Raw genomic sequence first — 72,089 nt, forward strand, 5'->3', positions numbered from 1 at the left:
CATTTGTCCTTCACTTTGACTCATATAAAACATGTGATCAATGAATTATTTATAATCTTCCAATGATCAAGATTCTCATACATCACACTATTCAAATTTAATGACTCCAAGTTTCGATACAATTGAAACTTGGGTGATGAGAATTCCTTTTCACTTGGTTAATCATGACATTACCACAAACGATATAATTAAAAAACAATCCACATTTAACGTTGCTAATAATAGAAATATAATCACCAATTTTCATAAATTCCATTGCAAGGAAATGTAAATAAATCAAAACTCACTTTTATTGATAATATGTGGAAATTTTTGTCCTTACAATGCAAATATATGAAAACTATGTTTCTAGATATTTCCTAAGCAATCTATTAATCTATCATAACTCCTATGCAAAAGCTTCCAAAATCTGATCATCAAACCAAGCGACCGAAATCCATCTCTCACGATCAGATTCAACTTACTCTTCTCAATATTCCTTCTTTCTCTTATATCCTGCAAAAACATCAAAATGTGACTATCACATCATGTAGTAAGAATCTATGAATAGGAACTTAATAAAGTAGAGTTAAATAGTGGATGTACCAGAAGTAGAGTCATACGACTTGACTTTACCATCTCTAAGATCTTTTAGGTATTCTGGGCAGCTTCGTATCCAATTCCCCTTCAATTGGCAATAGAAACATGTGGACCTTTTGGGATTAGCACATGGAACTATCTCAGAATTAGCATTTCTCTTTACCATATGGTCAAGCGGTTTGACCTTGGCCGATCCCTTTCCATTGGGAAGAGAAACCTTTTCTGGACTACCGTTGTTGCCATTATCGATGTCCACTGAGTTTTAGGAGACAGATACTTCAAACACATTTGCTTGATTTGTGCACTTAAGCATTTCTGCTTCAGTGCAATTAACATATATGTTAGATCAATTAGGGTCACATCGTGGTCCCTCTCATAGTAGTCTTTTATGAATTGACTATATGATTCAGGAAGCGAAACTAGAACCAAGTCAATAGCTAACTTCCTTGGGAAAACAACGCCTAACATCCCCAATCTGTCAATGTGTGATTTCATTGTTAGAACATGTGCACACACAGACTTTCCATCTTGATGTTTACTTTCCAATAGGGCTTGAGTGACTTCATATTTTTCAGCATGAAGAAAACATGGGTCAGGGAGAATTACTGGAGGAGGTGGAGGAAGTGATGGAGAAGCATGATTTCCAATTCCACCATTGCTTGAAGAAGGGAACATTCTTTCACCTTGATCAACATGTGGAAGATCATCATCAGATTGAGAAGGAAAACCATTTCCAGAAGGACGAGGAAGACCATTGTTGTCTGAACTTGACATATATAAAGGGAGAATAGAGAATTCAAGTTAGTTGATTTTAATCCTTAATTATTAACCCAAAATTTTAAATTAAGGCTAGGATCCATATTTTCGGTTCGAATTCTGAAGAGGGATGCCGTAATCAAATTCGAATCTATTTTAGGTAGGTAAAGCATTTACCAATTTCAATCTTATGAAAATCCTAGATATTTTGAGATTCATTGAACTATTCAATGGCATGTTTAATCTTGATTATGCTCTCACTTGGTGACTGGGATGCCGAGGATCACAAACGAGATGTGAATAACCATGCAAATTAGCTTGGTACTCTCGATGTCATTTATCATCTGAAATTAACGTGCCGGTTAACCACAAACGCTCCATTAATTCAATGATAATTCACGAGACACCCATTGCCAACAATATTAGTCATATATTAGTGTGTCGTTTAACCACACACGCTCCACTAACGACCAATAAGATGCAATGTGCAATTTCATGGGTTAGCATCAAATTCACATTTTTCCTAAAGTAACTAAGAGTGGGATTTTAGAAAATAGTTTAGTTACTTTTTATCATTATACTTTTAATGAGGATTAATTGTCCTATCGAACCCGTTCGACTAACGACCCTCCACCACACAAGAGAGCGGTGGCTAAGAATGGACACCCAATGACAGTCATTTTACAGGCCGCTTCGTTAAAATCCCCTTATAATATGGCTTCGTGAATGAGTCGTACTAGTGATCCGACTGACTTTTCTTATTCGTATAATATATATTAAACTATTAATTATATATATAGTATAAGTTGAATTTTAAACATTTTAAAATTTCAAGGGTTTAATATTTTAATAAATTAAACTTTTAATTTAATTAAATTTAAATCATATATGGATTTATTAATTATCCTATAATTAATCATTTATTTAAATTATTAACAAAATTCATAAAAATATAATTTAGGGTTTACATTTTAAATTTCAAAAATTAAACCTTTTAATTTAAATTTCAAACAACCCTAAAATTAACTTTAATTAATAATCAAATTAATTATTTAGTAACCAATTATGGATATATTAATTATCTTTTAATTAAACAATTAATTAAATTATTAATCACATCCATAAGGATAATTATAATCAAGTAAAATCCACATTATCCAATTCATAATTATCTCCTAACATTTAGGTCATATTTAATTATCTAATATTACCAAAAAACGGATTATGAATTATTTAATAAAAGATAATTACCAAATATTAACCAAATAAATTAAGTTAGGCAAGAAAATCTGAAATCAGGATCTGACGCATAAACTCGCTGAGTTGGAGGACCAACTCGTCGAGTTGCAGTCTAACACGTCGAGTCCGAAGAAACAACTCGACGAGTTTGAAGAACAGAATGACGATTTTGTTTTATCCTCCTTGTTCAAGTTCATATTAGTATCAATTCAATAGAAAACTAATCCTAGGCTCTGATACCACTGATGGGTTTTGAGCATAACATACAATCCTATGTGTGCATGCAAACCTAATTGAAGATCTACATTTTCTCTAATTGAACATATAATAATGAACAACAAAGTATAAACCCTAGATTTATGGATAATAATCAAAAAACACATAATAGGGTTATAATACATACCTTTAAGATTGTTATTGTAAACAATCTTGAATCCTTGCTTGAAAGACCTTTGGTAGCAAGCACCACAAGTGTCGTGCCTCTTAAGGATGAGCATTAGAAACGTCGGAACCGGACCAGAACTGAACCGGAACCGGAACCAGAATTGGTAACAAGGTCCGGTTACCGGTTCTCCATTTTTATGAAAACCGGTCCCGGTTCGACATTTTTTTCGTTTTTTAAAATGCGCATAACTCACTCATATGAAGTCGGATTTAGTTGATTTTTTTCCAACATGTAATTTGGAGTTTGTAATCTATTTTTGACTCTACAAACATGTATTTTGGTTAGATATTGAATCAGACACATACCCCGGAAGAAAAAAATATTGATGCTGCGTTTTTCTATTTCAACACTTTTTTTGTTTTTTTTTTTTTTTTTTGAATTTGTTCCGTTTTTTAAATGTGCATAACTCATTCATATGACGTCGGAATTACTTCATTTTTTTCCAACATGTAATTTGGTGTTTGTACTTCATTTTAGACTGTACAAACACATATTTTGGTTAGATATTGAATTCGCTATAGAGCCCGGAAGACAGCATATCAATGTTGCGAATTTTTTGTTTCAACATTTTTTTTGGAATCTGTCCCGCTTTTAAAATGCGCATAACTCACTCATATGAAGTCGAAATTACTTGATTCTTTTTTCATCATGTAATTTAGTGTTTGTACTTCAATTTAGAGTGTAAAAGTCATAATTTGGTTAAATATTGAATTATTTACAAGCTCCGAAAGATAACATATCGTCTACAACATTTCAACCGGTTCTAATTTGAAAAATAACCGGAAAACCGGGACCGGAACCGGAACCGGCGCTAGAACCGGCGGTCCGGTTCCCGGTTCTTATAATATAAGAAAACCGGTTCCGGTTCCGAACCGGTCCGGTTCTAAAGCTCATCCCTAGCACCTCTAATGGTTCACAAACAAACTCAAGCAGCCAAGGAAAACTATAGAGAAAGAGTAATGGAAGAGAAATTTCAGCTCTTAGGCTCTTGGAGGAGTCATAACCGAAATTTAACCCTAAGGAGGATTTATATAGGTGTTAGGAAGGTATTGGATAAGACAGGTGTATCCAAGATAACCCTAATCCCTTAACTTCCTCCCTAAGGCATCCAAGGCATCCTTAGAACCCCAAGGAAACCCTAGAGAGCATCTAGATTTCGTCCCCTCTACTATAGGGAGGTTCTAGAATTGCCCAATGCTCAATTATTGAACATTGTCGCCTTTAGTCCGTATAGTTTTAATTAATTCCTTTAATCTCAAAATTAATTCCAAATTAATTTCTGGTTAAATATTAGTTAAATAATATGATTTCTAATTAATATATTATTTCCATAATACATTAATAAATCATTTATTTTTATTTCTAATTAATTTATTAACTAAGTGTTAAATTAATAAATCATTCTTCTCTCTCTAAAAGTTATCCTATTCAATTTCCAGGTTTGAAGGCAACCCAAAAGGACTGTGCTACTACGAATTCAAGTATATACCAATTATAGTTATAGGCTTAGACACCTAATCCAACAGAAAGAACATGATTACATGTGGTATAATCGTAAGAATGAGTATGTATGTATGTGCAGATGATAACGATATTGTATATAATACCTAAGAGATGTTAGAAAAGATAGAGATTAATTACTTAATGAGTTAAGTACCAAATGAGTAGTAGAAGGTCTCTCAATGAGATAAAGAGATAGAGTTTCCACGAGACAAGTATTATGTAAGACTATGGTGAGACCATATGTAACATCCCGAAATTCAGGTACAACTATTTAGCCCTTCTTTTATTCAAAGTGTCAAGTTAAGCCCTTAAGAGGAATTGGTAGCAAATGAGTACGTTGGGCGTACTCAAGAGTACGAGGCGCGTACTCATGCGCTTATTTTGGACGCGGACTCGCCTGAGTACGCTGGGCGTACTCAGGGTTACGCTGGGCGTAATGTGTCCAGGTGCAAACCCTAATTTCAGACTTGTGCCCTATATATTGGATGCTAAGGCTCATTTCTCAGCCTCCCTAGCAGTGAGTAAAACCCTAAGAGAGAACTTCCCATCGTCCTTAGTGAGTATGTGTGATTTTGGAGCTAAAAGTGCCTTGGGGTGTTAGTGAAGAAGAAGGAGAGGAGCTTGTGGAGGCTAGAGCTTGAAGTGCAAGTTTGGATCTGAGATCTACAGAGGAAGGAGCTGCTTTTAGAGGTATAAAGTTCAAAGCTTTCCTCTTCTTTTGGTTTGTTGTTGCATGGGCCATTTCTAGGGTTAAAAGTCCCAAAGGTGGAGACTTTATGAGTGTAAGGTGCTCCATGGTCCAAGATCTGTCCCCTTTCAGTGATATTTATGTTTTAGATCCATAAATTTTCTATCTTGGTCGTTGATATGAGGACATGCTAGAGTTTTGAGCTTTCTAGGGCTAGAAGTGGTATATTTTGGGTGTTAGTGACTTGTTCAGCCATGCAAAGGCTTAAAGTTATCGACTTTATGGATTAAGAGGCTTAGAAACGGTCAGATCTAAAAGTTGGACGAGAGTCTTAACTGATTAAGACCTCAAGAGCTAAGGGACTGAAACTGAGAGTTACGCGGGGCGTAATCTCAATACGCGCAGCGTAAGGGGTCGCGCACCCCGTTTCTACGAGGACGCCGGGTACGCCCAGCGTACGTGTTTGGTACGCGCAGCGTAACCCGGAGGGTTGACTTTTGTTGACGTTTAGGGTTTGGTCAACTTTAGGGCCTTTGAGCCATGGGAGGGGTAAAATGGTCTTTTAACCTTCTGAGAGTACTAAGAGGAGGAATAGTCTAGCCTTGAGAGATGTATTGATTGAGAGTATTTATTTTACATGATTAGGCGGAGGCTAGACCTGATTTTACAGAGTTCGAGCTTTACCGAGTTACCCGAGGTGAGTCTTCTCACTATACTTTACCTAGAGTGGTAACAGAGTTATGTGACAGAGTTATTGTATGATATCTATGTGATTTGTGGCACGACATTATTTCTATGTGATTTATGCTGTGTGTATACCAGAGTTAGGACCGGAAGGTCCAAAGAGCTAGGACCAGAGGGTCCACAGAGTTAGGGCCCAAGGGCCCACAGAGTTATAGCCTCGAGTGGCTAATGTGTGTTATGTTTTATAGTTATGTGCCAGTGTATTTGTATGCTATTTATGTGTTGAGATTTATTGTGATAAGTGATATGCATGATCCAGAGTTATCAGAGTTAGGACCTTTGGGTCCATAGAGTTAGGGCTAGAGAGCCCACAGAGAGTTGGGACTGGAGGGTCCCACTGAGACACACTGACCAGAGGGTCAGCAGAGTCATAGCCTCGAGTGGCTAATATGTGTTAGAGTGGTATTTTGGGGAACTCACTAAGCTTTATGCTTACGGTGTTATCTGTTATGTGTTTCAGGTACCAGTGGTGATCGCGGGAAGGCGCCGGCATGATCTGTACACACACCCGCAGAGTTTATTATGATTTGATCTTGGGATTTGTAGTGAGATAAAATTGATACATTGTTTTTGAAAGCAATTGTGGATGAATTTATATGGTTTTTAAAAAGTGAAAAATTGTTATGAAAATTTGGGTGTTACAAGTTGGTATCGAGCCTTGGTTTGAGGGATTCGGATACATCTTCGGGCGTATCTGAACTCAAAATGAGGATTTAAGAGAAATTTTGATGACTAAACAATTTTAAAAGAGTAAAAAGAGTTTTGAGACAAACAGAGCAGAGCCGTGTGTACGATCAGCCAGCGCCCGAACGGTGAATTCCCAAAATACCCTTGCAATTAGTGTTATGAGATATTATGTTATGATATGCGATGAGTTATGCTATGCATGCTAGAGTAGACTAGGTATTCTTATTAGGACTAGAGTGGCCTGATATGTGATGCCTTAGTCTAGGAGTTTTGCTGCTAGGGATACTTGAGAGTGTTTAGATAGCAGCGAGGAGTTATGAGAGAGCTGCTAGTGAGTAGCATATGGTTAAAGAGAGTAGAGTACTTGGGACTTGGGATCCAAGGAGGAGGACTTAGAGTGAATACTGATGCGGTGTGGACGGTAGTATAGGGCCCGTACTACTGAAGACACCGGAGCAGCGCGCACCCTAAGTAAGAATCCATTGGGTACTCAGGAACAAGTAGGGTTGAGTTATCGAGTGCGAGTATACTCGATCGAGTCTCTGGTATCTTCATATTGTGTTTCAGAGACATCATGGTTGGAACACCGCACACGCCGGAGGGCAGCGGTAGTAGCGATGAAGAGATTCGCAGTATGATTTTGACGAAATGACCGTGGCGATCCGGAGGATTGTGAGTAGCGGATCGAGGGGTGATGTCATGGTTCGAGTACCATGATTAGTAGCAGATCGAGAGGTGATGTCATGGTTCGAGTACCATGATTGGTGGCAAAATGAGAGGTGATGTCATGGTTTGAGTACCATGATTAGTAGCAGATCGAGAGGTGATGTCATGGTTCGAGTACCATGATTGGTGACAGATCGAGAGGTGATGTCATGGTTGGAGTACCATGATTAGTAGCAGATCGAGAGGTGATGTCATGGTTCGAGTACCATGATTGGTGACAGGTCGAGAAGTGATGTCATGGTTCGGGTACCATGATTGGTAGCAGATCAAGAGGTGATGTCATGGTTCGAGTACCATGATTGGTGGCAGATCGAGGGGTGATTTTGTGGTTCGAGTACCATGAATTGAGGCGGGTTGAGAAGAGAGGACATGGTTCGAGTACCATGAAATGTGGCGGTGAGTGCTTCTGGTTTTGCCGGTTATTCCGCAGCGATTATCTAGACCAAGGTCGGATGTGAAGGAGTATGGGCCCAGAAGGCCAGGAAGAACGAGTTTTAGTGGAGCATCCCATGATAGGGAAACCGAGTTAGCTCCAAGGGATTGTTGGTGATATGCCATTCGAGTCGCAAGAATCAGAGTAGAGTAGGGACGGTGCGTTATGGAGGGATACGGTCTGAGCTGGAGAGCCGGCCGATAGTAGATATGTCACTTCCCGTGACCCGAGTGGTGCTATTTCCGTTTCTTGTGGGGGGCGTAAGAGGTGTTGAGATTTCGGTTTCTGAGTTGGAGTGAACCCTGTGGGATCGCACTGATGGTGACTTTTCAATCAGAGTATCCGGCAGTAGGTCTTCCGCGAGGGAGTGATATAGTTTGAGCAGGTTGACAGTGGAGACTGAAATGGTCAAGGATCAGGATGCACCCTAATTGAGTATAATAGGGCAGGTGTTAGGTGCGGTATTGGGCGATCAAGAAGGGTATATCAGGGCAGTGACTCCTATTATTTCTGAGAGGTATAAGGGGTGGAAATGTGGTTTCGGCTCTTGTGATAAGGAGCATGTTGGAACGTTGGGCAAGAAGTCAAGGATGAGGAGTATGATGGTTCATTATTTCCAGATCCAGAGTTAGTGTTAACACGGGACAGTTGGGAGGTCCGGTGAGAGTATAGTGTGAGGTCCTGAATGACTAGAGGTAGTCACGATGGTAAGTTCTGAAGGTTGCATACGAGACCTTGGTATCTGGAGTTGTTTGATCCTTGTCAGAGAAATCATCAAGCGTTGCATAGCACCTTGCGGAATTAGGTGCGATGTTACTGGTGGAGACAGCATGAGGGATAGAGTGTTGGTGCACCAATTGGTGGTGGTTCGAACCCTAAGCGGGGAAGAACCGAGTATTTGAATTCAGGAATCTGCACCTGCTGCTAGAGTTACCGAGGTTCGGCCAGCGAAGGTCGAGGCACCGAAGGCTCGCGGGAGAGTTTTACAGTTGACAGCGAAGGAGTTCCGCGCATCGCCCGATGTTGTGGCTGGTACTTTTTGTGGGTTCCGTACCTGTTTTGGTGATAATTGACTCGGGAGCGAGTCGATCATTTGTGTCAATAACGTTTGGTCGGCACCTCAGTAGCCGACGAGAGGCGTGAGTCGACCTCTACGAGTTTCCATAGCGGACGAGCAAGCGAAGTATGTTATGAATGTGAGTCGAGGATGTGTACTCGAGATCTTCGGTGTTGAGTCCCCGATAGATCTGGTTCCGATATCGATGGGGGACGTGAGTGTCATAGTGGGCATGGTTGGGTTAAGCCGATTTGGGGTTGTCATAGACTGCGAGCGACAGTTGGTGACGATACGAGACCCCAGTGGGGGAGTACTTACGGTGTACAACGAGGGTAACCGATGTGGGTCGGCGTTTTGTTCAACCGCCAGAGCGAGACAGAGTTTTCAGCAAGGCTGCAGCGGGTATGTGTCCTATGTGATGGACACACGAGAGGCCGCTGGGAGGCCAAGTTCGATGGATGACGTTCCGATAGTGCGAGAGTCCCCGGATGTTTTTCCCGAGGAGTTGCCGGGTGTGCCTCCCGAGAGGCAAGTAGAGTTTCGCATCGAGTTGGTTCCGGGGGCAGCGCCTATTGCCAAGGCGCCTTATCGCCTTGCGCCGCCAGAGACGCAATAGTTATCCTCGCAGCTTCAGGAGCTACTAGGGAAGGGTGTTGTGATGTTACGGGAAGCCGTAGTACTCACTAGTCAAAGAGAGGTTGTTGTGATACTATGGGGAGCTGTAGTACTCACTAGTCAGAGAGAGGTTGTTGTGATACTATGGGGAGCCGTAGTACTCACTAGTCAGAGAGAGGTTGTTGTGATACTATGGGGAGCCGTAGTACTCACTAGTCAGAGAGAGGTTGTTGTGATACTATGGGGAGCCGTAGTACTCACTAGTCAGAGAGAGGTTGTTGTGATACTATGGGGAGCCGTAGTACTCACTAGTCAGAGAGAGGTTGTTGTGATACTACGGGGAGCCGTAGTACTCACTAGTCATAGAGAGGTTGTTGTGATACTATGGGGAGCCGTAGTACTCACTAGTCAGTAGGAGGTTGTGGTGATGTTATGGGGAGCCGTAATACGCACTAATTAGCGAGAGGTTGTTATGAGGAAGCCTTCTTGATCTGAGCATGACACAGGAGGGTTTTAGGCTTGAAAAGCCCTACGCATGAGTTTTGGGAGCCTGGTGGTCGGACCAGGGGTGAGACCGGGGTCTCCTCAATGATTGGGAATCATTACATTCTGAGTAAGTGTGGACATCCAATCCGAAGGGATTGGATAAGTAAAGTACACATGGGTTGCGGGTCCCCAAGCTATGAGTTGAATGAGTCGTTGGAACGAGCGATTCCAACTACGGGCGGACCAAACTCTTGAGTTGAGTTGAGTCCTGGTGATGTGTTGTACAGACCGGACCGAAGGGTCCAACGATATAGACCGTACCGAAGGGTCCAACGATGAGTATCAGATGATAGAGGTCGGGGTTGAGTCGATCTCCAGTTGGGTACGAGGTTGCATTTCAGTACCACCTACCACCCACAGATAGACGGGCAGAGCGGGCGGACGATTCGGACGCTCGAGGACATGCTTCGGGCATGTGTATTGGACTTCGGAGGAAGTTGGGACACGTATTTACCCTTGGTTGAGTTTTCCTATAACAACAGCCATCATTTGAGCATCAGTATGCCACCCTTTGAGCTGTTGTATGGAAGGAGGCGTCGGACTCCCATTTGTTGGGGTGAGGTCGGGCAACGTGTGATGGGTAGTACAGAGATAGTACTTCAGACGACTGAGCAGATTCAGCGGGTCAGACAGAGGTTGTTGAACCACTCAGAGTCGCCAGAAGAGTTATGCGGATAGGCGACGATCCGAGCTTGAGTTCCAGGTTGGTGATTTAGTACTCCTGAAGGTATCTCCTTGGAAGGGGGTGATCCGATTCAGGAAGAGGGGTAAGTTGGGACCTCGGTATATTGGTCCTTTCAGGGTGACTGCCAGGGTGGGCAGGGTAGCGTATCGTTTGGAGCTACCTACGGAGTTGAGCCAGATTCACGATACCTTCCACGTGTCTCAGTTGAGGAAGTGTATCGCTGATGAGTCGGCAGTGGTTCCGTTAGAGGACATTCAGGTGGATGCGAGCCTGAATTATGTTGAGAGACTGGTTGCGATTGTGGATCGAAGGATCAAGACTTTGAGAAACAAGGAGGTGCCATTGGTTCAAGTCCAGTGGCAACATCGGAAGGGTTCTGAAATGACCTGGGAGCCGGAGTTAGAGATGCGCGAGCAGTATCCAGAGTTATTTGTTGAGTGAGACTTCGAGGGCGAAGTCTAGTTCTAGTGGGGGAGAATTGTAACATCCCGAAATTCAGGTACAACTATTTAGCCCTTCTTTTATTCAAAGTGTCAAGTTAAGCCCTTAAGAGGAATTGGTAGCAAATGAGTACGCTGGGCGTACTCAAGAGTACGAGGCGCGTACTCATGCGCTTATTTTGGACGCGGACTCGCCTGAGTACGCTGGGCGTACTCGGGGTTACGTTGGGCGTAATGTGTCCAGGTGCAAACCCTAATTTCAGACTTGTGCCCTATATATTGGATGCTAAGGCTCATTTCTCAGCCTCCCTAGCAGTGAGTAAAACCCTAAGAGAGAACTTCCCATCGTCCTTAGTGAGTATGTGTGATTTTGGAGCTAAAAGTGCCTTGGGGTGTTAGTGAAGAAGAATGAGAGGAGCTTGTGGAGGCTAGAGCTTGAAGTGCAAGTTTGGATCTGAGATCTACAGAGGAAGGAGCTGCTTTTAGAGGTATAAAGTTCAAAGCTTTCCTCTTCTTTTGGTTTGTTGTTGCATGGGCCATTTCTAGGGTTAAAAGTCCCAAAGGTGGAGACTTTATGAGTGTAAGGTGCTCCATGGTCCAAGATCTGTCCCCTTTCAGTGATATTTATGTTTTAGATCCATAAAGTTTCTATCTTGGTCGTTGATATGAGGACATGCTAGAGTTTTGAGCTTTCTAGGGCTAGAAGTGGTATATTTTGGGTGTTAGTGACTTGTTCAGCCATGCAAAGGCTTAAAGTTATCGACTTTATGGATTAAGAGGCTTAGAAACGGTCAGATCTAAAAGTTGGACGAGAGTCTTAACTGATTAAGACCTCAAGAGCTAAGGGACTGAAACTGAGAGTTACGCGGGGCGTAATCTCAGTACGCGCAGCGTAAGGGGTCGCGCACCCCGTCTCTACGAGGACGCCGGGTACGCCCAGCGTACGTGTTTGGTACGCGCAGCGTAACCCGGAGGGTTGACTTTTGTTGACGTTTAGGGTTTGGTCAACTTTAGGGCCTTTGAGCCATGGGAGGGGTAAAATGGTCTTTTACCCTTCTGAGAGTACTAAGAGGAGGAATAGTCTAGCCTTGAGAGATGTATTGATTGAGAGTATTTATTTTACATGATTAGGCGGAGGCTAGACCTGATTTTACAGAGTTCGAGCTTTACCGAGTTACCCGAGGTGAGTCTTCTCACTATACTTTACCTAGAGTGGTAACAGAGTTATGTGACAGAGTTATTGTATGATATCTATGTGATTTGTGGCACGACATTATTTCTATGTGATTTATGCTGTGTGTATACCAGAGTTAGGACCGGAAGGTCCAAAGAGCTAGGACCAGAGGGTCCACAGAGTTAGGGCCCAAGGGCCCACAGAGTTATAGCCTCGAGTGGCTAATGTGTGTTATGTTTTATAGTTATGTGCCAGTGTATTTGTATGCTATTTATGTGTTGAGATTTATTGTGATAAGTGATATGCATGATCCAGAGTTATCAGAGTTAGGACCTTTGGGTCCATAGAGTTAGGGCTAGAGAGCCCACAGAGAGTTGGGACTGGAGGGTCCCACTGAGACACACTGACCAGAGGGTCAGCAGAGTCATAGCCTCGAGTGGCTAATATGTGTTAGAGTGGTATTTTGGGGAACTCACTAAGCTTTATGCTTACGGTGTTATGTGTTATGTGTTTCAGGTACCAGTGGTGATCGCGGGAAGGCGCCGGCATGATCTGTACACACACCCGCAGAGTTTATTATGATTTGATCTTGGGATTTGTAGTGAGATAAAATTGATACATTGTTTTTGAAAGCAATTGTGGATGAATTTATATGGTTTTTAAAAAGTGAAAAATTGTTATGAAAATTTGGGTGTTACACCATAGCAAGTGTTGAGAAAGATTTTGAGAAGAGTAAGATGATTTCCTTCATGAATAAGATTATGATTCCTTTGGGAATATAAATAGATGATTCACGTGGGAATGAGATTGTGTATGATTAGAGAAGATAGAGGAAAGATTTTTTGAGTGGAACAAGATAAAAGGGTTCTTCTAAAGAACTTTGATATAATTCATGGGGGATTAAGAGTAAGGATCTGTGATGGATTCAAGAGAACAAGAAAGAATGTTAAGGGATCTTAGTGAGGAGACTAAGTCCGGATGAATGTACCTAGTAACATTAGAGTTATGTTGTCCCCTACTTGATATATGAAGCTATCATGCGTAATCGAACCATTTGGGTCTAGATGAGAATATAATGTTGAGGAATGAGAAGTTGAGAATAGAGAGATGGAGTGTAAGTAGAGTATGAGACATGCATGCTAAGAGTAGGAGATGTGATAAGAGCTGAGTGAGAATATGAGAAGGGCATGTATATAGTATGGAAGAACCGAAAGGGTATGAGATGAGATAGAGTATGGGGCCAGAGAAAATAGAAGAATAGAGCATGAGAAGGATATGAGATTAGATAATAAGAGATGAAGATATAGTATATGTAGAATATGAGTGAGCTTAAGAAGAAGCTAAGAAAGAGTATAAGATGAGAAGGCAAGATTATAGAAGAAGAGTAGAAGATAGAGGAATGGATGAGATTAGTAGAAAAGATGAGATCAAAAGAGTATGTAAAGAGAAAGAATAGCAAAGTATGCTATGAGAAGAAGAGACGAGATTACATAGTATGAGAAATATGAGATAAAAAAGCTTGAATATTTGAAGAAAAAAGAGTTAGAAGAAGAGCAGAGTAACATGAAAATAGATATAATATAACTCACCATACCACATGTCTGATGTTGTAGATATTATTCATGTTTTGCAGGTTCAAGTAGCAGTTGTGAAACAAAAGAAGGTGGGAGCACAAGGACAAGAAATAGATAGTAGATTGTTATTTTAGTTTTATTTCCTTATAACTTATGTAAAAAGATAGATTTTATTGTAAACCCGAATATTGAATTGGATGTAAAATGTTTTATTTTTAGGAGTTAACATAATTCCGCAAAAATTTTAGAAATAACTCTAATAATCCCTAGATAGTTAGATGTAGAAAGTTCAGGTTGTTACATGCTCCATTCTTGAGGGAGATCTGCGTGTGTTAACATAAGGGAGAGAAACTACTAAAACGATAAATATGCCCTCGCATGTGACCAACTTAAATGGAGCAAGATAACGACAGATATTTGAGGACCAAATTTGAATAGAAGTTTTAATTTTAGACTAGTTGTACGCAAAAAAATAAAATTAAACTTAAATTGCACTTTTTGATATACTATAGATACCAAATTTACAATTTACTCTAATAATTTTATTCAACATATAAGGATAGAATTGATTTAATATCCAATAAATCTTGAGTGATTTGTATATTGATATTTATACTAAATACAAGATTACAAGATAACAATAATTCAAATACAACAATATGCTTATCAACTAGGAGTAGTCAACTTAATCAATCTTATCATTTATACCCCCCGTCAAGCTAAAGGGTGGTGGTGGACCAACACATAGCTTGGATTTGAAGTGCTCAAATAAAGGTCGTGGAAGACTTTTGGTAAAAAGATCTGCTACCATATGCGTAGTTGGAATAAAACAAGTACATAGCTTGTCGGAGGTGACCAACTCTCGCACAAAATGATAATCAATATCAATATGTTTAGCACGCTTATGAGCAACACGATTTTGACTAAGAAATATGGCACTGTTGTTATCAGAGTATACACATGGCTTAGGAGAGTTTGGAATATGAAGTTCGTGTAGAAGATGAGTAATCCAAATGAGTTTTGAAGTCGTGTTTGCCATAGCCCTATATTCTGATTGACAACTCGAACGAGACATAGTTGGTTGCTTCTTTTCACTCCACAGGACAAGGTTCCCATCAAGAAAGATAGAATAGCCATAGGTGGAACATCATGTCTCAATGCAACGGGCCCAGTCAGCATCCGAATAGGCAATGAGAGGAATAATGGAAGATCGTTGGTAATGAAGACCAAATGATAAGGTTCCCTTCACATATCAGAGAATGCACTGGACTTCCTGAAAGAGTGTTGTGGTGGGCGCATGCAGGAACTGACTGACTTGATTTATTGTGTAGGATAAGTCAGGACGAGTGATAGTGAGATATTGTAGAGCACCTACTAAAGAATGATAGAGAGTTTGGTCAAGAAATGGGTGACCATGACTACTTAACGCCTCTGAGGTAGATAGAGGAGTATATATTGGTTTTCCATTCACTAAACTGGCTCTAGATAGAATATCTAAGGCATATTTAGATTGAGTGAGAAACAATGAGGCATATTTAGATTGAGTGAGAAACAATCCATTTGAGGTGTAAAAAACCTCTAGTCCCAAGAAGTAACTGAGTTTGCCAAGATCCTTAATGGCAAATTCTTGATGTAATCTATCAATAAACGTTGCAATAACTGCCTGATTATTTCCTGTTAAGATTATGTCATCGACATAAACAAGAAGAAAGAGAATGTTGGGGCCTCGTTTAAACATGAATAGAGAAGGATTAGCACGGCTGCAAGTGAAACCAACTTGTAACAGGAAGGAACTAAGGCATTGAAACCAAGCTCTTGGAGAGTGTTTCAAGCCATAAAGAGCCTTTTTATGGCGACACACATGATTTGGAAAATATGGATCAATGAAACTAGGAGGCTGTTCCATGAAAACTGTTTCATTGAGGTGTCGGTTAAGAAACGCGTTGTTCACATCAAGTTGATGTAAAGTCCAGTGTTGATGAACTTCACGAGAAAGAATGAAATACACTATAGACTCTTTCACAACGGGGCTGAAGGTTTGAGAGTAATCGAGACCTGGTATTTAAGTGAAGCCTTGGGCGACTAATCGTGCTTTGTATCGATCTATAGAACCACCATATCGAAATTTTGTGCAAAAAACCCATTTTGATCCAACAATGTCGGATGTAGTTGGTCTAGGAACTAATTCCCAAGTTTCATTATTTTAAAGAGCTTGTATCTCAGCATGCATGGCGTCAAGCCATTTGGAAGTTTTGGAGGTTGTTGTGAAGCCCTTGGGGTCTTTATGAGACAGTAATGTCATGTGTAAGGCACTTGATGTTATAGTTGTGAGATCTAAGAACCGAAGACGTTTGGAGATACCAACCTTTCCTCGTGTAATCATGAGATGTGTCGGGGAAGCATAAGGAGACGAGTCCGGGACAGTAGAGGGATGAGATGTCGGTGAATGAGAGATGGTTTCAGAGTGCGACGGAGATCTTGGAAGTGTCTCATCAAATTTAGCATGTCGAGTAGTGTAGATCTTGGAAGTAGCCATATAAAGACACCAGTATCCTTTGTATTGGGTGCTATATCCAATAAAATACAAGGAATGCTTCGTGGAGCAAGTTTGTGATCGGAATAGTTCCTTAAACAAGGGAAGACCCGACATCCCAAAGGCGCGAAAAACGTGAAAATTTGGCTGAGTGTGAAAGAGAAGCTCGAATGGAGACTTGTTGTCTAGCACGGGGAAAGGCAGTCGATTAATAATGTATACACCATAATTAAAAGCATCAACCCATAAAGAGGCAGGTGCACTTGCATTATATAACATGGCAAGGCCAATTTCGGTGATATGTCGGTGTTTACGCTCAACACGCCCATTTTATTCGGGTGTGTAAGGACATGAAACACGATGATGAGTACCATTTTCAACAAATAGGGTCTTGATTTGGTTGTTTGAGAATTCAGTGCCACCATCACTTTGGAAAAACTTAACTTTGCACAAAAACTGAGTTTGAACAAATGCCAAAAAATTGTTGCGAAATCAGATTTGTGCTTCAAAGGATAAAACCAAGTAAACCGGGAGAAATCATCAATAAAAATAGCATAATACATATAACCATCAGTAGATAAATTTGGTGCAGGACCCCATAAATCACAATGAATCATGTCCAACATATGCAAATATCGTTTTTTCATTTAAAGGAAACGGAAGCTTATGACTTTTGGAAATCTCACAAGATGAGCAAAGACCAAGTTTAGGTAAAAGAGAAGTAACAAACAAATGACCATGTTTATGTAATAAATAAATAGTTGAAAATGAAACATGTCCTAGACGACTATGCCAAAGCTCATAAGATGCCTTCAATCGAGTTGAATTTAGTTGAGCAACCAAAACTTTATGACCATGCTCAAGCACATAGAGTCCATTGTCAACCCTGCCCTTTGCTTGCACTTCCTTTGTGAGTCTTTTCTGAATAGAAAAATTTTCATTAGAGAATAACACATCAACAGGAGAATCGGATGTTAATTTACATATAGAAAGAAGATTCTTGGTGAGTTTTGGAACTACAAGAACATCTGCTAGATTAATATCCTTTGTAAGGGATGCATTACCAATTCGTGAAATATTTAGAATATTACCATTTCCAAAGGCAACATGTTCATTCCCATTGTATGGAGTGGAGGTGGTAAGATTAAAAGCTAATGGTGTCATATGCGCAGAGGCGCCAGAATCAACATACCAATCGGAAGAGTTGTCATGAACATTACATTGAAGTGAAGGCATGGGCTAAGTTGCCATCAACGGTAGGGTTGCGAGATTCAAAAGTATAAAGATCTGGGCATTGGGAGGCATAATGCCCGTCTTTCTGACAGAGGTGGCAATATGGAGGGCGACGACCACACCCCCGTCCACCAGAACAACCATCGCGACTGCCACGAGAGAAAGATCACAAAGAAAAAGTGCCATGAACGGAACGAAGAAAAAGTTCATGTCCTTCAGCCTATAAAAGAAGATCACAAAAGGGAGGTCTCGATTTGACAGCCTTGTGTGCTGTAGAAAATGTCTCAAAAAAGGGGCTGGGACCACAGAGGAACCAGTGAGATTTATCAGATTCTTCCATTGGTTGGCCTATTGCTGCAAGCTGATCACAAAGTAACTTAAATTTTTTACCATAATCATAAACAGAAGATGAACCTTTCTGAAGTTGCCTTAAGGAGTCTTTGAGGTTTTGCATTCTTTCAACTGAATCATAGTTATAGGCCGACTCTAGTGTAGTCTAGACTTCTCGAGCTGTTGGGAGGCCTAAATTTTTTGCCATAACCTCTTTGGTGAGAGAGGCCTGAAGGATAAGGAGGGCCCGCTGATTTGCTTCGTCCCAAACTGTTACTAGGGGGTTGGGAGATTGCTTATCTTTAATCAGAATCGTCTCAGAAGGACGAAGAGAAGCACTAGTAACATGAGAAAATAGGTTCTGGTATTTAAGAAGATGGACAATCTGATTTTTCCATAAGAGATAATTGGATGAAGAAAGCTTAATGGTAAGCATATGCAAGATAGTGTTGAGGGGGAGAGTACCATCAGTGGAGGTGCTGATGTTTGCCATTGGGATCGGAAATAATGAATGAAGAAAAAAAGAATGGCAGGGTCGGCTGTAGAAAAGATTGAGAGGATCGAAAGATGGGTGATACCATATAAGGATAAAATCAATTTAATCTCCAATAAATAATCTAGAGTGATTTTGTATATTGATATTTATAATGAATACAAGATTAAAAGATAACAACAATCAAATTCAACAATATGCCTAGCAACTAGGAGTCAAATTAAAGCCATCAAATTAATAACTTAATTAGAAAAATATAGTTCAATACATATCGATTGAAGGCAAACGAGCAACAAGCTGTGTTGCTAGCACTTTCAGGATGACAAAACCAATTCTTTTGAAAACAACATTTGTGAATATAAAAGATATGACATTAGAATGCATGATCCGTTGGACTTTGTTGAGGAGCTTCACTAGGAATGGTCGTTTATACAGCAAAATAATTAATAAACAATCAAATATTTCTATCATCGTAGTTCCGTACGACTCCATATCCTATATAATTGAAGAAGATATTTTTTATGGTTTCTAGATCTTAGATTATGATTAAAGTGGATCGTATATTTAATGACAGAAATCTTCCACTCATTAGTCCAAAGTCCTTAATTTCTTTTAATAATAAGTCGACATTCAAAAGTTATTTTAAAGTACGGTCGAAATTAATTTTACTAGAAATTAATATTTTAATTAACTTATAGGGTTAAATCTTAACCGTCAAATAAAATAATTTGTAATAAAAAAAAGACATAAGGTAATCTAACCAATTTTTTAAAAGAAAATAATATTTTGTTTTGTTTATGAATTTTCTTTTGATTTTTTTTAAAAAAAAATTTGTTTTTGAATTTTTATTTTTATTTTTTTTATTTTTTGAATTTTTGTGTTAGAAAAATAATCATTTTCTTCACAATGTCTCGTCACGGAGTATTGTTTATTTTTCAGAATTTTACTTTTTAAAATTTTTTTCTTAAAGAATTTACTTTTGAATTTCCGATGGTATATTTTGAAGTGTTTAATATCATAGATTTTCAATAAAATATCTACTTTATACATTAATATCGTATATTGTTCACATTATTATGTTTGTTTATTTTTTGATATATTTAAGTAAAAAACAAATTTTTTGTCGAAATTATGGAATTGTTGATCGGATTTCGGATATCTTCTTAAAATTCTGAAGTTCTTTTTTTCCGAAATCCGAAATTTCAATCTGACATTCAAAATGTTGGTCCGAAATTCTATTTGAAATATATTTTCTTGCCAGAAAAAAATATTTTGACTTGGTCTAGAATGCCAATTATTTTTGCTAAAAAAAATTTAATTATTCTTTTCAAATACATGGTTAGATTACTAAGTTCCCTAAAAAAATCTACTTATAATATTGGGTGCATCAAGGTAACTGGAAAGTAGTGGCTGAGGCGGACTGGCGGAGTACACTCACCGACTCACTTGGCCCATTTCCTTCAACCATGAAAACCACCACCACCGAACCCTTTATTGACCTCGAGCATTCACCAAACCACCACACTACGCTACTAAACCACCCCGAACTACAACAAGGCGCTGTGAGAAAACAGTCGTTCGTCAGGGTTCTCTCCAGTATCACTTTGGTCTCTCTGTTCTTTGTTTTAGCTTTTGTACTCATCGTCCTGAACCAACAAAATTCCACCAACACCACCGCTGCTAATTCATCCCCGCCGGAGGATAAATCTTCCCGACGATACTCTCAGTCCGCTCGCCTGACATGGGAAAGAACAGCTTACCATTTTCAGCCACAAAAAAATTTCATCTACGGTACGTTACAATTTCTAGAAAATTCCCATCTAACTCTCTATTTATCGTCAAATGTCGACATAAAATAACTATTCATGGAAATTTCCAGTCCTAATTTGCATTTTTTTTCTTGGATTATTTCATGATTCTCGATGGTTTTGCTGTGTGGATTCCCTGCTTCAGATCCCAATGGTATGTCGTTCTTTCGTAAACATTTTTAATATATTCATGGGTTAAATGTAGAGGTAATATGACTTATTAAGGTAATTAACTTTTCGGTAAGTTCTCATATCTGGGTAATTATCTTTTTTTTTTTACACATCTAGTAACAAACTTGTTGGAGGTGTTCACATATGATCATTATGACCATGACCTGTTATAGCAGGTTAAATCTTAGATGTGAACGCTTTCAACAAATTCATTACCTAGATGTGTAAAAAAAAATAGTTACTCAAATATGAACAAAACGAAAAGTAAAAATTAATTGGGGGAATTTGCGTTTTGGGTCCCTAACTTATTTTTTTTAACTTGGATGGTCCCTATTGTTTATTTTTGTTGCGCGTTTAGTCATTGTCTTACCTAAAAAGACTATTGTGCCCTTATTAATTTATTTTTTAATTAATTTTCTTATTTATGCATTTATTTTTTACATATTTAAAAAAATTAATAGACCCACATATTTGTATCTCCTCGGATGATCCATACTGTTTATTTTTTAATTAATTAATTTTTTTAGCTCAGATGGTCCCTACTGTTTATTTTTGTTACGCGTTTAGTCCCTGTCTTACCTAAAAAGACTATCAAACGGCCCCTAAGATTACCTAAAAGTAAAAATTAAATTACACGAATGATATGTGGGGTATATTAATTTTTTAAATATATAAAAAATAAATACATAAATAAGAAAATTAATTAAAAAATAAATTAATAAGGACAAAATTGTCTTTTTAGGTAAGACAGGGACCAAACGCGCAACAAAAATAAACAGTAGGGACCATCCAAGTTAAAAAAATAAGTTAGGGACAAAAACACAAATTCCCCCAACCACAGGGACCATTCGTGTAATTTAATTTTTACTTTTTGTTTTGTTCATATTTGGGTAACTATTTTTTTTGTACACATCTAGGTAACAAACTTGTTAAAAGCGTTCACATCTAGGATTTTACCTGCTATAGCAGGTCATAATGGTCATATGTGAACACTTCCAACAAGTTTGTTACCTAGATGTGTACAAAAAAAAGATAGTTACCCAGATGTGAACATACCGAAAAGTTAATTACCTTAATAAGTCATATTCCCAAATGTAAAATATAATATCTTTTGTTTATGTTTACAACAGTTTATGATATTAATCTTGATTATTTGTTTATTTATATATATATTAATTTTCCCTAGTTAGACGATATGACGAATTCGTGAATCGTGATGGTTTGTACTTTTGTACTTTTTTCCATTTTAGGGCCGTTATTTTACATGGGTTGGTACCATCTTTTTTATCAATACAATCCGTACGCTCCAATATGGGGCAATATGTCATGGGGTCACGCCGTGACCAAAGACATGATCAACTGGTTCGAGCTTCCCGTTGCCTTGACCCCAACCGAATGGTATGATTTCGAGGGAGTCCTATCTGGGTCCACCACTGCCCTCCCCAACGGTCAAATCTTTGCATTGTACACAGGAAATGCAAACGATTTCTCGCAACTACAATGTAAAGCTGTTCCTGTAGACAAATCTGACCCACTCCTTGTAGAGTGGGTCAAATACGAGAATAACCCAATCCTATACACTCCATCAGGGATTGGGTTAAAAGACTATCGAGACCCGTCCACAGTCTGGACGGGTCCCGATGGAAAACATAGGATGATTATGGGCACTAAGATTAATCGTACTGGACTTGTACTTGTTTACCATACAACCGATTTCGTAAACTATGTGATGTTGGACGAGCCGTTACATTCGGTTCCCAATACTGATATGTGGGAATGTGTTGACTTTTATCCTGTGTCAACAATAAATGATAGTGCGTTTGATATCGCGGCCTATGGCAGCGATATCAAGCACGTGATTAAAGAAAGTTGGGAGGGACATGGGATGGATTGGTATTCAATTGGGACATATGATGCAATGAAGGATAAGTGGACCCCGGATAATCCGGAATTGGACGTGGGTATCGGGTTACGGGTCGATTACGGGAGGTTTTTTGCATCGAAGAGTCTTTATGACCCGTTGAAGAAACGGAGGGTCACCTGGGGTTATGTTGCAGAATCGGACAGTGCAGATCAGGACCTTAATAGAGGATGGGCTACTATTTACGTACGTTTTATTTTTTCATATTTGAGTTATTTTAATGTGACATAATAAGATATAACATGGTGTGTATTCTAATATTCTATTTTTTTAATAGAATGTTGCAAGAACTGTGGTGCTAGATAGAAAAACCGGAACCCATCTACTTCATTGGCCCGTTGAGGAAATCGAGACTTTGAGATCCAATGTTCGTGAATTCAAAGAGATTGGGCTTGAACCGGGTTCGATCGTTCCACTTGATATTGGTCAGGCTACACAGGTAGACAGAAAAAAAAATGTCAATTTTGTTATTATTCTATGCTTATATATAATATAAAAGTAAAGTTTGTAAATATCATATATTAAAATTTGAAAAATAATAATGTAACAGTTAGACATAGTTGCGACATTTGAGGTGGATCCAGAGTCATTAAGCTTGACAAGTGACACAAACGGTGAATATGGTTGCACCACAAGCTCGGGTGCAACCGATAGGGGAATTTTGGGACCATTTGGGATTGTGGTTCTTGCTGACGTGGCACTTTCAGAATTAACACCGGTTTATTTCTACATTGCGAAAAGTAATGATGGTGGTGTATCAACACATTTTTGTACCGATAAGCTAAGGTAATAAAAAACATTAATTTTACTAAAAACCATTATATATATAATGTTGAAATTAAGTAAGGTTTTTTTTGTCTAATTTATATAATACAGGTCATCACTGGATTATGATGGCGAGAGAGTGGTATATGGGAGCACTGTCCCTGTTCTTGATGGTGAAGAACTCACAATGAGGTTACTGGTATGTGTATATATATGTATATATATGATATATCATTTTTTTTGTAAGTAGATTATTATGGTAGTTCTAATATGGATTTTCTTTTTGTTAGTTATGTTTTGTTTAATTATATTTGTTGTTTGTTTTATAATAAAAATCAGGTGGATCATTCGGTAGTGGAGGGATTTGCAATGGGAGGAAGGATAGTAATGACATCAAGAGTGTATCCCACAAAGGCAATATATGAAGGAGCAAAGATCTTCTTGTTCAACAACGCAACTGGAACAAGTGTGAAGGCATCTCTCAAGATCTGGCAAATGGGTTATGCACGAGTTCAACCTTACCCTTTTTAATTATTTATCCAACTCTTTTATTATATTGAGTTGTGTATTTTTATTTCTTTTTAGGTAAATAAAAACCAAACCGTGTTATGTTGATGATTTTTGGTTGGTTTGCAATTATATTTATTAGAAAATTGTTGTTTTATATCATCTGTAAAACATGTGAAAATGATGATAATTAAAAGAGTTTGTTCTGGTGTGAAGCTATGTAGTAGTTTCTTTAATTCGATTAACGGATCCGTATACGGCTTATAACTTACAATTTAGAGCATCGTCACTAGAAGCCTTTTTTTTTTTTTTTATAATGTATTTCTATTTAATTGTTGTTTTTTTTTTCTTAAATAACCACTTGTTACTAGATAGCTTATTTGTTATTGTTTTTTTTTTTTAATTGAATATACTCGAATGCTTATAAACATAACAAAACCCGTTGAAATGACATAAAAACTTGTTTTCTTCCCGCCATGGTATCCCTGTGTCCAACAACCCTATCATCCCCTTTCCACCCCAAAACCCTAAAACTCAATTCATATCCGCAAAACGCTAACCACAGACCATATAGTCTTCCCCCTCTCACCGCTGTCGCTTCGAGGTCTGGCTATGAAACCGAAAGGGGTTTCGATTTTGAAATCGGAGACACCTTCTTCAGGCACGAAAGCGCTACCGGCCGGGATCTCGGTGTTCTCGCTGCTGCTCTATATAAGAAAAAAAACGATAACCTACGAGTTCTTGATGCAATGTGCGGTTGTGGAATTCGATCCCTGCGTTACTTATCTGAAGCTAAAGCAGATTTCGTGTTGGCCAACGACGCAAATGAAGATTGCAACGGTGTTATAGTATCAAATTTATCGACAGTTTCGAGTGAGGAGGAGGGGAGGTGGAAGGTGAGTCATTCAGTTGCGAATCGAGTTTTGGCTGAGAAATATGTGGAGAGGGATTATTTCGATTTCATTGATGTTGATTCGTTTGGGAGTGATTCCAGTTTCTTCAGGTGTGCATTTGATGTTGTTAAGCTTGGTGGATTGCTTTACGTTACATCAACCGATGGGTTCTCTTCCGGTGGCCATCGTCCTAACCAGTGAGTTTTTACCTCATAACAATACCTGATCTTTGAGAATATCATTGTATTAAGCTCGTTTTGTATTATTATGGTTTAGTTCTTTAGCTGCTTATGGAGCGTTTATTCGGCCGCTGCCATACTCAAATGAAATCGGGTTACGGATGCTAATAGGAGGTGCAGTGCGGGAGGCTTCTGTTTTGGGTTATCATGTGTCACCACTTTTCTCATATTATTCATATCATGGTCCTGTTTTCAGAGTATTGCTACGTGTAAACCGAGGAAAGCAACCCCATGGCATGTACTACTACTACTACTGGTTACAGTAATTTCTGTAAGTGTAATTGTGTTTCTACAACATAGCTTAGCTTCTGATATTTTTCTGTACGCTAACAGGCATTATGGGTTTATCTGCTACTGTGATTCTTGTGGTAACTCTCAAGCGATTTCGTGGGACAAACTTGGTCAGATAAAGTGTCCTTGTGGATCAGATGTATGTATGGTTTCATCTTGTTGATGTTGTTGTTGTTGGTTTTTAGTGTTATCTCCCCTTGCATGAATGAATCATGATGTGGGTTAAATTAAATGTATCTGAAGAAGTTACAACTTACAGGTACCCGATTCACTGGTTGTTTGTGGGCCACTTTGGACAGGGCCTCTTCACTGTGCAGAGTATCTTGCAGAAATGGTTAGTTTGGCAAGAGAATGGGGATGGTTGGGAGATGACATGAAAAACAAGGATCTTGATAAGCTATTGAATCGGTTGATTGATGAAAGTCATCCCGATTTATCATTTGGTTACATCAAACTTGATGAGGTAAGTTCATACTGTTTATTTTTCATCTTTGCTTGTGCTGAATCCATTTTGAAGTTGTATTATGTTTTGTGATATATGTAACAGATAGCAAGTCGTGCCAAGGTCAATTCTCCTCCTATTGTGACAATAATGAATGCCATCCATCAGGTACTCCCTCCCCAAAGAGATGTAAATATAATATCTTTGTTATGTCAGTATATCTGTATATGATGTTTTGATATTGCTATGGTTTATACTTTATACTTTATATTGTAGGAGGGATATGGTGTTAGTAGATCACACATTTCCAATAATGCAATCAAGACAAATTGTCCCATGTCAGAGTGTATTAGGATCGTGAAGGGACTCCAACTCCAACAGTCGTGAGCTTTTTATTTAAAGATAGACAACCTGAATCTTGGTGGTTGTAGAGAAACAGACATTGATTGGGAATGGTTACTGTGATCAGAATATAATATAGAGTCGATGTTGCTTTCTTTCTCAATGGTCAATATGGTCAATGGCGATGGATTGAACCCTAGGTAACCTAGGGTTTGGTGTTGTGGGTGCCAATAGACATTCACAACCTCAGGAAACAAACACATTTTCAGCAATTTGAAAGAATTGAAATAAGTTGTGTGTTAAGTTGGCAGGAAATGGAAATCTCCTCTAAATATCTGTTTGGTAGACAAATATTAAATAATAAACCACAAAACATATAGTTAGTTAAAGAGTAGAGAGAATATTTCTATATAGAAATAAAAGAAAGAAAAAGAAAAATAACTTGAAATCAGTGGAATAAACAACAACCAACAAACATAAACCAGGATCAACTGTCATCAACTCTTAGTTTTTTTGAACGAACAGAAACTAGAAAGGGGAGGTTACAATTACAAGAAGCAAAAAGCAAAAAGCAAAAAGCAAAACAACAAGACATGGGTTTATACATGTTTTGCAATTTGCATACATACATACACAAAGGCCAAGCCCCAAGGAAAAATGGGACTTTACTTATTACATGCATGTCCAAATGAAGCATACACCTGCCATCGTGTGTGTAGTAGGTAAGGTGTCAAAAGTCTTTCCTTTTAAGGGCATTCTTTCTCATAGACTTGGCTTGCATACTTCCAGTTGATGACTTTCCAAATATTCTTCAAATAATCGGGTCTTACATTTTTGTACTGCATCATTCAAACATTTAACTATATCATCAATTGATCGTTTAAGTGGAACAAACAGGAGAATTTTATTCGCTACATAAGATAAGATACACAGACAGACCATAAAAAATTTATATGATGATTAACTAACTACCTGTAAGTAGTATGCATGCTCCCAAACGTCTATGCCAATCAGAGGAACCAAAGTTGCACCTTTTGTAACCAAGGGGTCCTGCACCACAAGTCACAACCAGATACATACTTAATAATCTAATCTATCAACTAGTTGTATTATTAATGTAGAATTTTTTTAGATAATTTATTCAGTAAAAGGCTCAACAAGATTTGTTATAATCACTTATGTGAATTGCATGTATACCTGGTTTGCAGTTGTCTCAACCACAAGCCTTTTCAACTCCTTGTCCACTGCAAGCCACTGCCGGTAGTAGTAGTAGTAGCATATCACAATTTTATAAAAGTAAACATATCAAGATGATTGATTGATAAGAGAAATAATAGATGAACATAACATACCACCCATCCAGAGCCCTGCACAGCAGCACCTTCAGCATTCATCTTGGCAATCAACTTTTCCATTGAACCAAAGTGTTGGTCAATAGCCCACCCCAAAGAACCATGTGGTGCCTCACCACCACCTTCCTGCAAACCAAAACAAAATTCAGGCTTTCACTCAGAATCATCCTTCAACTATCAGGAAACAGACTTACACTTGTAGGAGCAAGATTCTTCCAAAAAATTGAGTGATTCACATGACCTGATTACACAAACAAAAAGGGGATGAATCAATTCTAGGACATCCAGAAAACGCAATGTATTATTCACTTCAATAAAAATCCCTAAAACCAATTAATCAAACACATCAGTAACTGCATACTATGAATTGATATATATCATGTTGCAAGTTCAACTACAATATTCTATTTGACGTTCTTGTTCTCAAGTATGGTGTAGGTAGCAACTTTTAGAACTTGAAATCCATATCAAGTTAGGGATCAATATGCAGCTTCCTATTTTAGAACAATTCACTGTAAGAAGTTGTTGAATTGGTTCGACGGAAACTACCGACAAAAAGATAAAAGTATCTGTACTGGAAATAAGATAATTGGATGGAGAAAAGGATAAGAATCGAACCTCCGCCATTGAACTTAATGGCGCTCTGCAATTTGACGGCAGTGGAGGCATCACCCTTAGCGATGGCGTCATCAAGCTGCTCGAGAGCCTTATTGTAGTTGGTAATGTAAGCCTGGTGGTGTTTCTGGTGATGGAGCTGCATAATCTCTCCGCTAATCACCGGCTCCAGAGCGCCATAATCGTAGGCGAGATCCGGAAGCGTAAACGTCTGCAGTCCACGAATCTGTTGCTGAAACCTGGAGAATCGACCTAGGGTTTTCCCACTACTGACTAGTGTTCGAAGAGCCATTTGTTCTGCGAATCAATTGACTTGATAGAAATCCAAGTACACAGAGACTTATATTTGGCAGCGAAATGGTTCCAAGTTTCCAAATGGAATCTGTGTGCACCGTCCTAATCTATATACTTTTCCCTGCGGAGTGCGCACGACACTACACTTCTCTAAGTTTATAGTTTTGACCCCTAGTTTTCAAATATCATTTTATTTATTATATTTTTATATTATATATTGTCACCTAACCTTCTTTAGAAAATAGAAATACAAGTTAAAATCTCCAAATGAACTAAAGTCTAAAAGAAAATCTTATAACTTAGGGGTTGTTTGTTTGGCAGAAATGAAATGGATTTTGAAGGAAAATGATTCCATTCCAATTCCCTCAAATTCTTATGTTTGGTTCACCTTTAAGGGAAGGAAAAAGAATCCTAAATTAAATATTTTCCCTTCAAACGAAGGAAAGTTCATTCCTTCACAATCTCAATGGAATTAATTCGTTCACAACATGGAAAGTAGCAGATTACGATATTGCCCTCGCTTCATCTGTAAGCCATACACTACATGGTTTCATCAGTAAATCTAACATCGTATTCTTCTCATTCATTCAGCCGACAACCTCTTTTGGGCGTCTTCTCCACTTCGTCACTGGGGACGACTGACGACCTTCATCCCATGTGATCTCTCTCTCTCTCTCACCAAATAGCCCCTGGAAGTCGACCGCAAATAGGGCTACTGTGACAATCGTTGCTGCTAAGAATCTTAAAAAAAAAAAAAACCTTTCTTTGTCTTCAATCGCTGCTAATAACATTTTTCTGAAATCGTTGTTATCAATCTTGCTACTGTGACATCACTACTGCTATGAGAATCTGGAAAAAAAAAATCCTTTTCTTTCTTTTTAATCGCTGTTGTGATAGAACAGAAAAGTTGTTGTGGTAAACATTTTCCATTTTGCTTATGAGAAAATAACTTGCTGCTCATTATAGAAATATATTTCAGAAATATGTTGTAATCAAATTATACCATCTTGCTGTTGAAATCGAACCTAACAATCCCTTAAATAAAATTTTACTATTTTTATAATTTATATAATGCATCTTTACATATATGTTAAAAAAACAAAGTAAAATTAAGTAAAATAGACAAAAGGGCAATTATGTCATTTTACATGGATTCCAATTCCAATTCCTGCAAACCAAACAGGATCTGGAATTAATTCCAATTCCATTTCCGGCCAACCAAACAGGATATGGAATTGGATTCAAATTCCTAATAGATTCATTTTCCAATTCCAATTTCAATTCCTTCAGCAACATTCTGTGAACCAAACAGCACCTTAGTGTTTACCTCACACGATCTTCTCCCCCTCCCCCTTCTCCCCTCTCAACATTTCCTCATGCTTCTTCTTCTTCTTCCCCGTCATGTTCTTAACATCTCTAGAAAGCACTTATTATTTCTGCTATGTATCTCTCTATTCGCCTCCCCTCTCACCGGACAACAAGATTCTTGACGATTACTTTCTCGTAACTCGAATTTGTACTTCCAAAACAAAAGAACACTCTGACAAAAAGTTTAGAGTCTTCCCTAATTCATACGTGAACTACATATGAATTAGGGAAGACTCTAAACTTTTTGTCAGCTGTTTTTTTGTGAAGATAGATGAAACTGAAACTGAAGACATTCTGTTTGGAGAAAACTAGGATATCAACATTATTTGACCGATTCGTGAATTGGTTATTGATATAAGTGAGAGACGAGCCACATATGAGAACATATCCTTAATGATTGTCCCACATATGATGTCATTGTAAACTAATAGGACATAGAACGGCTAGGGTTTCGTATTATTATCAAATGAGAAGTACATGATACAATGAAAGGAAAAAAAACATAATATATAGACTAGCTAATTAGGGTTTTCTAGCTAATGGGCCAATATAAAACCTAATACAAAATAAAGCCCATAATATTATTAGACTAACATCCCCCTCAAACTCACAATGCAACAACAATAAGCATTGAGAGTTTGTCACACAGAAAAATGAAATCGAGGAGCAATCAAAGGCTTCGTAAGAATATCAATAATCTGCAAGGTGGAAGGAACATAAGGAAGGGAGATAGTGCCCTTCTGGAGATGATGTTGTGTGAAATGACAATCAATCTTAATGTGTTTTGTGCGCTCATGAAACACTGAATTCTTGGCAATCATTATCATACTCTCGTTGTGACAATACAAAAGGGTTAAGCTGAGAGATGTGAACACCCATATCTGCAAGAAGTCATCTCAACCAAACAATATCACAAGTGGTGATAGTCATGGCTCGATACTCAGATTCTGTAGAAGAACGAGAGACAACATCTTGTTTCTTACTCTTCCATGATATCAATGAATCTCCAAGAAAAACACAATACCTAGTAGTGGACTTATGATCATAAATATCACTATCCCAGTTAGCATCACTATAGGAACACAACTCAAGAGAGAATGTAGATGGAAACACATGGGTGCGAAACCGAGTACCACGAAGATATCTCAAAATACGAAGAACAACTCACAAATGAATCGTAAAAGGGGCAGTGACAAAGTGGCTAACCACATGAACTGCATGAGAAATATCCGGTCTAGTGACAGTCAGGTAAACCAAACTATCTACAATGGTACAATAAAGGCTTGGATATGATAAGGGGACACCATCAGTTGGAGAATACTTTGCATTACTCTCTATAGGCGTATCAACTGTCCAATTATCCGTGAGTCGTGCGCGTTCAAACAAGACTGAAATATACTTCGTTTGAGATAAAAGATAACCCTTTGGAGACTGAGCAACTTCAGTCCCCAATAAATAATGTAGCAAAACAGTGAGCCAAATCACGTTTTAAACACTCTATACCATCATGATCATCAACTGTAATAATCATGTCATCGACATATAAGGAAAGAATAATCCAACCTGCACTCGTACATCGAACAAATAGAGTCGAGTCATGGTTACTTGGCTTAAAACCAAGCAAAGTAATCACCATAAAAAAATTCTCAAACCAAGCATGAGGGGCTTGTTTGAGGCCATATAGTGCCTTCCAAAGTCGACAAACTTCACCTGGTTGCTGAGCAATACCAGGGGAGGAGACATGTATATTTCCTCATGAAGATCACCATTCAAGAACATATTCTTGACATCCATCTGATAAATCTTCCATTGGCGAATGGAAGAAACTGCAATCAATGTGCGAACAGTCGTCATTTTTGCAATAGGAGCAAAAGTCTCCTCATAATCCATACCATACTTTTGTGAGTACCCTTTCGCAACAAGTCTAGCTTTATAATGCTCAACGGATCCATCATACTTTGTTTTGATTTTATATACCCAACGAAAACCAATTGTGTGCTTTCTGGGCGGAACCGAAACTAGATCCCACGTATGAGTCTGATAAAGAGCTGCAAGTTCCTCAGCCATAGCGGTTTGCCAGAGAGGATCAGACACAACCTATTTATAGGATGTTGGCTCAAAGAAATGATGTACACTAGAAATAAAGGAGGCAAATAGGGGTGAGAAAGATGAATAGACAAAGTCAGGAAGCTTTGTGGACTTCTTATTACGGTAAGGCCTCGATGGTGGGGGATCCTGGTGATCTGCAGGCAGAGGATCAACGACAGGTGGTGGATCGGTAGCAAGTGGTGGATCAGTGGTAGGTGGTGGATCATCAATATCAATGCTAAACAGATCAATAGTACGAAGCTCCTCTCAGGTTGCATCATGTGACTGAACAATAATGCAATAAAATGGAATGTGCTCCAAAAAAGTGACATTGAGAGAGACATACAATTTCTAATTTAGTGGATCATAACACCGATAATCTTTCTGACCAATACCGTATCCCATAAATACACAAAGGGCTGATTTTGAAGACAACTTATCTCTCTCTACATGAGGCTTCAAGACAAAACAGGTACACCTAAAAACTCGTAATGAAGAATAATCTGGAAGTTGTCCAAACAACATTTCATAAGGAGACTTCCCCGAAGTGTGCACAGTAGGAATGTGATTAATAATGTAAGTGGCGGTATGAACATCTTCTTCCCAAAACATATTGGGAACTTGAGCAGAAAGTAGCAAGGATCTTGCAGTTTCTAGGAGATGTCGATGTTTTCTTTCTACAACCATTCTGCTGAGGGGTGTGTGTACAAAATGATTGATGCATAGTGCCATCAGATGCCAATAATTGTTTAAAATCATTGGAGATAAATTCCCCTCCTAAATCACACCGAAAAATTTTATGACAGCAGAGTGTTGAGTCTTGACAAGAGCTTTGGAGTCACTATAAATGGTAAAAAAAATCAGACCTGCGCTTCATAAAGTAAACCCACGTGTAGCGAGTGTAAGCATCAATGAATAAAACATAATAGTTAGCTGTAGATTTAGAGGTGATCGGAGATGAACCCCACACATCTGAATGCACAATATCAAATGGAGCAACAGAACGAGTGACACTTTTATCAAACGGTAAAGCAGAAAACTTTCCCAGTTTACAACCACATCAATCAGAAATATCAACAGTTTTCAAAGAACCTAACACACCAGTGAAAACCAAAAATTGTAAACGAGACGCTGACACATGTCCCAAATGAGAATGCTAAAGATAAAAAAAAACAGACGACGAATGATTTAAAGGAAAAGACGACAAATCAACACTAGATGTATCAACATCAGAAACATGTAGCTGCTCCAAAACATAAAGCTCCCCAAGTCTATGGCCTATTCCAATCACCCTCCGAGGCCGAATGTCATGTACACAGTAGAATGAATCAGAAAAGAAGACCCAACAACCAGACTTACACAACTGACTGACCGAAGCAATATTCAAAGCAAGTGTGGGAATGTAATAGACATATGTTAAAGATATACAAGGAGTGACAATATAACCAACACCCTCTACTGACATAGGTGTAGCACTAGCAGACATAACAGAGACATGTGTACGAGATGATAACAAAGCAAAAGACGACATATGTGGTGACATGTGATGAGATGCACCAGAATTCGATATCCACAAGGATGAAGGAATACCTAAAGTGTTGGATGAAGACAGACCCGAATGAGACATGGAAGCTGACATGACAGTTGGATTGGAAGCAATGAACTATCTGAACTGCTCAACAATCTGGGGATCTAAGGCTGATGGTGATGTAAAATTTGTCTCATTCTCAACTGAAGGTACAACAGCAACGTACTGTGGTGGACTAAAAGATGGAAACGAGGAACGTGACTGAGACTGTCCAAAAGACCTATTATGCTGTGAAGATGAGGCTGTACAGGTGATCTCGTTTGTTGTTGTTGCTGATTTCCCTTGCTTGTCAACAAAGGACAATTTGCCTTACAATGGTTCTTCTTCTTACAGAAAGCACACTCGTCAAATGCAACTTTGGGGTCATTCTGGTTTGAAGACTGAGGTCATTGTGGAACAGAAAAGACAACAGGAGTGGTTGTCTTGGGACCTTTGTCAGCATGTGACTTGATATGAGTTTCTTAAGCAATCAACTCGTGAACAACTGAATCAACAGTGGGAAGAGGTATGCGATGCAAGACTGATCCGCGCAAGAACTGAACCAAACGTTTATCTTACCTTCTATCAATATAAGGCTTAAAATCCTTCAACACATTAGGTTCTGTAAGAGCAAACTGATCCCACAAATCCGACATAGCTGCATAAAATTCCTGAACACTGAGATTGTTCTGTTGGAGGGATCGAATATCAAACTCTAATTGATACCAGTTTGCCAAGTTAGACTGAGTATACAGCCTAGCCAAGTGATCCTAAAACTCCTTTGTTGTGTCATACTTCGCTAACTGAGTACCAATAGACTGGAAAACAAAATTATTAATCAAAGTAATGATCTTGGAGTTATCATTCTCCTATGAATCCAGTAAGGCTGCATAATTCTTAGCCTTTTCATATATTGGTTTCTTCCTGTCACATGTAAAAATTCCCCACATAGTCTTGCCTCGCAAGAAATTCTTCATAACATAACTCCAATAGGCATAGTTATTGCCATCAAGTTGGATACTAATGGACCGAAGAGAATCATCTCTCATGGCTATATTTCAATATCAGTCAAACGAGAATAACCAAAATACCAGTAAATACGAATAACATCAACAACAATCAATAACTCGAAATCAACAAAACCAACATGTGGAACGAAACCCTCAAAATCAACGAAACAAACAAATTAAACCAAACAGAATACAAAAACGAGCAGGAAAACCATACCCAAAATTGCAAAAATCTTCAACATCCTGCCTGCTACAACTCGACCCCGAAAAGAAAAAATACAGATGATCAACCGAACTTTGATACCATGTAAACTAATAAGACATAGAAGGGCTTGGGTTTCATATTATTATCAAATGAGAATTACAAGATACAATGAAAGGAAAATACATAATATATAGACTAGCTAATTAGAATTTTCTAGCTAATTGGCCAATATAAAACCAATACAACATAAAGCCCAAAATATTATTAGGCTAACAGTCATGAGAAAAAGATAAACAAACGAGTCATAAGGATTGGATGTGTACAAAAACATTAAGGACTAAATGAGTACAAACTAAAAATTATACTACCCTATTAAGTTATTTTTTCCGGTTTAATCTGTAATAGTCGGTTATAAGGGATTAATATGTAAAAAAAACAAGTAAAAATGCCAAATGTAGACAAAAAAAACATATTATATATTGTCACCATGTTAAGAGATGCATGTCAAAATCTTCGAATGAACTAAAGTCTAAAATAGAAAATCTTAACCTCATTGACGATTTAATTATATAGTTTAACCACACATTGTAATTGTCATTAACGGGATTTAACACAAAGTGAAAGCGGGTTTGACTTTTTACTCAAACCATATATGAGGTTAGGATTAAAAAGGAAAACAATTATAGGCATGATACATCAAATCGTAAAAAATGGCATTTATTTCTTTAGATTGTTTAAAAGAACAGTTTTCATGGATTAATTATATCATGAAACAACTTTGTGCAGTTAACTCTTCCATGTTAAAAATTGAAGGTATTTCAAAACTTTAAGCTTAACGAATCACAAACACCTTGAATTATTATTTTTTAATTGAAACAGTAATAAGTCATAGAGCGCTTAAATGTATATGTAAAATCTAATTTCAAATGAATAGAAAGGATTTAATAAGATGATTGAGAATCGGGGCACATTGTCACATACTCAAAGTTTTGACAATACTTTGAACGTCTCAAATTCCAGAATAAAATTTTCATTTTTAAAATAGAATAAACACTCATTTTTATTAAAGTAACATTCAAGTCAAACCACTTGTTCATAAACCATAATTCAAAAATCAGAGTTATAAGAAGACAATGTGGAATATCGAATCATAAAACGGTTAAGGTGTGTGCACAGTCCCGCCTTCACAATCTGATAAGTATCTAAAAAATATTTAATTCATAACTGTAAGCACAAAGCCTAGTGAGTTCTCCAAAATATCGCATACAACACAACATAATAATCAATTATGGGTTATCAGCAACCTTGTGACTATCAGCAGTCCTAAATATTACATACATCACAACAATATAAACAATTATGGGTTATCAGCAACCTTGAGACTATCAGCAGTCTTATGGGCTCACAGCAGCCCTATGGGTTATCAGCAACCCAACGGACTGTCAGCAGTCCTGGAGTTGTCAGCAACTCAGATACACATATAACAACTATTTGCAAATAAGACTCAACAAGTTTAGCATGCACACCCATATGACATAGTTAATACAGTGAGAAGTCTCTCCTAAACGAAGAGATGAAACCCACTACTCAAAGTCCCACATATCAGCTACACGAACCTCCTAAACTAGACACAAGCTAAACCTCATACTATAGCTTAACACCCCTCAAAGTTTGACCAAAAGTCAAACTAGTAAAAACTTAACGGTCAAATTCAACCACCAGACGACATCCACGCTGTGGAAGCTTCACTACAAAACAGTCACTGTGACACCAGTCGTTACGTCGTGGCAAGCAGATTGCCACGTCGTAAAAACTAAATTCTCACAACTTAATGGGTTAGGCTCTTAATTCTTCAAGCAACCATTTCATACTTTCGAGAAGGCTTTCTTACTTATATCCCAACATAAAAAATTGTAGCCAATGTTTTAAAAACAGGTTTGAACCGGCCGGTCGAACCGGTTGGACCGGGAATCGGGGAAGGAAGCGGTTCAACTATCACCGGTTTTATGTCTATTTCTGAACCGTATCGAACTGGCCGGTTTTTATAAAAATCTGGTTGAACCGGCTCAATTAAACCGGTTGAACCGGTTAAATTGAATAAAAACACATGAAATTGAAACATTTTGCATAATAAACTTTGGTAGTGTTTTTACATTTATTAAAATTTTTCTGAATAAAAACATATGATAAATGTTATGAAGTTTTTTTTTATGCGATATTCATCTAGGACTTTATTTTCTTTTTAATGCACGTGGATTGATGTAAAACTTATGGTTATGAGTTATTTTAATATATTTAGATTGATCTACAACTTGTTTTCATGTGTATTTTAATGTTTGAACTTGTGGACATCAAATTCTTGATTTGTGTATGTATGTATGTGTATGAAAATTATAGAAAGCGGTTTACTCAGCGGTCGAACCGGTTGAACCGGAAACCGGTAACACACCGGTTCAATTAAAAAACCGGTTTTTAAAACATTGATTGTAGCTTTACAAACAATTTTGTCTAATGCAAGTCTAAAACTCAAACTAGGTCAAAATTGAGAAAAATTAGATCAAATCTCATGCATGGAACTCATAACTCAAAAATCCTCCAGATCTGGGATAGGAGGCCACCAAGGAACCTCAAGGACTCATAAAGTTGATAACTTTATGAGATCCCCTCACTCAAATCACCTCAAAAATGGAGGGAAATTAACAAAAACCTAGATATAGCATGCTGGGACACAAAAGGTAGAAGCTTGAGGACTAACAAGGGTCCAAAAGCTACTTAAGATGAAGGGGAGATGTTGCTAGCTGAAGCAATGCACCAAGAACAACTTCTTCTTCTTCAAGGCACAAAAAAACTCATAAATGGATGAAATAGGAGAGGGGGGGCTCAAAGTGGTGAAAGGGAGGCTAGGGTTTCTCTCAAGAGGCTTTAGATATGATGAAGGATAGAAAAATACCCTAAAAACATGGAACCACCGTTTAAATACATAGAAAACCCTAAAAATTCATGGCATTGGGCTGCCCAGTGATCACCTCGTGATGAATCGTCACGTCGTGAGGATCTGATCCTCACCTCATGGCGAAGGGTTTTTTTATCCAAATCCACTCCAACTTCAAACAGCCATAACTTTTTTGTTTTAACTCTGTTTTCGGTGATCTTTATATGAACATAAAGGTATTGACGATCCCCACAAACCTATCTAATTACTTTTGACTTAATACATGTCTAACTAAAACCATAATCCATGAAAGAAGCCATATCTATAATTTTTCCCATTTTACCCTTGTGCTTCAAAGCATAATTCGAGGGCTTTAATCAGTTAATCAAACATTTTCAACATCCGATAGGGTATAAAATATATTCCCTTGTAGCCTAAGACCTTTACTCGATCCATTTACGGCCCGCTATCCTAATAATAGAAATATCCCAAAACCAGGTGTTACAATTCTCCCCCACTTAAACTGAATTTCGTCCTCGAAATCTTACTCGGTTAGATTTTTTTTAGAACTATACTAACACAATCCATATTCTCCCTCCAACCACTTCATATAATCAAAGCATCCATATCGAACTCGGGAGACCATCCAGAACCCAATGGATGCCAACAAACAACCCAGTCGCTTGAAACTCTCAACTACAACAACTACCTCTCTCTCTCTCTCTCTCTCCAAACTCTAAGACCCAACTCATAACGAAAATCACTTAAACGGGAACTCCTAAAACTGGATCTACTAACCATCTCCATCAATGCACTACACAAAACCGGAAGCCCAACAGTCTAAACTCTAGAGACATACATAATGGGTGATGATCATCCACTCGTCATACTTACCCCAAGTCCCTGGCCAGGAACACCACTAAACTGTGCATAACAACACTCAAAACATTTCGATCAAGGATTCCAACCATCCCAAATTCGGAAATCGCCTAAAAGTTCTCAAATACGCACTTGATTTCCTGAAAAGTCGTGACTAACCAATTGCTCCCACAAGCGAAACCATGGTCAATATAAAATATCGTGTGACACTCAAGCTCCCAAAATAGCTCAGGGGTACAACCATTTGCCAAAACATCCAAGAGACTTATAACCACCCGCATTACTGGTAACTTGACTCACACGAAACCTTATCATAAAACGGACAAGGATCCGCAAGGAAGAAACCCAATTCTGAACTACTAATAGTCTAATATGCAATCATGACCTTTCCAGCAAGTCAAGATCCTACAACTACCCGACTCAACCTATTGGCCCCACTCACGTAAGTGAAATCCACGATGGCTCACAACACGTTGTGGCGCCATCTATCCATTGGTATGAGAAGCTCACGGTTCCTCACCGCTCTTGTCATCACCCAACCACATTCATGAAAACTCTCAACCAACACCCAGTGGGCCTACATGCACATTGCCATCATCCCACTGAACTGCAGGCACCCAGTCTACATCCCACTCAAAACTTGCCAAAACCACAGATCCATACCATTCTGCAACATGCAACTCTTCCACAGTCCAAACTGCCACTGACACATCATCAGACAAAACATGACCGCATAAAACCAAAACCAAGATAGAAAGTTGGGAATTTCCTCCAACTTGAAAACAAAACATTGTACACTCCCCCGGAGAAACCACAATGCTCCTCAGGTCGACTGTGTTCCTTATGTAACATAACCTTACCCAAAGAGTGAAGTACCATGGAATCGAACAAAATGAAGAACCTCAACCACTAATAGACATATTCTTCTATCAACCAAAACAATATCACACGCTTTAATGAAGTCGAACATATCCCACAAATATGGAAATAGAACAATAAAACTACCAATTTCGGAGAAGAAATCCAAAACTAACCATAAATTTTTCCAAAACCTTGAAAAACTTTGCGTAGGCATGATAATACCTGAAAAACTAAACAACGTTACTCCATTATCTGAACTTCAAATAACTAATGACAGCTGCCAACTCAAACCCACTAGGAACAACAATTCCACAACCAAGTAATCGAGAGTACACCTACACAGAGACCAATACATACGTCTTACAAAACTTGACGAAGGGTTAACACATCTATTGCACCTTCAACTAGTATTGCTAGAATGCCCTTGAATGACTCACATATGTTGATGAGGAATGAAATGACCAATCGATTGGAAATGGATTGAAAACCAAACCCAATGATCTCACACATACATAACAAAGATCGCACGGAAAATACACACTTTAACCGCTGCCTACCTCAATCAAAGATAACCAACCCATATCGTGGGCCAACCATGATACCTAAATATGATGCACAACCCGAGTGGTTCAACGCTCCTCTATCAAGATACATGGCGTTTTTGAAAGGAACTAATGACCACAACAAGTTCCTTACCCATCAGTGCTTGATAAGGTGTCATATTAATGCTCGAGTGGTAACTATTGTTGTAAGAAAATTGTACCAATGGTAGATGCTCATCCCAGTTACCCATAAACTTTAAAGTACAAGCTCTTAGCATATCTTCCAGTGTTTGAATCATTCTCTCGCTTTGACCATCAGTCTGTGGATGGTAAGCAGTATTCAAACATAATTTTGTGTCCATCTCTTCGTGTAGACTCTTCCAAAACCGAGAAGTAAAACGAATGTTACGGTCCGACACAATTATCAATGGAACACCGTGAGCTTTCACTTTCTCATTCACGTAAATTTTTGTGAGTTTTTCAATAGACCATCTCTCATTGGCTGCTATGAAATATGTACTCTTTGTTAATCGGTCTATGATTACCCAAATCATATTATGACCTCCCTTCTTTCTCGGTAATTTGGTCACAAAATCCATGGTAATGTTCTCCCACTTACTCATATGTACTGGTAAATGTTCTAAATTCTCATATGGTTTCTAATGTTGTGCTTTAACCCTTGCACATGTCACACACTCAGCTACATACCTAGTGATATCAAGCTTCATCGTTGGCCACCAGTAACATGGTTTCAAGTCTATACATCTTGGTGTTGTCTGACTGAATAGAGTACATGGTTTGTGAGATTCTTCCATGATAAGATCTCTTATTCCTCCCATATTATGCACTCAAATTTTGTTTTGGAAGACCTTTAACCCTTTTGTTTTCTCCACACTAACATTTTGCCCAAATGTTCTTCCTTTCGGTTATCTCCTTCTAAAGCATCATTCTGAGCTTTCTTGACACTTTTCACAATTCTCGAGACAATTTTAATTCTTAACGCTTTTGGACTTTTCCTCTTCAGGTTTATTTTCCTACTCAAAGCATCTGCTACGATCAAAGAGATACCAAGGTGGTAAAGTATCTCGCAGTCATAATCCTTGAGTAATTCTAGCCAGCACATTTGTCTCATGTTCAATTCTTTTTGATCAAAGAGATATAGAAGGCTCTTGTGATCAATGAAAAGTTTACACATTGTGCCACAAAGATAATGCCTTCATATCTTTAGTGCAAAAACCACCGCTGCCAACTCCAAATCATGAGCGGGGTAGTTTTGTTTGTAGATTTTCAGTTGTGTGGATGCATATGCTACCACTTTATCTCTTTGGGTTAGAACACAACCTAACCCAACTCTACATGTGTAACGCCCGTAGATCCGGGCTAGTCAATTTAGAGACGATAATCATCAAAAATGACTTTTTGATGGAAGATTATTTAGAAGGATTAATCTTAACCAACTTGTAGTATATGTCTCAAGGTTTCCGAAAATATAAAGAACGCCGAAATCCGAGTTATAACGAAGAAGTTATGACATGTCGAAGTTTCGCGATAGAACCGGCACGACACAGCGCGACGTAAATAGTGAATTTATGTTAGAGCGATATTTGGCCTTAGCGATCTAAATGAAAGTCGTAGAATACGTTAAACCGAGAGCGTGCATAAAAAGAACGTCTAAATCTGACTTCGTATGAGGAAGTTATGATTTTTCGAAGTTTCAGCATTAGCAGTATGCAGCCCGAAACTCGAGATTGAGGTCGAGTGATATTTAGCCAAAACTTTCTAAATGAGAATTGAAGATCTCAACAATAGTAGTCCAACGATAAAAAGACAGACGAAAACGGAGTTCAGATGAAGGAGTTATGAATTTCGAACGGAGTTTTCCTGTCCCGGCCTACTAAAAATAATATATTAATAATATATTAAAATTAAATTCAAAATTAGCCAACGGAGTCTAAACGAGAGTTGTAGATCATAATCTCACCTATGCGTGGATATAAAGAACGTCGAAAACGGAGTTCGTATGCGAAAGTTATGAATTTCTGAAGTTCGGGGCGCGAAACCCCAAAACTGTCAGAGTTCACGACGTGAACTCAATATTTATGACTTCTGGAGCCTGACAGACGCAAGTGGCGATGACGCCCCTGATGACTATTGAATTCACGACGTGAGAACTTAAAATTCACGACGTGAGAGCTGAAAAATAACCCTATAAATAGAAATCGAGGGTCAGCCAATTTTGGTTGCTCTATCTCTTCTCTCCCACTCCCGATACCCTCTCTAAGCCCTATTTTAACCCCCCAAAGCCCCGGTATCATCCCGAGACCCGAAGCAAGTCCCGAAGCCGAAGATCCCGAGAAGAAAAGAGTTTCCGAGCCGAAGCTCTGCCTGCGAGAAGCCCGGTGTGTGAAGATCTTCTAGTTTCACCGAAGAAATACTACTCTTAGAGCCGTAGTGCTGCCCGATCATCTTCTGATCAAGTGAGTGTGTAGTTACTTTCTTCTAACACATAGATATGAAGTATTTTCTATGAAATACGTGCTATGTGTTTATACATTGTTTGTTTACTTGAGATGGATGCTGAATGAATGTTTTATACGAGTTTTTAAATAGTTTTAAACTGTATATGTAATGTATATCTACAAATATGTTGGGTAGAACATGGGTAGATGAAATAGTTGGTGTGTGATGAAATAAGGTGATGATAGATAGGTGATGAAATACGAGTCCAGGCGATGTTGTGGCTGCGTATTCAGGCGATGATAGTCTAACCCTTATTATGAATTACGAGTCCAGGCGATGTTGTGGCTGCGTATTCAGGCGATGATAGTCTAACCCTTATTATGAATTACGAGTCCAGGCGATGTTGTGGCTGCGTATTCATGCGATGATATTCTAACCCTTATTATGATTTACGAGTCCAGGCGATGTTGTGGCTGCGTAATCATGCGATGATACCCTAACCCTTACTAGACACATATTGAGGGAGTGATCCCCGAATTAGTATTGTCTATGCGATGTAGGCGATGATCCTTAGGAAAAGTTCTTAGGAACAAACATATAAGGAAATAAGATGTAAGGAGATGAGAGGTAAACATGATATAGGAGATGACCCTTAGGATAATATCTTTAGGGAAGATTAAACGAAGATAATGGGGATGGGTAATTGGGTTGATTGTTTGATGAATGAAAATAATAATTATATTATTGTGGGTTGAAAACCCTATATGCTCACCAGGCTCCCAAGCCTGACCCACTCAGTTTTCTTTGCATTACAGGTTATGGCACGAGAGCATAAGTTGGCTGACATAACGAGAGATTTTGGATTATAGGCCAATAGTTATGAATAACTGTTGTAAGGTCTATTTTATACTGTTTATGCTTTTGGTCTGTATCGGAACATGACATCCCAGGATTTTATTATTTAATGAAAATATATTCTCTTTGAGAAATGTTTTGATAAATGGTTATCATATTTTGTTTTTGGGACAAATTCCGCAACTGTTTTCTTTAAAAGATTACTCTTATTTTAAAAACAAAGCATAAACAAACCGGTATTTTCTGGCCGTGAATATGGGAATGTCACAACATGCATCATTATAGACTGCAAAAGTCTTCAACTTCATCGGGTAGAGCAAGGATTGGTGCTTCACACAATTTCTTCTTTAGCTTCTTCAAGCTTTGCGCTCCATGTGTAGGTAGCTCCTTTGTGGTTCAAGGTTGTCAGTGGAGCCGCTATTAAAGAAAAGCATTGGATAAAGCTTCGGTAATATCCAGCTAATCCTAGAAAACTATAAATCTCAGTGGGACTTTTTGGTCATTCCTACTTCATTGCTGCTTCAATCTTGGCTAGATAAACCATTATGTCGTCTTGGTTAACCACATGACCCAAGAATTGAACATCTAGAATCCAAAAAACACATTTGGAGAACTTTGCATACAACTTCTCCTTCTCCAGAACTTCCAGTGCTTCTCATAGGTGCTTGTCATGCTCCTGCTGGATCTTCGAGTAAATCACAATATCATCAATGAAAACTATTATAGATCTAACGAGGAAAGGTTTAAAAAACCTATTCATCAGATCCATAAATGTTGTTAGAGCATTGGTTAGTCCGAACGACATAACAAAAAACTCGTAGTGTCTGTATCTTGTCCTGAATGTTGTCTTCTCAATGTCTTGTTCTCTTACCTTTAGTTGATGGTATGACCTGAGGTCAATCAATGAAAAATAGCTTGCGCCTTGTAATTGATCGAACATGTCATCAATCCTCTGCAATGGGTATTTATTCTTTACCATTGCTTTGTTTAATTCTCTTTCATCTATGCACATTCTCATGCTTCCATCATTCTTCTTCATAAATATCACCATAGCTCCCCAAGGTGACGAACTAGGTCTTATGAAACCTTCGTCTAACAACTCCTGAAGTTGCATCATAAGATCTTTCATATCTGTTTGTTTTAATCGGTATGGTGATTTTGCTATCGATGTTGTTCCGGGAAACAGGCCTATCCGAAACTCTACATGTCTACCAAGGGGAAATTCGGGAAGATCTTCGGGAAATACTTCTGGAAAGTCACACACCACTGGTATTCTCTGCATCTCCTTTTTCTCCTTCTTCACATCGATCACAAATGTTTGTTATGATGTATATCTTTTAGCCAAACACTTTCTAGCTTTTATCATAAAGATAATTCCAGAATTCACTCGACATTTGTCCCCATACACCATAAATGATTCTCTTCTAGGAGGGTTCACTCTCACCATCTTCTTTCTACATAGTATATCAACATCGTTCACAGTAAGCCAATCCATTCCTATACTATATCAAATCCGTTTAACTCAATGGAAAATAATTCCTTGTGGAACTTATTCCCATTCAAGTCAATGACGATGTTCTTCATGCATTCGCTAACAGGTACAAACTTGCCACTAGCAACCTAGACTATTAAGGCATTATCTAGTCTATCTACATGCAATACTAGTCTTCTATCAAATTTATGAGAAATAAATGAGTAGTTCACTCCGGAATCAAACAAAATATTGGCAGGCAAATCATTTACTAGAAATGTACCTGAAGCAATATCTTCTTCTTCCTTTGTTGCTTCCAAAGTCATCTGGAATGCTCTCACCTTTGGCTTTGGCAGCACATTTGGCTTCACAACCTCCTTCTTCTTTGGGCAGTCCTTCTGAATATGCCCATCCTCTCCACAATCGTAACACATTCTTTTATTAAATGCGCATTCATTGGAATAGTGACCGGTACTTCCATATTTGTAACATATCACTTCTTCGCTACATCTCCCAAAGTGCTTCTTTTTGCGCTTCTCACACAACTTTGCTTCTTTGTTACCCTAAACTTCTTGTCGATGGGGTTAGACTTTGCAAATCTGCTTTTCTTGTTGGATTTTGAATATCCTTCAAATTTCCTTTTTCTCTCCTGACTCAGATCTCTCCAGAACCTTCTCTCTTATTTGGTTATCAATATTCTTAGTTGCCCAGATGGCTGCTTTCAGAGTGGTTGCTAGCTTCACTGTTGGACCAAAATTTGCTGGTAGCCTGCTAGCAAACTTGATTATCTTGGAGAGTTCAGTAGGAACCAAATAAGGATGTAGCTTCGTTTCCTCAGTAAACTTTGCAACATACTCGCTGACACTCATTTTGCCTTTCTTCAGATTCTGGAATTCATTGTTGATATCCAAAAGGTCTTTCTCAGAGCGTTATTTCCTTTTTAATTGCTCAACAAAGTTCTCCCATGACATATTTCTTGCTTCCCCCTTTGGCATTGAATCAACCAACAGTTTCCACCAGCTCAGAACACTAGTCTTCAATTGTCTGGAAGTGAATATTGTTTTCTGCCCATAGCTGCAGTCATAGCTCTCGAACACTATCTCCATCTCGGAGATTCGGTCCATGAATTCCAATGGTGTTGGGCTTCCAAAAATACTTTTCGGTTTGGATGCTATGAAGTATTTGTACCTTCATTCACTTCTATTGTTTCCTCCTCCTGGTTGGCTTCTTCTAGCTACAAATGGATTAGCTTGACTAACAGTCCGACTATATTTTCCTTCCTTTTGACTGTTCCTTATTTACCTTGGGTTGCACAAAAGGTGCAGTTGGTTCGTCCCTATTATCCCGTAATAGTTGTCTCATCTCCTCCCTATGTTCATCTAATATAGCCCGAATGATTGCTTGGACTCCTGTCATCGTGATTGGTTCTTGTGCAAGCATTACCCTTGGTGCACGCTCGACTGCATGGGGCTCAGGCTGTTGATTTCCGTTACCATTTCCCAGTCTGCTTCGAGTTCTCACCATGTCGTTATGTACACCGAAGCAAGCGTTCAGTGTCCCGTGATGCGAATTTATTATAGAACGTTTTATTTATGTTAGACGCTTACATGCTAGTTCTAATACATCAATTATATGTTTGGAATCATGAACACACAAAAGTTTCTAATTTGAGGTCGGCAATAGACCTTAAATTAAATCAAGTAATAGCAATTTAGGTAGGCAACTTAAGACATGCTATAATATAAATCATTTAGCACATAACATCAAATTAGACATCTTATCCTAAAGTAAGCTAGTGCTTGAGTCAACTTAGGTATACTACCTAAAATATACTATAGTCACACATCTCATGATCATCGCTTAACATTCTAAGTTTAAGTCTAGAAATCCTTATAATTTCTAGTTCGCTTAAACTAATGCTCTGATACCAACAACTGTGACATCCCCATTTTCACGACCAATTTAAAACTTTTTCTTTATGCTTATTTTAATTCAATGTATTCATTAAATTGTGAAATTTGTTCCTAAAACATAATATTGAAATATTTCCAAAGAAACATTTTTCATTAATATATAAAACCTTGGGATGTTATCATTCGATACAGACATCATAAGCATAAACTTATTTTAACATGCCTTACAACAATTTATTATATTATGGCCTAATAACTCCTCAAACCACTCATATGAAGATAAGATGTAGACGTTCTCTATATGCATGCTCTCAGTTTTATGATTAATATGAATTTAGTTTAGATTGCTTAGGCTAATAAACAACCTATCTAAAATTTACTTTTTACGATGCACTCTGTCGTATCGGGTTGAACGCAAAACTTCATAGGATCATAAATAATCTTTATATGTATGGAATCACAATCACAACTCCTAAAATTTCCTTTTAGATTATTTTCCCTAAATAATCTTTTATTTTTGGCGCTCATTTTAGCTATAATTATTAAGTTATTTTATAAACTTATATATACACATAAACCACGTATATTCAAACAAATTTCTTTCATTTATTCATGTGAAGATTATAATTGTTGACCAATGTCAATTACATATGTTATTAATGTCTAGCAAGAAACGCGGACGTTATAATTTTTCAGTTAATTATCGGATTACGAATGCAAGACTGTACGCACACATCAACAGATTTATGATTCGATATTCCGTATTGTCTTCCTTATAACTCTGATTGTGAACTTATGGTTTATGAACATTTGGTTTGACTTAAAAATGAGTGTTTATTCTATTTTAATAATAAAACATTTTATTCTTGAATTTGTGCTCCCTATTATTGAGGACAAATGGGGTTGTTGTGCCATATTAAAATAGATATTTTGGGATAAAGGACAGAGAAGATTGTTGAATTGCTTTAATTTCAATTCAAACTTTATGTGGGTTTGGTTGTTTATTATGGAGTTCAAAGTAATGACGAGAGTCTATTTGTTTAATATTATCAATGCCATCTTCCATCAAATTACTTGATTTGGAGTCAAATTTGATGTTATTGTTTTTTAAATTTTTAAGTCATCCGGTGTCCTTTGTCTTTCAAATTTCACCATAAATAATCCATATATTCAAGCATAAATGTATAATAATGATGAAATTATATTAGCCTTTTAACTTGTAAAGTGTAAATGTTGTTATAACCTTACAAACTTTGTTGTTGACAATGGAAAGTGATGTTTATAGTGAGAACATAAATTAACAAAATAAGTTGTAACTCATTTTCTTTTCAAACTCCATATTCTTGGTTGTTTCCACATTCATGATTGAAGTGTAGAAAATAAAGTTACAAATCTTAAATTTTGCTCAAAATCAATAGCCTAGATAGTATGTGGTTCTAAGGTGTAAATTGACCAATTTGTCCTCTATATGCTAAAAATTGCATATTTGTATAAGATCTCTTGAATGAATAGAATGTCGAAATTTTTTGTGCTACCTTTAACAAAAAAATTCTGGTACCACCACTACATCACCTTACTATACTTTTACTCGGTCATGGTTCGAACAATAACCAACAACAACCATGCCCACCACGCCATCATCGGGGCGTTGTTCACAACGCGCAAAATGCCTTGGACAATGATAAAAAAAAATTGGTCGTGGTACGAACAACAAACAACAACGACCACGCCCACCATGCCCGATGTTCACAACGCCCAAAACGCATTGGCCATAGGTCCCACTGTGGATAGCATAATGCCATTGGGGCGCATGGGAAAACAAAACGCCTTCGATGAGTGCGGGAATAGTTTTTATAAAGGAAAGCGCCACCGGATTTGATACTATTTCAAATGAAGGAAAATAAATTTGGGCTCTAATTTTTGCAAAGAAGTCCTTCATCTATGAGTTGGTTCCAAAAAATAGACTCACAATTTTTTCATCTAAGTTTTTCTACAAAGCAATCTTATACACCCCTTTAGAATTCATATTCTTTCTTATATGCTACTAATCTTATAATAGTTTAACATCTTATTTTTATAGTTATCTCGTGTTAGTCCATAATGATTTTGAATAACTATGAAATTGATGACAAATTCAAATACCATCATTCTGATGCATTATGAGTTCGAAAAACACATCTCATGCAATCTAAATGATTAAGAAACGCATCTTATACCATCATTCTCACATATTTTATATGGTCTAATTTGGTTGGATTGCTTTCCTAATAATTGATTAAAGGAAACATTGTGTATGAAGAAAAGTTATGTAGATATAAGAAACGACAATTGGCAAGTGAAAATAGTTTATCATAGAGATACAAAATATAACAGATGAATTAAGAACTACATGTTTTTATGTTTATTTGAATAATCAATATTTTTAACGGCATGTTACTCCAATGTTGAATAATATGGGATTTGAGGCAACGCCAATTCCATTTTAAAATGTTTTATATAAAGTGATCACAAATAGACCACCTTAATGATGATATTTTTTAGGTGATGAGATGTTTTCGGTAAATGTGATCATTATCGTGCAATCCATTAGAACAATTTTATATTCAACATACCTTGTCCATAAATATTAATATAGTTGACTTTTTATGTAATTTTATATAAAATTATTGACTATTTATATAGATGTTACCAATATCTTATGTATAAAAATGAATAATATATGATATGTTGGTTGTATAGTTACTTCATAATATTGAGAATAATTAGTGCAGTTTATATCAGAAATACAATCATAGTTGCCAAGCACGTAATAAGCATATGATTTTTATACGATTTAATAATTTATCCTTAATTAAGAAATTTTTACATCGACTTGTAGTAAATAATCAATCGACATCTTCATTGGCAATTAGGGAAAAAGTTAAGAACCTTGGTGCAAAACAAAGAGATAAAAGGTATTAAATTGAGAGATACCCAACTTTAGAGTCCCTTTTTGCAATAAAACTCGAAGAAAAATATGCCCGTTCTTCCAAAATCCCGATGAACAAACGTCCCGAGGTATCAAATTCAACGCGGAGAGATAACTAACCCATCAGGTTTTAGGTTCTCGAATTTGTCTTTCATTGTTAGAATTTTGAGTATATATACGATGTTGTTAAATCTGTTCCAGTCTTGAAAATTTTCTCGTCTCGGTGATTTCTTTAATCGTCTCAACTGATTTTGGTTTTCGCAGTGAAATCTTAACATTTCGATGGAGGATTCACAAGATGTTTGCGATTCCGTTGAAAGGGATAACAGTACGTGTTCGACATCCACAAGTTCTGGTTACCGGTTATTCGATCGACAGACTACAATTCACCAGTTGATGGGCGGCGGAAAGGGTACAATCCGATTCACTTCAAAACCTACTATTTTTTTTATCATACGAAGTAAATCTTCACACAAAATCGTTTGTAATTTCTAATTCTATAGGCAATGAAGTTGGGTTTAGTACTGGAATTGTTATCGAAACTAGTACCAAAACAGACCCAAATTAGTGAAACTATGATTTTGATTTCCTTTTCGTCGGATGTTGCCTTATATTTCTTTTTCTTGATTCTTAGCGGCTGATGTTCTCCTGTGGAAGAGGCAACATATTTCATGGGGCATCATTGTTGTTGCAACTGTTGCGTGGCTAATATTTGAGCGATCTGGATTATCGTTCTTAACAATTTGTTCCAATGTTCTGTTGTTCTTGATCGTACTGCGGTTTCTACATGCCAATTATGCATCTTTCAGGGATAAGTATGGATGCTTTTACTTGTATAAATTGTAAGTCTTGAATAATAAGCTTTTCTCACTATAGCTGTTCTAAAATTACAGACAAATCCAGACATTACCTGAACTGGTATTGTCAGAGGAGATGGTTAATTATGCTGCTGCATCTTTTCGTATGAAAGTAAATTATTTGTTACTTATGGCACATGACATCACCCTTGGCAAGGACTTCAGGCTCTTTTTCATGGTTTGTGATCACTGAGACTTATTACGATTTATAATTGATGAAATCATTCCTTTGTAACGTGTTAGAAATACTTGGTTTTGATTTGTATCATGCAGGTGGTGGGGTTTCTGTGGATCTTATCTGTTCTTGGGAGTTTAATATCTTTCTTCACGCTTGCATATATAGGTATGAACATAACTCTCCATGACATCTAGTGATTACATTTACTATTCATGTAATGTGTTGTAACTTTAGTTATACTTTCTGTTGTTTTTACATTAACTGAAAAGTCAATATCTATATACATAGGTTATATAGGATTTGAAGTGATTAACAGTTTATATATTTTTGGGTGTTAAATGTCTGATTTCAGGAACGATTCTTTCAGTTACCTTACCTGCATTGTATAATAGATATGAAGAGCAAGTTGACAGATGTGCTGGAAGTATCCACCGAAACTTTTCAAGGCATTACAAGATAGTGGATGACAATGTTATGAGCAGATTCCCAAGAAATGTAGTACCCAAGGATAAACCAATGTAATTCTGTTAACACTTCCATTTAAAACATTACATGTATAATAACATTCATTCACAAATCCTTGCTTGCTTTTTTTAGTTTTTTTTTCCTAAATCTGTTACAACAACTTACAACCATTCACCTTTATATTTATTTATGAAACAAACCATGTTATTTGTTGTAGCCCCTTTTTGATACTATTCATGTTGTGTTAGAAAAAAAAACGACAAGCAACCCACAACACATGTAGATTATTATGTATATATGAATAAAATATTTGGTAAAAATGTAAATATAACTAGGATTGGTTAGGCTCTCGAGCTTGGATCGATAATATACTCAAGTAGCTTGAGCCTTGAGCTTGACTTGACTTGAATGGGGTTGATTTAAATTTAAAGTATCTCATAAGTTGGTTAGACTTGAGATTTTATTTTATTTTTTTGTCCAAAACGAAGTGAATATTGCGGTTGTGATTTCTCGTCATGAAGTAAAAATATGAGGAAAAAGAGGCTTACAAGTATATTATACTTGTGTAGATGCATGTATTTGTATTCACAAAAACATGTATGATATGCTATTAATCCTTTTGATTGGTATTTAGATATGGCATGTTACGAGGATATTAGTCTTTCTTAATTAATAATTATGTACTTTCATCAAATTTCTATAGGAAAATGACTTTCATCAAATCATCTTTGTTGTTTTGTTCACATTTAGTTAACTTTTTTATTTTTGTATACATTTGGCAATTTAACTTGTTATATGTGTTCACACATTGCCATTATCACCGGCTTAAGCAGGTGATAGTAGTAATATGTGAACACATATAACAAGTTAAATTGCCAAATGTATACAAAAATAAAAAAGTTAACTAAATGTGAACAAAACAACAAAAATGATTACACTGGTAAGTCATTTTTCCCACTTTTAGTGATTTTATTTTTCATATTTGTTTGTATTATTTTTTTCAAACGTTATTTTTAAAATATTCATAATTTCATTAATATTCTTTAAATATTGATCAATTTTAAACTTTATTTTTTAATTAATAAATATGTTTTTGTTTTGTGAAATATTTTATATAGCTTCTTATAATTTTTTTTTCTTTTGTTTTTAAGCATATACAATATTTTTAAAGTAAATAGTATCTAACAACAAAATTAAATATGTAACATTAAGTATGGAGGGCCTTTTAAAAAGATAAAAAGAAAATATTACTTAGCAAATAAAAAACAAAAAAAAATCTATATAATGTAAATGTTTTAAAATTATTCCAAATTTTTAATACTTTTTAATTAGAAGTTTATAAACTTTTAATTTTTTTTAATACAATGTTTTAAACTAGTATTTAACGAAAGTATTTTAAAATGTTATAAAAAATATTAAATTGTCATACAAAATCTATGAAACCCTTTAAAAATATTGTAAAAGAAAGTTTAGAAAAAAAATGTATGAAAGTTATAAAAATAAAGTTAAATGGTCAAATGGTAATATGTGTAAAAGAAAAATAGAATTACCTAAACGTAAACAAGACGAAAAGATAATTCAAGTAATTTTTCCAATCTCTATCTATATAGCTTTTATAACAAAGATAATTTGATTGTATTTTATATTTATCATATCACCCAACGCCCCCAACCCACAAAAGAAAAGAAAACGAGGGATATCGTTTTATATATTAGAAATTTTCCATAATATTATTACATGTCAAGCCCTTCTAAGTTATAAGACCAATTTTGTTTGGGCCGGACCACCGGAGTTTTTTTATTTTTTTTTTAAATAATTACAAATTGATTACTATAAGGCATGTTTGAACTTAGGGTCATGTAAGCTTTAAATCTAACAAAGATAATATTAAAGAATTTTGTTGTGGTAAATGTTAAATAAAATCTAAACATAATTTCGATCTAAAAATCTAGAAGTTATTTTAACAGACGGACTATATATATATATATATATATATATATATATATATATATATATATATATATATAGGGTGAGGTTCAATAGAGAACCATAATTAACCAAGGAACCAAGGAACCAATCTTTTTTTCAACTTTTAGAACTTATTTTATATAAAAAAAAACTAAAAATACAGAAATTCATAACTTTTTATCCTTTTTCCAATGATATCAAATTCGATTTTTTTTTACGTCAAATTCACAATGTGAATCTTTGAAAATTCACAATGTGAATCCGGATTCACACGGTGAATCCGAAAAATATTTTTCACATTCACAATGTTAATATATGAATTTAGATATTTTTAGATTTTTTTTTCGATAAAGAATAAGCTCTAGAAATTGAAAAAAAGATTTGGTTCTTTGAAGAACCAATAATTATGGTTCTCTATTGAACTTTTTCCTATATATATATATATTATGAAGATGAAAATGGGATAACAAAGAGGAAAACCCTTGTAAATCTGGTTTTTCTTTAAATATTTCAATGTTTAAACAAGCCATTTGTTTTAGGTATAAACGATTATTCAAAAACTATAACAAACATATAATTGTTCATCATAGTGTATGAGAAAAAGTTAACATACTAGATTATACTTAACTAAGTGATTATATGAACGATGACAAATGAATTTATTCATCCTACACTATTAGTATGATCGAAAGTGTGGTTGAAGACGTGTTTGAAAAGAAAATTAGGTCTCATTCAATCATCCCACATCATTTATTAGGAATGAAAAAAGATGATGATATTGATATGTATGTATTGTAAGATTATATGAATTCTAAAATCCTTGATAACATTTCATTTAGTTTTAAAATAATATAGAAAATTTTGAAGTCGAGATATTGTTCAAAACTTCATACTACAATAGATTAATTATTTTCAACAACATAGCTAAAAATTCAATTTTATTCCATATGTACAAAATTAGATATGTCATTAATTTTGAAAATGGTTATGCTTTTGTTAATGGATCAACGAAAATGGATTTGACTCATAGTATCATGTAAAATAAGGTTAAATTATGGAGAACATAAAATCCATGTGAGTATCTCTTTCCAATCATATCAACTTTTAAATCCATGCGACTCATGTGGTGTGGGGTAATGCAAACGTGCATGGTGCACCTACATTTTGTCCGGTCATCATGTTCGAAAAAGAACTAACAAAATTTCAACGGAAAATACTACTCTATTATTTATTTCTTTATGCCTGTAAATTGTAATCATTCATCTATGCTGCAAAGATGTTTGGATGCATATTTCGATGATGTAACATGTTATATGATATTGAATAATCGAAATAATATATGTCATTGTATATTGTAATAAATCGGATTAGCGTGAGACTGTTTGGATATGTTCTTTGAAGTAATATAATAATCCAAACTCCAATGCATTTCTCCGTCTTAGTTTTTCTCATTTATATTATCAAATATATTTACTCATTTTTTTTATAGAAAAGAAAAATATTATATAAAACAAGAAAGCAGTAGCAAGATGCTACTAGCATTGTCCATTTACACGTTAAAAAGGGAGAGCAATATTACCATTTATAATTAATTATTCCAACCGAGACAATAAAAAGCTAAGCTTTATGCTTAATCTAATTGAATAAGTTAAATCGGATATCATCTCCGCCGTTACTTTTTATGCCAAATAAAATGCAATAATCATTTTTGCAAGTTTTCGAATGTTTACTTGTCAAATTTTGATCTATGTTAACACTACAGTGAATAAAATGATACCTATCCATATAGATAATACATGGGACATGAATTGAATGATTTCAGGAAAGTGTTCCTAGCTTGTTACTCTGTTGGGGATTGATAATCTCGGTTCTCTATGATGAAATACGCGTTATAGAAGAAATTGATCGGTGCATCTGGATCCCCATCCGATAATTGAAGAGAAAAGTAGAATCAGTTTTCTGCAAATAACAAGAAGCATTAATATAACGATGGGTGTTTAATTCGAGTATCAACTCGATGAGGATCAGCAATTGAGGATCCACAGATTAACGTCTTCTTTCTGAAACGTATTCGCTTAAACTATGTATGAAGCTCCACCATTACCAACGGAGAATACTCCGATGCTTCCTTACCAACGGAGAATACTCTATTTAGAAAATCAATTAAGAGAGTGTTAGTTTTAGCTTATTTTATATTTTAGGCTTTTTAGCTTATGAGCTTATATTTAGGGCTTATAAAAAAGTTAGTGTTTGGGTTAGCTTATTAGCTTAAGCTAATGAGCTTATTTTACCTAAAAATAAGTCAATTTTCATAAGCCATTTCAAGCTTTTTTTTTCAATGCATGAGCTTATTTATATGTATTTATGTATTTACCCTTATTTTTCTTGTCCCAAAACACTAGAGGTCTCTTTCTCAATCGTTTAATGTAGGCATGCCCATTTTGGTCATTTTACAAAAAATAAACTAACCCAAACACTATTTTAAAAAAAAAAACTTATTCATAAGCTAATCTAAACATTTTTTTATCTTACAAGCTAATAAACTCATAAATTATTAAAGCTATTAAACTTATAAGCTTAAACGCAAAAAAAATAAACTTACACAAACACCTCCTAAGAAAAAACTTATAATAAAATTTATTATTTTGACCGTCTGCATCTAACCACAAATCTAGGGTTTCATCCATTTGATTATAGTCTAGAGAGAGAATTGAGTGTATCCGATTAAGGCTTGAATTGAGGGAATTTCTGTATTGGCTTTGACTTAGTCATATTGACTGTTGTGGGAACTGTGAGCCGAAGAAACTCAAAATCAAGTATGTGTTTTAATAAAGCAATTTTCAATAATATATGAAATTATGTTATATTTTAACACCATATAGTATTCGATCTATAAATTTGTTTAATCAATCTAACTTTCAAAACACAAATCATTATTGAGTGATATTGCTAATAATCTATGTTTATAGGGTCACATATTCATCAAGTTGGCATTTTGTATATTAATTATTAATATGATTATTAATAAATAATATCAATTCTTGTATTTAATTAGGGAATAATTATTGTTTTGTGAAAATAATAGTTATAAAAGATATAACCAGTTATTATTTTATATGATATGATTTAATAAGGCATACGCAACCTTTTGGACTAGTTGAATCATTTTGTCTTTTACCTAAACACAAAATTTATATTTTATAAACTTTGAGTTTATAAAATTTAAGCAATTCTTCTCTTTTTTAAGGTATGACTCAATTCATTATATAAAGAAGAGAAGTTGTTTGTCAACCTTTTTCTTATGTCTCTCATGCTCCTAAAGGCCACCAATACTTTAGAGTATTTTAATGTAAAACCTTTACCTTACATGAGACTATAAAAGAGTGTGGCTTGCATGAATTTTGGCTAGTTGTTCAAGTGCATTTATTCCTCTCTTCTTCTCAAGAAAGTCGTAACTTTCTATGCTCTCATCATCTCTCCTTTTAAAGCTAGTTTTTTTGTGATTAGAGGCCCTCTTGAGTTGTCTCATTTAGTATTTATTTGAGTTAAGTACTCAAAGGCTTAAGACACTCAAGAATACAAGAAGAAACTACCATTCCAAGTGCCTTATCTTGATGGTTGATACTTGTAGAGAAAATCATACTCTTTGATTTTTCTATCTTCATCAACGCTGCAAAACCAAGTGGGTTCAAAAACTTCAAAAACTGTCATTCTAAAACACTATTTGGTTGTTTTAATATCTTTCTAATCTCTATAAATGGATCCTAGATGATTTGGTTTTGTTATAAACTTAAAAATAAACTTCTTATTTTTATACGACTTCCATTGCGGTTTTTATGAAAAAACACACATATATTTTGTATCGAAACCCATCAATGGTATCAAAGCTAGGTTTTATATGTTAAAATGATTTTTATGTTTGATAATATTTGATTTTTGGAAAATAAACATGGATTTCTTTTGGTTAAGAAAAGTTTAAATTTGTCTTCTTTGGCAACTTGTTATTTAAAACTGTTTATTTTTATATATAACCACTTTTCATGCATTTTGGTTATATAAAAGTTGCCTTAGAAAAAACAAAGAGTTGTTTGTTATTATAATTTATATGTTGTTGTGTATAAACAATCCATTTTGAGCTTTGTGTTGTGTTTGGTTGATATTTATTTATTCATAAGATTTAATAGATAAATATGTATTTTTTTCATTTACTGATTTGGTGTAATAAATTAGTTAGGCTAGTTGTATTTCTTTTTAAATGTAACAAGATGAAGAAATGACCTCCTTAAAGATGACTTAACCAATTGAGGCTATAATCCCAACCATGAGCTTCTACTCTTGGTTTTGGGCTTAATTATAATCTTAATGATTTAAGTGTTCCAATCTTCACAACATGAATACTTGAAGTTTTTTTGCAAGCAAGAGTTGACATAGAAAGTAGGAGCTTGAAGACCTTTTGAAGTGTACATTAAGTCCTTTAGAAAAGACTTAATAATTCTTGTGGTGACTCACAAAAATTATTACTAGACATGGTTTTGTTTATACACATTTTTAATGCATGCACGTGATGTTTATTTTATGTTATTGTATGTTATGTTTTATGTATGAAAATGAGTTTTACATGTCAAATAACATTTAACATAAGATAATATCACTTGAAGTTTGAGTAAAAAATATTTAAAAGATAACATAAGATGTGTATAATGGATATTTATAAAAACGTTTTTACCGGTTAAAAATCGATTTTTTGTTAAAAATAGTTTTATTGTAAAACTTATAAATAGCCAACTTTAAAGTATTTAAAATGGTTTAAAAGATGTTTAAACATTACATAAACTCCATGTCTTTATAATAAATAAGAGATTTTTATTAAAAAGATTAAAATCGGATTATAACGTTATAACGACAAATAATAAAACTAGTGATTATTTTTTACGTCAAAACTTAATCTATGATATTAGTGTTTTAAACATAACGCAACATGTTGATATTATATTTTATGCATGCCAAATGAGATTTAAAACATAAGTATCATCACCCAAATTTTGGTTTATCAAAATATGACTTTTATCATAAGAAACATAAAATTGAGTTTATAAAATAAAATGAGTTTATTCTACAAATTCATGAAGTCATAAGTTTTTATTATAAAAGAGAGACTTAAAATTGTGATTTTAGAACGCATCCAAAACATCATGTCTTAAGAATAAAATAAAATTTTATTTAAGACTATTACTGGTTCTTAAAACCGCTCTACGACTAAACTTCAAAATATTGGATTTTCGTTTATAATTGATTATGGCTAATGGTAAATAAAATAAAGTTTTATTTGGTACCTAAAGAGCCTTATAACAAGTGATATGATGTTTACAAAAAGGTACATGAATTGTTGGATGCATGCAATATTCATGAGATCATGTTTTTTATAACTAAAATTGTAAAACATATATAAAACATTTTCTTAATAATGCAAGTTATTGTTGTCCTTTTGAAGAACACTCGGTATCATTTGTGTGGTCTTAGTAGGCAATGGGTCACCTAACCACTAGGATTATCTTATGATGTTCGGGGTAGTTTTGTAGTTTCTGGTGACTAAAGGGTCACATTGTTACTGGTTAGTTGCAATACTACAAGTTGTTTCAAGTAGGATGACTTGATCAAAATCTTATATGATAAAGGTCACTTAAGCATAAGAGGTCTAAGGCATAGATGTGATCAAACATGCCAAGATAAGCAATAGTTATTTAGGATCTCATTATCTAGGAATGACATATTGTATGCAATTGGCAATCGTTATTAACCGAGTTTGATTAAGTGGATGGGATAAATGTCACCTAACCATTTACTTGTTTCGTTAGTTGGATCGTAGACTTTAGTAAATTAATGTTTTAGAAATAATAAAAGGTACTCATTTAAAGACTTAATATTGAAAATACTAAATGAAATTTTGTTAAATTCTATTAATAACTGTTAATACTCTTATCCTTGCAAAATCTCTCTCTCTCTCTCTCTCTTGTTGAGTTTCAAGAGATAGTAACATTTGGTGATTATAATTTCTATAAATGATATAATACCTTGAGGTTCTACCTTAAGGATAAATGGAAATTATGTATATACTGAAAGATCCCATACCCGAATAACCTCTACAAACCAGTCAGCCTGATCATAATACTTTGATGGCAATATTATTGCGATGATATTGATGTGTCTTACATCATAATAGAATAATTAACTTTGAATTGCAGAAAGTCTTGGATAATTATGAAACATATCGGATGTCTCCTCAAGTAAAACAAATATTCAATCAAAACAGTAGAAAGTGCTTCAAGTATGTTCAAGCATTGAATAAAGGAAGTCTAAGAGATTGTGTACTCAAATAGACTTATAGTTTAGTTAAGGGAAATACAACATAAATCCATAAATCAAGAAAGGATCTAAATGATTAATGTTGTTTCTATTTTGGAAGAAACTGCACACTGAAAGAGGAACTACTCCTCTAATCTCACAAAGTTCAGGAAGTCTGGCATTACCAAGATTTCAGATATCTATATGACAAAACTATTTATTTTTTCCATCATTCACTTGAGTATTTTATACTTCAACTGACACTAATAATTGATATTATGTACTGATGATTGGAAGAAATAATCAACAGATTACAAACAAATGGCATTTCATGTTGAAGATATAACAAGTGTTGTTATAGTCTTTATTTGAACAATATATGTTTTGTACCTATTTTATAGGAACATGTAACAGTTGAAATTTATGAATAAATCTAGATTTACTTATCGTTTAATGAATGTTCACATTCATGATCTAAAACAATGTATTATATGTTAAAGAATATTTTCTCATAATGTTATTTATGAAGTAAATCTATAAGCTTTCATTAAGTTGATAGTTCTGCTGAAAACACCTAAATAATCAAATGATATTTGATTGAAAATTATCTGTCATAATCATCATGGCTATATAAATAAGAAACACATATACTAACTTCAAGGGGATGGAATTTTTTGAAGGCAAATAAGTTGATTCATTTGATATATATATGAATCCTATTTATATGGGAAGATGATTCATAAATGTCTTTATTTATTAGTACTTAAAGAACAAAAGGCTTGAAAAAGAATGACACATAAGTGATGTATGTAATCTTTTCAATCCATGAATAGATTTAGTGATAGAGGCTTAATCAATTTCACTGACGACTTTTATTCGTTATTGTTGAAACTTTTGATTTGCTCAAATTGTTTCATAATGAAGATTGAAATACAACTTAATGAGACAATCATTAATATTTCATTGTGATAAAGAAAATTAGTTTTGTAAACCAAGTCTTATTGGAACATATTAGGAGTTATGAAATCGATTCACAACTTATTTCGTCAAAAACACTCACTCGTCATTAGTATGGTTCTTGTGTCATAGGATCACCTGGTCACTTAGATTTGTCTTTTGATGCACGAGGTAGCCTTCGTATTCTCTACTGGGATAGGGTCACCTGGCCACCAATTGAATGTCGATATTATAAGTTTTTGAATATGATAAAACATAGACCTTGCAATCTATTATATGATGTTTAAAAGAACTATTTACTTTATAAAATTTTTGGAATTATGGTTACTGCAACAAATATATATTGAATATATATATATATATATATATATATATATATATATATATATATATGTATATATATATATATATATTTCCAACGAAACAAGTAGATTAAATACTTTCATTTAGGGTAAGGTTGTGATTGGTGCGCCACAACTAGGTGATAAGCTAACTTATTTTTTGAGATTTTTTATGTTGTAATGTTTGGCAAGCCAAAAAGTAGCTTATAAGCTAGCTTTATAAAAAGCTACTTAGACTAGCTTTTTAAAAAAAATTCAAATATACCCTTTAATTAATTATAGAAACACATTCTCTAAAATGTCATTTTATGTAATTATATATATTTCAGCTAGCTTTTCAGTTAGTTTTACCAAACATCATTTTTTATCAGCTAGTTTTTCAGCTATCAGCTAACTTTTTATTTAACAACTAGCTTTTAAGCTATCAACTAGCTTTTCAGCTAACAGCTAGCTTTTCAGCTAGTATGCCAAACATAGCCTAAGGATGTAATGGTTTATGTAACATCCCAAAAATCATAAGGTAAAAATTTCATTTTTAATTCAACATATAAACATCATTTGACCTTATCAACCATTTAAAAGCATGTCATAGTGAAAATAGTTATCAGAGTACAATCCCAAAATCATAAGTGCGAAAAACATGGGTGGATGCGCTGCAATCAAGTCGGGCCCTTCCCTTTCGAACCGGAAGTACCTGAAACCATAACCATAAAACCGTAAGCACAAAGCTTAGTGAGTTCCCCAAAATACTACATACCATACATATCATTGGGCCTAGCCCACATATTGGGCCCAACCCACCATAATGGGCCTAGTCCTGCCAAACCAATGGCCCAGTCTGACATACAAATACAAGAGTCAGATAGACAACTAGCACCCTACAAAAATACAATGGGCCTAGCCTAACATACAAATGAGCATAGCTCGTCGTACCATGAGCCTAGCCCGACATATAATGAGCCTAACCTAACATATCATGCAAGAGTCACAAAGACAACTAACATATAACAAATCCTAGTGGGCCGACATTGGTGCCTTCGACCCACAGGTACAATAAGGAGACTCACCTCAATCCCCTGACAACAAAATAACTGCTCGGGTCGCTAAACCGGATAATCTCGCACTAACTAACAATAAGTACAACCCTAATTAATAATTAAGATAATACCCCACGAACGAGTCAAATATTCCAAAATTGGGCAAAAGACCATTTTTCCCCAAATAAGTCCCAAGCCAATCCACAGTTGACCTAAAGTCAACAGGTCAACAAAAGTCAACGGAAGTCAAACGACTGAGTACGCCCAACGTATTCAATCTACGCCCAACGTACGCCACCTTTGGCCAGTACGCATTGCGTACGAGCTGGGTATACCCAACGTACCCCACAACAGCCCAATCTCACCATTAATTACTTACATGGTTAAGCCACTAAGTCCACTTCTCAGATCTGATCCTAAATAATATCTTAACGCATAAAGTTGGCAACTTTACTCCTTTGCATGCCTTAATGGGACCCGATACTTGTTTTTTCTGTATCCATAATAAGAACACCAACTCTTTCATGGTTCATCAAAATCCCTCAAGATAACATTTTTATGACTTAATGACCTCCACTAAGACCAAATATGAGGCTTAAAGGTTCTGGAGTAACTTTTACTCACAAGAACCACAACAATGGGACCAAAACATGACAAATCATAACCCAATCTAGATCTTCAAGAGAAAGCCATCAAGATAAAAGTTTTATACCTCCAGAAGATAGATCAGTATGAACAAAGTCTGGATCTACAAGCTCCAAGGCAACCAACACCTTTCCAAAGAGCTCCATCTTCTCTAAGATGCACCAACAACACTTCAAGGCACCCAAAAACTCAAGGATTTCACAAATGGAGGCTAGGGTTTTGTATTTAGTGTTAGAGAGGGTGGAGGCTAAAGATAAGAAGGGTTCCTAAGAAGTTAAGGTGTTTAAATAGGGTCCAAGACCCAAACTAGGTTTTTGGTCTGTTTAGCGTATGCCCAACGTACAGATTGTACGTCCATCATACGTGGGTGGTCCATCGCGATCATATGAGCCTCGTACGCTCGACATACTCCCTGTACGCCCAACGTACTTGGCTTAACCCAAAATCCTTGTAACTTCAAATGGTCATAACTTCTTCGTTCCAACTCTGATTTCAGCGTTCTTTATATCCACGAAAAGGTAATGCGAAGCTCTACAATCCTATCAACTATCCTTCGCCTTAAAACTTTCCAAACTTAAATCCAAAATTCATAAAAGACCCGAACTAACACTTTATGGTTATTCCCTTGGGCTCCAAAACACAAACCGAACCCTCAGAGCACCTAATCTACATTATCCACATCCATAGGGGGTATAAAACTCTCTTTCCCCAAGGCCCCAAGCCTTATGATAACTGATATTCGGGTCACGACCCCGAATTAGAAAAAGATTCAAAACAGGGTGTTACAACTCTCCCCCACTTAAATTAGATTTCGTCCTCGAAATCACTCATTACCACCCTCATGACAACCAGACGCTCCGACCTTGAATCCCCGATCCACCGAAAAGGTTGACTCATACTCCTAACGACCCTTCAATGCTATCATCAAAACCCAACTTTAACCAAACTCAGGCACCCTAATGGTAAACAAATTATTGATCCGTTAACTGACAAACCATCACCTCACTACTATTATTCTGAAACCCCCATACTTTACATGACCTCATACAGGTAGGACCATCCCAAAACACAATCACCAGGTCCTATTACTATAATATGAACTGAAAAACATCGTTTTGATCCTAAATTATCCAACTGACACCCTTGGCAGGCCGATTCCTTAACCATAGCTTACTGATGAAAATATCTCTTTTATATATACAAAGACGATTCCCAACGCGAGTCTCATTCATTTGCCAACCCGGTACATAAATCATATCTCAAAACCCAATGATTTACACTTGCATTTTGTATGAAATATTCTGATTCCACGGCGACCTTCCACTAAACTGAGATATAAAATCCAATCCACCGTTGAAACTGAGAGTCTCACACCTGGTCCAACTACCAGGCTCCTACTAAGAGTCTAACTGATAAAGGCTACCCTAGCCTATACATCACACAGATACCAATCACTAACCACAGAGTCATCCCACTCTACCGGTTCTCACTCTCACTATCATAACCATACGAGCCTCACCCACGGGTCCAACCCAGTTTGCATAATCGAACGGGTCATGTCTACGGGCTCACCCAGTCAAGTGCTATGCAGGCCTAACCTTTCCTTGGACCCATTGATTCTCCTCACATAACAAGGAGAAATCCTCCGACAATACTGTCCGCCTCGCCCCAGGCATGCGCTAATCCCCTTTGAGCCTAACGACCACTCCTACAATGGCCTACCTCAATCTGGTGAATGCTACGACTACATTGCAGACTTACAACACTTCCATGATAGCCTATCATCCTTGGGTATGTTGCTACCCCTAGTCATAAAACACTCCTACAATTTCCTATCAACCCTGTGAATGCTACGACTGTCCCGTAGTCTTACAACACTTCCATATTTGCCATGAGCCCTACTCATGGTCTTGGTCTCCGTGTACCATACCAACCCATGATCAAACATGAGTCACACCCCAATGCCCATCTCCCAATCAGGTATTCGGGTCATGCTTCGAACCCTAAAGCTTTCATCAGACAAGAATAGGCAGAGAGGTTCTAACACAACCCTCAACCTGGATCTATCCACATGTCTACTATGCATTACTACGAATGCGCCAACCCGATATTGAAACTTTCTGAACTCCCAACCCCGCGCAACCTCTATCCAGACTGTCACTTAAACTGGCTTCCTTCTCGACTAGGATGTGGAACCTTCCTTGGTTCCGCACCTGATTTCATCCTTGGAAATCTAAACGGTTCTCCAACAATTGGATATAACTACACACAGTCCAATTCCCTGGAAGCAACGAATAACGAATCCCCTTGCCAGAACTGGCGGATCATCAACCCAACATCCTAATTATGAAAGGATCTTGCATTTTAACCATCTTCAACCGATACGATTTCAAAATTTCTTGGACACTTCCACTGTCTGAAAAAGCTCACACGACCATCATCATTGTCCTCTTGCTACTGTTCCTTCCCTAGAAGTGGTAGCGATCAGACCCGAAAGTCCACCCCACCCATAAACGATCGTCATCCACACTAAGACGCAAAACTTCTGAACTCTTACTTCATTGTTGAACTAATCATACTAATCTGTCCACTGATCATTCAAGTGATTCACCTGAATTGTTTCCACCAATGCCCCCCCCCCCCCCAACAAACTACATGACCATCTAAATCCGACTCAACAAGACGTATCCCACTCACCATTCTCAACATTCAAAAATGGGATATAAAAATCATTGATAATATAAACTTGGCAATTACACATAACTAAACCAAAGATAATGCTTACACATACCAACACATGATTCCAAAGCCCATATATGCAGATAATAAGGTATGAAGTAAACAAAGGTAACATACTCACGATAGCATCTGATGAAACTCTGGCCTCCCCCGACTGACAGTGTCATGCTCGGCTCCTCGTTGCTGGGGCTCTTGTCCTACCCTCACGACCGTCGGTGATCCTCAAAGTAACCGGAGCAGGTGCACTCATTGATCCACCCCTCAACATCGGACAATTGGCCTTCTTGTGGCCGACCTGGTTGCAGTGAAAACATATCGGAATCGACCCATAGGGGCAATCCCTACTAAAATGACCCATCTGACCACAACTGAAACATCCCCAACTTGTCTTCCGACAGCCTCCCTCATGGGTCCTCCCACACTTGGAACAACGGCCCGACCCTGATGGCCTCCTAAACGTGAATACTAAGTCTTGGGCCTCTTCGCGTGGGCCACTACGATCTGAGTCTGCTTTAACTTCATATTCCCAAGGTGATCCAAATCGATCTCCCGCTCTCGGGCTCTAGCAATCATATCATTCAGGGTCTCGCAACCTGAAAAACTCACAAACTCCCTGATGTCATCCCTCAGCATATCATGATACCTTACCTTCCTCATCTCCTCGTTCGCTGCATACTGTAGAACCAACAAATCCCTCTCTCGGAACTTGACAGTGATCTCTGTCACAGTCTCAGTCGGCTGGCGAAGGTCTTGAAACTCCCTCGTCAACTGCTGCACCTCAATAGTTGGTGTAAACTCTACCCTAAACCGGGTCACCAACTCATCCAAGTCATCATCTCCAGGCCTTCGCCTCCCAAAGCGAAGTCTACCTCCTCCTACCAATCTTGAGCTCTGTCTTTTAGAAGACAGGAAGCGAATCTGACCTTCGACCCCTCGAGGCAGAAACTCGTCTGGAAAGCGCTCACCACATCCGTTAACCATCTCCTACTAACAATGGGGTCATTCTCCCCAGAGAACGTGGGAGCTCCACAAGCACGAAACTCGCGAAAAGAAAGAGTACGAGCTCCCACAATAGCAATAATCTCAGTGCGGAACGCGCCCAGATGCTCATCCAGAATCTCCATAATCCCCTCTTTGACCGTTCCGAAGATCATAGGGGTTTGCTCAAAAATACCGCTGGTAATCTACGACGAGATGAACTCCCGCATCCGCTCATTAATCGGCTCAGTACCTGCACCTAAGCCTAAACCAGGGCCTGAACCTCCTTCACGTGTGCTCATCACCATTCTGAAAAACAATCACACAAATGATCAGAACATACCCAAGAATCCTCATCCCACAGGCTTCCTAGATTCTCCGTGACTCTCCTCGATTCAAATATGCATCCTATGCTTTCAATAGTACACACCTATCCATACTTTCCTCAAGAATTATACCCAATCCTCCAGGCCACCTTCTCAGACTGGTACTCCAAGTACTAGCTAAACAACACAACCAAACCCACTACAACACTTCCTCGGCTCTCGTAGGTTCCCAACCTCACCCTGCCATCAGCTGGTGAAGAACTCATACTAATACCAGCTAACTACCTCATGAATATAATCACATGCCACCGAGCTTAGATAACCCTTCAACTAACAGACCAAACCCTATAACGGTTAGACTCAAACAAGAGTTGCGCAATAGAGTCAAACCCATCATTATGAGATTATTTAACCTTTGCAACATGTGACTGAATATATTCACTTAATAGTTAAATCACATCACTAAAAGTCCCACAAAGCACAAAGCAAGCAACATTAGGTAGTAACACTCCAAGCCATAGAACAAACAAGGAAGCTCCCAAGCCCACTTACTACAACCCATGCTAGGAACTTTCGCTCTTACTGTAGGTTGCCTTATGCATGCAAATTATACACAATACAAGATCAAATAGATTGTCGAATAAAAGACTTACCTTAGGACCATAACCAGACAAGGAACAAGAAATAAGGCCAAATCAACCATTCTAGGACTATCTGTTCCTAACCGTATACAATTTTTAAAGCATACACTTAGCAATTATTGTTACCAATACATATTCTCAATCATAGCATCCAATGCGCCCTAGGATACAAGGCATCACATATCAGGCCAATCTATCATGCAATCCCTGAAAGTATCCCTAGCCTTATCCTAACATGCAAACATACATAGCATATAACATATCAACATGTATGGGTATTCTGGGAATCATTGACTTGAGCTTGGCCGATTGCACGCATCAAACCCCCTTTTTCTTTACAAAATTCTTTTTAGAAACTTGTTTTCTTTTAAAAGATTACCAACTCCTCAGTTTGAGTTCAGTCACACCCGAGAGTGTGCCTGAACCCCTCAAACCAAGGCTCTGATACCAACTTGTAACATCCTAAAAAACATAAGGTAAAAATTTCATTTTTAATTCAACATATAAACACCATTTGTCCTTATCAACCATATAAAAGCATGTCATAGTGAAAATAGTTATCAGAGTACAATCCCGAAATCATAAGTGCGGAAAACATGGGTGGATGCGTTGCAATCAAGTCGGGCCCTTCCCTTTTGAACCGAAAGTACCTGAAACCATAACCATAAAACCGTAAGCACAAAGCTTAGTGAGTTCCCCAAAATACCACATACCATACATATCACTGGGCCAGCCCACATATTGGGCCCAACCCACCATAATGGGGCTAGCCCTGCCAAACCAATGGGTCCAATCTGACATACAAATGCAAGAGTCACATAGACAATTAACACCCTACAAAACATACAATTGGCCTAACCCTTCCTGTTCCATGGGCCTAGACCATCATACAAATGGGTATAGCCCTTCATACCATGGGCCTAGCCTACCATATAATGAGCCTAGCCTAAAATACCATGCAAGAGTCACAAAGGAAAATAGCATATAACAGATCCTAGTGGGCCGACATTGGTGCCTTCGAACAATAAGTACAACCCTAATTAATAATTAAGATAATACCCCACAAACGAGTCAATATTCCAAAATTGGGCAAAAGACCATTTTGCCCCAAATAAGTCCCAAACCAATCCACAGTTTATCTAAAGTCAACAAGTCAACAAAAGTCAACGAGAGTCAAACGACTGAGTACGCCCAATGTACGCTACCTTTGGCTAATACGTGATACGTACGAGCTGGGTGCACCCAACGTAGTCCACAGCAGCCCAATCTCACCGTTAATTACTTAAATGGTTAAGCTACTAAGTCCAGTTGTCAGTGATCCTAAATAATGTCTTAACACGTAAAATTGGCAACTTTACTCCTTTGCATTCCTTAATGGGACCCAATACTTGTTTTTATCCATCTATATCCATAATATGAACACCAACTCTTGCATGGTTCATCAAAATTCCTCAATATGACATTTTTATGACTTAATGACCTCCACAAAGACCAAATATGAGGCTCAAAGGTTCTGGAGTAACTTCTACTCACAAGAACCACAACCATGGGACCAAAACATGACAAATCATAGCCCAATATAGATCTTTAAGAGAAAGCCATCAAGATCAAATCTTTATACCTCCAGAAGATAGATCAATGTGAATAAAGTCTGGATCTACAAGCTCCAAGGTAACCAACACCTCTCCAAAGAGATCCTTCTTCTCCAAGATGCACCAAGAACACTTCAAAGCACCCGAAAACTCAAGGATTTCATAAATGGAGGCTAGGGTTTCGTATTTAGGGTTAGAGAGGATGAAGGCTGAAGATAAGAAGGTGTAACGCCCCGATTCCAGGTATGGATTTAAAAAAAGGTTAATTGGTTTAATGTCCTACTCGACGAGTTGGTTGCGCTACTCGTCGAGTAGCAGCGGGGTTGGAACGCGTGTTTAGTGACCTACTCGACGAGTCCACTAAGGGACTCGACGAGTAGGAGTTGGCAGATGAAACCCTAAATCTCAGGGTTTTGCACCCTATTTAAGGAATGATAAGCCTCCTATGGCCTCTTTGCAGTCTTTGAGAGCCCCTTAAAACCCTAATACGTGTGTGTGTGTGCCCATTGTGTGTTTGAAGCTTGAAGAGAGGATCCTTGGAGGGAGAAGGCTTAGAGGAGAAGGAGATTGGAGCAAGTAGAGTGTGGGAATCAACTCTTATCTCAGTTATCATCTTCTGGAGGTAACCAAATCGCCTTTTCTTTGTGAATCTCTTCTATTGGTTGAGTTTTAGGGCTTTTGGTGAGATATTAAGTTGGAAAGATGAGCTATGGGCTAGATCTGAGGTTGTAACTTCAGATCTGGACCCTCCTTGGATTCTATAAGCATAAAGTTTCAGTTTTGGTCGTGATTAAGGTCCCTCTTGAGCATGAAGTTCCATTAAGAACTTAAAGTAGGCATTTAGAGCCTTTATAGCCATGCATGCACGTAAAGTTTGCAACTTTACGTGATAAGCATGCCCTAGAAGCTTGGATCTGTGATTTGGAGCCGCTGCATGGCTCAAAACAAGTCTGTATGGAAAAAGGACTGAATGGACTCGGCAAGTCGCAAGGTTGACTCGGCGAGTCACATGAAGATGGCCGTGAACTCGATGAGTTGGATGAACAACTCGGCGAGTCCGATGAAGATTACCATAAGAATCGGCGAGTTGAAGAACAACTCGGCGAGTCGGATGAGTTTTCCCCAAGTTATGTGTGTGTGTGTGTCCGTCGTGTGCAAAAAGGAAGACTCGACGGGTGGCCTTAGAGTTGGTCGAGAATCGGAGAAACTCGACGAGTCACCTCGATAACTCGGCGAGTGGGATAGTGCTTCAAGGAACTCGACGAGTAGCTGAGGGTACTCGGCGAGTAAGGTCAGCATGGACTGTTGACCTTGACTGAGGACTTTGACTTTGACCAGGGGTTGACTAGTGGGTTATGGAGTACCTTATAAGGTTAAGGACTTATGAGTATATTGTGCTATGGTATTAGGTGGTGGAGCCTATGCCAAGTGACTCGAGGGTTGGGTTGTATCTTCCGGGTCGACATTTGCGAGGTGAGTTATCCTCACTATACTAAGGGGTCTAAGGCACCAAGGCCAGCCCATTGGATATGTTATCCTAGTAGTGTTAGATGTTGAGTATGAGTTAGTGTTGCATGCTAGTGTTTATGCCAGTTAGGTAGACCTGTAGGACTACCTGTGATGTTATATGATTATTGCATGCTTAGTGGTTATGTTATGTGTTTGTTATGTGGGATGGGTTGAGGTTGTACCGCTTCGTGCGGTAGCCAACAAACCCTAGGAGCATTCCAGTTACGGGCTAATGGAGACTCGTACTGTGGGCTCGGGAGCATTCCAGTTACGGGCTGAGGGAGACTCGTACTGTGGGCTCGGGGGTAATCCAGTCTGTGGAGCTGGGGACCCATTACATATTGTTCAGTTGGTTATGATTACGGGCTAAGGGAGACTCGTACTGTGGGCTTGGGAGCATTCCAGTTACGGGCTAAGGGAGACTCGTACTGTAGGCTCGTGGGTATTTCAGTCTGTAGGGCTGTGGACCCGTTATGTGCTGTTCTGTTCAGTTTGTTATGATATGTTATTGCTGACATGGTTATGTGGACTGTATGTGTATCGGTATTTTGGGGGTAACTCACTAAGCTTTCGGGCTTACAGTTTCAGTTTATTGTTTTAGGTACATCAGGGGATCGCGGCAAGGCAAGGGCATGATCGTACAGCTCCTCATATTACGTTTATGTTTCTGGGAATACTTTGATAAATAATATTTTGAAAACAAGGTTGTAATGTTTTGATGAATTTGACATGTTTTAAAAGTTTAAATTGGTTTGAAATTTTTGGGTGTTATAGAAGGGTTCCCAAGAAGTTAAGGTGTTTAAATAGGGTCCAAGACCCAAAACTAGGGTTTTGGTCTGTTTGGCGTACGCACAACGTACGTGTCACAACTAGCATTTTAGCTAGGAAATTCTATTCCTGTGTAACCATTCAACTATTGTAAATCTTATACTCTAACTAAATCTCATTCAATGCTCATTTAGATTCATCAATTATGTTTCTCAAAGAGTCTGAAGCCCTAAGAACCATGGTTTGAGTCCATATTGGACTAGAAATTTCTTATTGGGCCTAATGGACCAATAAGCACCCAATTCAACTTTATTGGACTTAGAAGCCCTAATTGGACCCAATTCATAAATCTAAAACATTTTGGACCATTTGGGTCTAGAATGATTCATTCTAACCCTAATGGGCCTTTTGGGCCATAACTATCCCAATTAACATTAGTGAGCCATAAAACCCATTCTTTTATGCCATTTGGGCCGTAAACTACCCAAAAGGCCCAATGGGCCGAAAATTTTCTCTATGGGCCTCACGATTTCGAACAAGCCAAGAGATTAAGCCCAATGTTATTTTCTTTCACTTCATTTGGCCCATTTTCGGCCCATGTGTGTGTAAAAAAAAAAAGAAGAAATGGATAATTAACTTAAACCATGCCACCTCATTTTTGTTTAGAGGATAACTAGGCAATTATTCAGCATGTAACCAAGCACTCTCATATTTCCATGCACTCCTCTCCTCTCTCTTCTTTATCTCTCACCCGAGAGCCACAACACACACACACACACACTACATCAAATTCTCTCTATTACTCTCAAGAATCATTCACCTTCTTCCTCCAAGATCTCAAAAATTTGGTAGGGTTCTAAGGATCTTCATCAAGTCATTCAAATCTTTGGTAAGTTATTGTCAAACACAAGTATCTTCTTTCATCTTAATATGAAAAAAAAACTCCTTCTTACATGGTTTTATTCCATGATCACACCTTAGAAGCTCATAAATTCGAGATCCTCACCAAAGGTGGGCTATGACCAAAAATCCTTCCCACTTCTTCTTCAAAAACCGAAACATCAAGCAAAGGTGAGTTCATACCCCCTTGTTTTCGGTTTTCATATGATTTTTGGGGGATAATGCAAGTAAAATGTGTAGATCTATGTGTTATATGCATGTTTTGTGTGAATCCTTAGTTTATTTGGTAATAAGGTGTTAGATCTTAGCAAATCTCGAAACTTTAAGTATTATTTAGCAAAGATCTATGAACTATGACATTATATACATCACATAATCAAGCCAAAAGTGATTACATGTTTAAGATACAAAAGATTTCAACAAAAACCTTGTTAGAGGTCAAAATTGTCAAGAAAACAAAAGATAAGGGCTAAAAGTGACATTTATGTTTTTATAAGGTCCAAACAGATCCTACATGTAAAAAAAGGTGTTTTTATGTTAAACATACTTTAAAAAGGGCCAAAAATGCAAATTTAAGCTTAATGGGCCAAAACCTTTGGGCCTCACG

The 72,089-nt window shown here is 37.0% G+C and overlaps 4 protein-coding genes across 5 annotated transcripts; 3 read left to right on the plus strand and 1 right to left on the minus strand.

Annotated features, from left to right (window-relative positions):
* Window positions 1–19,843: 19,843 nt before the first annotated feature.
* LOC145161456 (beta-fructofuranosidase, soluble isoenzyme I-like) lies at window positions 19,844–23,867 on the plus strand. The gene is made up of 7 exons (XM_079080970.1): window positions 19,844–20,271; window positions 20,434–20,442; window positions 21,710–22,566; window positions 22,658–22,819; window positions 22,931–23,166; window positions 23,257–23,344; window positions 23,485–23,867. Exons 1-7 carry the CDS (start codon window positions 19,947–19,949, stop codon window positions 23,674–23,676), a joined length of 1,869 nt encoding a protein of 622 aa, XP_078937096.1. The 5' UTR covers window positions 19,844–19,946; the 3' UTR covers window positions 23,677–23,867.
* Window positions 23,868–24,047: 180 nt separating this feature from the next.
* On the plus strand, window positions 24,048–26,022 carry LOC145161457 (N2,N2-dimethylguanosine tRNA methyltransferase). Its single transcript, XM_079080971.1, has 6 exons — window positions 24,048–24,742; window positions 24,822–25,022; window positions 25,118–25,214; window positions 25,335–25,538; window positions 25,623–25,685; window positions 25,794–26,022. Exons 1-6 carry the CDS (start codon window positions 24,129–24,131, stop codon window positions 25,902–25,904), a joined length of 1,290 nt encoding a protein of 429 aa, XP_078937097.1. The 5' UTR covers window positions 24,048–24,128; the 3' UTR covers window positions 25,905–26,022.
* Window positions 26,023–26,351: 329 nt separating this feature from the next.
* LOC145161458 (superoxide dismutase [Mn], mitochondrial-like) lies at window positions 26,352–28,249 on the minus strand. The gene is made up of 6 exons (XM_079080972.1): window positions 27,830–28,249; window positions 27,406–27,452; window positions 27,212–27,337; window positions 27,057–27,113; window positions 26,832–26,909; window positions 26,352–26,698 (listed from the first exon to the last, which is right to left on the minus strand). Exons 1-6 carry the CDS (start codon window positions 28,116–28,118, stop codon window positions 26,606–26,608), a joined length of 690 nt encoding a protein of 229 aa, XP_078937098.1. The 5' UTR covers window positions 28,119–28,249; the 3' UTR covers window positions 26,352–26,605.
* Window positions 28,250–49,235: 20,986 nt separating this feature from the next.
* Window positions 49,236–50,955, plus strand: LOC145157115 (Reticulon family protein). Of its 2 annotated transcripts, none has more exons than XM_079076239.1 (6): window positions 49,236–49,366; window positions 49,504–49,651; window positions 49,874–50,054; window positions 50,133–50,274; window positions 50,370–50,439; window positions 50,627–50,955. In XM_079076239.1, the coding sequence occupies exons 2-6, from the start codon at window positions 49,522–49,524 to the stop codon at window positions 50,794–50,796; spliced, it is 693 nt and encodes a 230-aa protein (XP_078932365.1). In that variant the 5' UTR covers window positions 49,236–49,366; window positions 49,504–49,521; the 3' UTR covers window positions 50,797–50,955. The 2 variants fall into 2 exon arrangements, with proteins under 2 accessions (XP_078932365.1, XP_078932366.1); XM_079076240.1 differs by having other exon boundaries at window positions 49,250–49,373.
* The last annotated feature ends 21,134 nt before the right edge of the window (window positions 50,956–72,089 follow it).

The sequence above is a fragment of the Lactuca virosa genome, chromosome 2, assembly GCF_052849685.1.
Source record: "Lactuca virosa cultivar CGN04683 chromosome 2, Lactuca_virosa_CGN04683_v6, whole genome shotgun sequence".
NCBI classification, from domain to species: Eukaryota; Viridiplantae; Streptophyta; class Magnoliopsida; order Asterales; family Asteraceae; genus Lactuca; species Lactuca virosa.

What these genes read in the sequence shown, in the direction of transcription:
- LOC145161457 (XM_079080971.1), top strand. Translation starts at nt 24,129, where the DNA reads ATGGTATCCCTGTGTCCAACAACCCTATCATCCCCTTTCCACCCCAAA. An exon ending in AGTGTCCTTGTGGATCAGAT is followed by an intron (nt 25,215 to 25,334) that starts GTATGTATGGTT and finishes TACAACTTACAG; the next exon opens with GTACCCGATTCACTGGTTGT. An exon ending in GTTACATCAAACTTGATGAG is followed by an intron (nt 25,539 to 25,622) that starts GTAAGTTCATAC and finishes TATATGTAACAG; the next exon opens with ATAGCAAGTCGTGCCAAGGT.
- LOC145161458 (XM_079080972.1), bottom strand. Translation starts at nt 28,118, where the DNA reads ATGGCTCTTCGAACACTAGTCAGTAGTGGGAAAACCCTAGGTCGATTC. An exon ending in CATTAAGTTCAATGGCGGAG is followed by an intron (nt 27,453 to 27,829) that starts GTTCGATTCTTA and finishes TTGTGTAATCAG; the next exon opens with GTCATGTGAATCACTCAATT. An exon ending in AGCATGCATACTACTTACAG is followed by an intron (nt 26,699 to 26,831) that starts GTAGTTAGTTAA and finishes TGAATGATGCAG; the next exon opens with TACAAAAATGTAAGACCCGA.
- LOC145161456 (XM_079080970.1), top strand. Translation starts at nt 19,947, where the DNA reads ATGAAAACCACCACCACCGAACCCTTTATTGACCTCGAGCATTCACCA. An exon ending in GAGGATGGGCTACTATTTAC is followed by an intron (nt 22,567 to 22,657) that starts GTACGTTTTATT and finishes TTTTTTTAATAG; the next exon opens with AATGTTGCAAGAACTGTGGT. An exon ending in TTTTGTACCGATAAGCTAAG is followed by an intron (nt 23,167 to 23,256) that starts GTAATAAAAAAC and finishes TATATAATACAG; the next exon opens with GTCATCACTGGATTATGATG.
- LOC145157115 (XM_079076239.1), top strand. Translation starts at nt 49,522, where the DNA reads ATGGAGGATTCACAAGATGTTTGCGATTCCGTTGAAAGGGATAACAGT. An exon ending in ACTTCAGGCTCTTTTTCATG is followed by an intron (nt 50,275 to 50,369) that starts GTTTGTGATCAC and finishes TGTATCATGCAG; the next exon opens with GTGGTGGGGTTTCTGTGGAT. An exon ending in CTTCACGCTTGCATATATAG is followed by an intron (nt 50,440 to 50,626) that starts GTATGAACATAA and finishes GTCTGATTTCAG; the next exon opens with GAACGATTCTTTCAGTTACC.